General features: G+C 39.6%; 1 protein-coding gene across 7 annotated transcripts; it reads right to left on the reverse strand.

The window, feature by feature from the left end:
* Positions 1-17,083: 17,083 nt before the first annotated feature.
* On the reverse strand, positions 17,084-49,207 carry MAJIN (membrane anchored junction protein). Of its 7 annotated transcripts, none has more exons than XM_042461908.1 (11): positions 49,107-49,207; positions 31,137-31,254; positions 29,480-29,525; positions 27,976-28,051; positions 27,281-27,406; positions 25,106-25,137; positions 23,643-23,752; positions 22,083-22,161; positions 20,454-20,529; positions 18,515-18,644; positions 17,084-17,457 (listed from the first exon to the last, which is right to left on the reverse strand). In XM_042461908.1, the coding sequence occupies exons 1-11, from the start codon at positions 49,114-49,116 to the stop codon at positions 17,403-17,405; spliced, it is 858 nt and encodes a 285-aa protein (XP_042317842.1). In that variant the 5' UTR covers positions 49,117-49,207; the 3' UTR covers positions 17,084-17,402. The 7 variants fall into 7 exon arrangements, with proteins under 7 accessions (XP_042317842.1, XP_042317841.1, XP_042317838.1 ...); XM_042461907.1 differs by lacking the exon at positions 49,107-49,207 and adding an exon at positions 44,765-44,792; XM_042461904.1 differs by lacking the exon at positions 49,107-49,207 and adding an exon at positions 41,824-42,050.
* Between the last annotated feature and the right edge of the window lie 22,882 nt (positions 49,208-72,089).

Raw genomic sequence — 72,089 nt, forward strand, 5'->3', positions numbered from 1 at the left:
GGCCGGGGCGGCCGGGTTGCTGTCCCTCAGACAACTGGGGGGCCGAGACCAAAAATAAATAATTTAATATTTTTTTAAAAAATTAAATATATAAATACACCAGAGACAAATGTAGGACAAAATTTCAAATGGAAGACACTTTTTTTTAAAAAAAAGGAGGACACACGAAAAAAATTGCTGATTTTTTTTAACAAATGTTAATATAATGCATGTTTCTGAGGCTTCTATAGACACATTGCCCCCAAAGGCCCGGTGGCAATCAGCGGCAGGATGGCTGGGGCTGGTCCCGCAGGCTCGCGGGGCCGCCATCCGGCCCGCGGGCCGCAGGTTTGCCTACCCCTGATCTATATTAATGGTCAATATATCTTCTAAGTTTAAGAAAAACTGAATTTACAAAGTATAAAATACCAACTGGTTTTTCTATAGAAAAGATTTTAAAAATAGATATGAAGATAATAGGCTTTGGGGGGTCTCAAATTGGATTTTGCAACATCATTTGTGTTGCTATTGTTTGATGGAATTAGATCTCAAAAATGTGACAAGATGTTACGGACGAAAATCGGAGATGGAAGAAGAATGGCTAAAAATGTACGATTAAATGGTCACAAAAATGTAGGTCATAATATACATCCGTCATTCTAGGAATAATGGAGAAAGAATGTGGAAAAAATTTGAAGATTATACTGTTCAGTTATGATTTGATTTAATGATTTTTACTTAATAAACTAATGTATCAATTAGGTAATTTAACCCAGAAACCCCAGAGAAAATTGCTCAAAATGTTATCAAAGGCTTCTTCAAGATTTGTATTGGAAATGTTCGGAGATAGGAGAAAGATTATTATCTATATATCATCAATATATATATCTAATATATATATATGTTCCCTATGTGGCAGAGAAGATGTTTTATTAATATCTTTGGACTCCGGATCGGCATTCATTGGCTGGAGGGATAGTCGTCTTCAAATCAAAAGTTAAAAGCTTGCGACCTGAATATATTTTTGTTCAGTATTGTTAGGTGACACAGTTCTGGAGAAGAGCTATTGCAATACTAATGACAACAGTCAGCCTAGCATTCCGAATGTATTTAATGTTTGAAAATGGAGGTACTAACGAACTGCATTTGTAGTTAGTAAGGCTGTCTAAAACTATAAACTGTATTGGCTTCTTTGCAGTAAATGAGTAAGGTCGGGGGGCACAATAATATTGTCAGCAAATAATTACCAGTTTGAGTCCACTTTTCACTGCCCTGGCCTCAACGCTAAGAGGTTAATCCTGGGAACTGTCAGTTTATGTTTGTGCAGAGTGAAAGTCTCTGATGTTAGAGAAGGAGGCTAAACATGCTCCACAAAACTAACAGGACCCAGCAGAAATCGCCTAGCATTGGAATCAGCAGGCAGTGAATAGTTGGTCTCAACACTGGATTATGTTCATGCAGTTGTGGATTGTTGGAAACAGAGGCCCGCGCATTACAGACAGGCAAAATAAAGTGCTCTATCACTTTGGGAGTAAATGATGGCATGCGTCCTAGAATCCGAGGAAAGCTGCACCAAGCTGCATCCAGTCCTTAGGACTGGGCATGGTTTTGGCACAGCTTTTGGCCTCTTAGGTTACGCATGCATCTTTAAACACGCATACCTCCAAAGTGATCTGAAGCAGCTTTATTTTGGCCTGTCTGTATGGGCCTTAGGTGGGATGCAGACCGCCAATTTAGGGCGGCTGTGCAGCCACCTCTTTGCGCCACAATTGGGGCCAGTGGCAGCCACAGCGGCAGCCCAAACACCCCAATACGGCGTCTTTCATGCCCAGACACCCTGGGAGCTGCACGGGAGAAGAAAGGGGCCGTTTGGACGCAACGCGGCTATCATCGTCAAATGGCAGGCGCCATGTAGACGTCTGGTTACGTACTCAGGGTTAGGGAGCGTCTAAAAAGGACGCTCTGGGCAACCCTAGTACATCGCCAGGACGTACTAAAGGCCTCTTCACAGGCCTTAGTTAAATTTGTTGACTCATGAGAAAACTGAGGGTTCTCGTATTAGAACGAATAGAAGAGGTTGGTTAATTATATGGAAAAATAAAGGGGATTCCACTATGAACTTAGGTTTTTAAAAAAGGGAGCGGATCTATGGGGTTATTTCGTTTTACTTTATAGCTATTGTGTTTTTGTGGTAGCACAGGGACGTAGCTAGGATTTTAGGAAGGGGGGTCCATGACTAAATGTGCCAACCAATTATAAGGGGGCTTGGGCGGAGCAGCGCAGAAAGCACACACCTCATTTAATGAGGGGGTCCAGACCGTAAAGAACCCCCCCCCTGGCTACGCCGGTAGCAATATGGTTTTTGAGGCTCTTTAATATTATATATTAATATTAATAAATTAACTATTTTTTTTAAAACAATTAAAGGTTAGATTAGTAATAACACAGTCAGAACAGATACTGAAGCCACTGTTTCCATATTTTGCATGTTTGTTTTCTTTAGTGTTATTGTCTTGTTTGTTTTTTTCATTGTTTAGTGTGAGAATTGTTATAGAATGTTTTAGATTTTTTCCCCATTTTTGTTATGTAGGTGTGTATTTCTCTGTATTTTAAAAGATTTTAAAAATAGTTTTAGTTGTTTAGTTTTAGTGTTTAATAAATATTTTTAAAGGCTTTATTGAAGCTGTAACTCTATGTAAAAACACAGCATTATAGACAGGGTTTTATTTTAACACCCATTCAGGTTTAATAAAGCACAACAATCTGATTAAGTTTCTAGCTTGCCTTTTGATCTTGCAGTCACACAATAAACTAATACTGAAAAGTGCCATACACTTTTCAAAGTGAAACTGAAATATACAAAAACATGCAAAGTGTTGTGTTCCATTCTTGCTGGGGTTTTAGATCAGCCATCATATTTAAGAACAGCATTGAGTCCAGCATGCTAAAAGCAAAACCAACTCCAAGACACATCTCATTATGGCATAAAGCTTTTATTGGTTGACAGTCCATTTTCTAGATGCATTAAGTGTTTTTTAGAATATTGCATATAGATAAATAACTCATGATTACACTGGATGGGAATGGGAAGTAGGATTGAGGTCAGTGTGAATGAAAGAAATGGCAGAAAGTGCTTACAGTCTACAATGCTATGGTTAAAAGTGGCCAATGTACATTAACACTAACAATAGGGTGACATTTTCATTATTAACACTAGCCAAAAACATTGTTACAATAACAAACACTGGCCAATACATTGCTGTCACTGTCTGCATTTTTTGTATTTATTATTCTTTGGAACTCCCTATCATAAAAAAAACCACCATGCGCACTCCATACACACCTGAAATTCTGTAAAACACATCATGCATCTGATCACGTAAGACTATTGGTCCTCAGAATGTCATAGTTGTGTTGTTGTTGCGTGATTTCAAGTAATTTTCTGACTTATGGCGGACCTATCACAGGGTTTTTGCTTGGCAAGGAATTTGGGCTCAGAAAGAAGGATTTGCATGGACTTCTCTCTGAGCGTGAGAGAGTGTGACTTCGCCGCAAGGTCACAGGAGATGGATTTTGCATGGCTAAAGGGGGGCAGGATATGCAAAACCCCCTGTTCTACCTCACAAAGCCATAGATCCAACGCCCTCAAAGGCACCACACACCGCACTGGGACTATTATTAGATGTGTATGCGCACTAATAGAATTGATAATTAAGGAACGACAGGACTCCTCGCCTTGTTTTGGCTGCGGCTGGGCAAACTAGGACATAAGCATAGGCTAACATCCTGAGGAGAAAAAACTAACGTCCCAAAAAGTCTTCTAAAGAACAAGCGAGAGCTTAATCAACATGTGGGTACAACAGTTGCTAATAACAGCTAGATACAGAAGTCTATCACTTGGAGAGGGAATTCAAGGGGTCACTACTATAGCAGGAAATTGATGGAATGTTAAATTATTATTAGCATTCATCGCGGGCTCATGGTCCATACCTGTGTCTGACTTTCATTGAGAGGCGCATTTACCACTCCCAGGGTGAGCGGCTCTTGGGAACGCGAAGTTTGAAGAAATACCGACAATCACCCCAGGCGAATAATTAGTACTTATAGTATAATCCCACAAAGAAAGAGACAGAGGGCATTGCTGCTAAACGCTAATGGCACGACGGGGGGGGGGGGGGGGGGTGGGAGAGACAAATTTCAGACAAATCTGTACTTCATCATGTTAAAAAATAATTGGGCAGAGCTATGATATAAATCTATAGAATGAACAGAGTGCGAGCCTTTAGGAGCGCTTACGCAAGAGACAAGAAGAGAAAGAAAGATGTGCCCCATTCCTTCCTCAATATTTCACAGGTAAATATCAAGCAAGTTTTTCTGAAAGCAACTAGGCATGCTTAGGAATGGAGTGTGGCTTTGGGTTCCGCGCCCTCTGGACATCTTTAGGGGACCCATTCAACATTTAAAATCAGCATATCTCCAAAGAGGCACCCAAAGCAGAGCATGCTTTATTTTGGCCCAGTCTGTACACAGGCCACAATGGACATGATATGAGAGCGCATCAAAATTGGCATCTTCAGAACAGTGTGGTACTGGGCACATTGTACTATCTAAATCTCAATCTAAGAAAGGACTCAAGCTTCAGTGTTTTTCAACCAGCTTTCTCATGAGGCACATAATAATATAAACAGGCCAGGAGCAGCTAGCCCAAATGTGGATTTAGTTTTATAGTCCTCATGTGTGCAAGGCTGCTCACTTGGCTTTAATCTGGTATTTTTGCTTGCTGACACTTCAGCTAGACTTCAGCATGGAATCACTGTGCCTTACTTGAAATAAAATGCTGCCACCCATGTCTGCATGCATTTCACAGATGTCATTTCTGTCATTTTGCCTATTGCAGAAAGTCCCGCCTTTTTCAGGAGAATGGAACGAGTATATGCAGTCTTTTCCAAGCAGTTTCCTCCAGATGTGACTGGTGTTTCATGGATTGTTAGTCCCCGCACCATCTGGAGGTCACAGATTGGAAAAGACTGTAGGAGTGCGCTCTCCTACACGTATAGATGGCCCTTAGCACTATTCTTCTGATTTTGTTTTTTTAAAAAAGCCTTTTTTTAAAAGAAAGATCTAAACAAGTGACATATTGTGAAGCAGAACATATTGTACAGGGTCAGTTCTTGATTTCTAGATGACCTTTGTGGCAGACACTGCTTTTTAAGACCAATGAATCATTTTATTGAGTTTTAGTGATAGAATGCAAAATGTTTTCCTGGGCTTTCTAAAATTGGTAACACGCTAAAGTACAGATTTGTCAGTATTTCCAGTGCCAATGGCTATTTAAATGGGGAGGGTTAAGACAACCCTTTATTTGGCACCATGTTGGCGGAAGAAGAGATTTTAAATATCTTGCACTTGTAATGCCAGTCTTGATCTGGACTGGAGGTTTTGTCCATTCAACAGAAGAAAAAACAGACAGAGAAGGCAGGCAGACAGAAAGAAGGAGGAGGGAACTCAAATTTAAACACACACATGTAGTTTAGGCCCTGGTCTTAGCTTGTGCGTGCACGTTTAGACACCCTGACCTCCACCAGATGTTACCACTTTAACAGTTCCATTTCAGAGATAAATCCTCTTGTCCTCTGAGACGTTGGCATTAACTCCTCTTCACAACAGATTTTGCCATAACTGTTAATTTATTGTTATCATAGTATTCCTGATCTGGATTATGACGCTACATAATCCCTATTTAATCAGATAATGGTACCCACAGTTCTAGTTGTGCCACAGTTTTATCCTCTGAGGTTCTTCTGAGTGCATTGATATTTATCAGTCCATTGTCTTGTCTACCAGTCCTACAAAGGAGCTTGGGGAACAGACTTGTGTCAGTGACACATAAAGCATTAAGAAAACATCACAGCCTATCATGAATCCAGCTCACTCTTTCATGATTTCAAAATACAGAATTCTATCATGCTACCATAAATACCCTTTTCTTATTTGTAAAATTACTTAATGTCCAGAAAGACTGAAGCTTCCAAAATGAATACATGTTGAGAAGGATCAGCTGAAGGAGAAAGAGGCAAATGTATGAATGTTAAATATTAAAAAAACTGATGAAAGAGATGCTTCATATTAATTCTATTGCTTCTGGAATCAGCTGAGGAACTTGATGGTTGCTTATTATATTTCTCTGTGTGTGGAATGGTAGTTGTTATAATGTTTGACACAGTGCAGTCTTAGGATACATCTATCCTGTAGAAATAATGCCAGTTTGACATTGATTTAAGTGGTGTTAGCTCCATCCTATAAAATCCTGGGATCTGTAGTTCTGCAAGATCTGTAGCCTCTGCCAAAGTAGCTGTTATCTCATAAAACTACAAATCTCGGGATTCTGTAGACACAAAGCCAAGGCAGTTTAAAGCGGTGTAAAACTACCTTATTTTTATACCAGTATATATATCCTAAAATGGACCAAATCCTGTTGTTTGTTACTCTGTTATCATAACACACACACACCACATATTGAACTTACCTACTCCCTTCAAGGTGGATGGACCAGAAGTCCAGACTCCGATACTACATTTCTGAGTCTTGCCTATGGCAAATTCAAGGTGAAGCAATGGGATGCCTTCCAGGACAGCACTATGGGAAAGGGATCATAAATGCTCCTGTAGGAGTAAATCCAAAAATGGATTTGTTTTTGTACAAAGAAAATTGGAAGCTAATGAACATAAGAATGGCTAGTAGTAAAGAGAGAGAGAGAGAGGAATACAAAAGCAATTGCTGCAAACCAGTTTGAATTATTATTTAAAGTTATTTTACAATAAGCAAATTGAAATAACCACAAAACTACACTCACCCCCTCCCTCCAATACATCTGGCTTTCAAAATGAAAGCCTGAATATTTATCTTTATACAGTGGACCCTTTTTTATACCTGGGGTTGGTTCCAAGATCCCCGTGGATAAACAATCCGTGGATGCTCAGTCCCGTTAATATAATGACATGCAAAATGATGTCCCTTATTAAAAAAATGGAAATCAAAGTTTGATATTTGAAATTTAACTTTTTTTTGAACATTTTCAAACTGTGGATGCCGACTGTACTATGAATGAAATTAGGGGAGAAAGAGAATAAAAGCAGAAGAAATGCAGAGCAAAGACTGAAAGAAAATCCATTGGTTTTCTCCAAAAGGCCTATAATGCTCTTAGACATCTCATTAAAAAATAATATAATAATGAAAAAACCATTGCTTATTGCATTTGCTAACTAACTATTCAAGGAGATGGCATCTCAGGACTATCTGAGGGGGTAGGGTGGTTGGAAGAATCAGAACTATATTGACAAAAGAAAATTGCAGATCGGCTTGCATTTAACTGTCTAGCTGGGTAGAACTGGAACACATCCTCGCCTGCCGTGTCTATGTTGTATAAACGACTGAAACTAATGTAGTAATGGGCTCCTCCAGGGACAGGGCAAATGTGTCAGGTGGGCTGGTTGGTTGTGTTGTTATTCGTGGTTTTGGGGTTTTTTTATTTTTTAAAAACAATCATATTTTCTTGGCCTGATGTATTTTCCAACACCAGCGTGCAACATTTATTCTCTCCTCGCGATAATTGGTTTCTTTTTGTAGTTCCAAGACAAGCTGGGAACCAAAAACTGGCTCCTTTCTATTTAAAATAAATTTTTTTTTAGAGTTTTGGTGCATTGAAGGGATCAGTGGATTAATGGATCCCAGATGAAGCAATCTACATTTTTAAAAAATTATTACCTTGAGTATATTTAGTGCTCAGGTGTAGTCTTACAATTCAGAATACCGATGTTGCTGGGGTTGTTCCACATGACCTAAAGATCTAAAAGTCCAGTACAAATCACAGAACATTACTACATGTGGCTTTTAAATCGTGATTACGCCTGGAAAAAAGATGGTTGTGGTCTCTGACCATAGGCGCTGGTGTCCCCCAACCCTTTGCAATCCTCTTCATTGAAAGGGAAAAAGCTGTCAATGAGCTGTCAATATGGCAAGTGCCAAGGAGTGAACTGTTCCTCATTACTCAGTCTTCTTCCTTATTTCTTAACTTGCAGTCACCCTTCTGCCCACATGTTTTGATTCAGGAACTCTTTGACTACTTTTGATGTGTGTATATATAAATAAGTAAATAAATATACTAAATGAGGCAATAGCCGGAGGCAGGGTTAAAGGGAACATGATGTCAGTAGCCCCAGTTTTGTACAGTTCTGAACGTCAATGGCAATGACTAGTATGGATGTCCGAATTACGGTATGGTTATAAACAATTCCCAGCGTATGATTGCTGCTGACACGAACAGGGCTCATCTGATAAAACTCATAGGACAAGGATACCCATGTTTACTAGACGAGGACTACCAGGAGGACAATCTGTACTCATCTTTCCGTTGTAAAATGGGCGATACTACAGGTCCAGACCACCTCGTATTAACAATCTGTTCCTAGGCCCTTACCCCCACAGAAACAAACAAAAATTATTCATGCTCAAGTCCCATTGCAAAATTAATGGTGGTGCAGCTGCACCCACTACCACGGTTGCATGCATGCACCACTATTAACTAAAACAGGGGCTTGCTATCTGCACATGGTTAAATCCATGGATGGCAAGTCCACCAATAAGGAGGGCGGACTGCACAAATCATATTTCTTCAAATAACCACGCTAAGACAACATCACTCTCAAAGTTGAAATCTGAGGCACAGAAAGCCATAATTACTGTGATCACTTTTAAAACACTTTTAAAACAACATTTAAAAATGAAAGTTTAGGTCACCAAATTTGCCCCATAATGAAGACCAACAGTATACATAGAAAGGTGCACACTGAAAATAATGTTGGACTATTTCACTTACTAGAATGAACCTGTGAGGAAAGGGCTTCCAGGAATAACCAGGAATATATATTTATGCTTACATAATGAATGCTTAGATCAGAGGTTAGCTACTGCGGTCAAAATGAAGGCATTGCCCAAACTAAATAAGAATTCTTCCCCCACCCACTGAAATTTTCTTTCACTCACCAAATTTCAGTCACTTTCAGTCACCAATTTTTTAGCACTGAGATAACTTAAAATGTCTGTTGAACTTTTAGAAATACAGCTTAGGCATCCAAAGAAAAGGGGCATACAAAGTTACCAAAAAAAAAAAAATGCAAACACAACAAATACAGGAATTCTGGGCATGAATGATCTTCATTTATTCATTATCTGGAATGCTAGAAATTTGGAGACCAAAGAACAATTTCATAGTGGTGGGACCCAAGCTTTACACATCATGTTAATAAATATGCCAACTATACAAAACATTCAGTATTTTAAACTTTGAAGTCATTTGGGCCCCAAATGAAAATGTATGACTACATTTTAATCAACTCCTTTTCTGAAGCAAAAATGGAAACATCTGAAATGCAATGAAAACAGCAGGAGGGAAGTGGAAATCCCTAAATAAGTGTTTTAAAATGGAGAAGGAAAATTATCAGTGGCAGCTTGAGTCTCTCTCAGATTGCTGGTTTGTCTGTATGACGTCAAGCTGATCATTATGAAGAGTGGATCAGCATGTTGGCAAGGTAGAGGTCCAGTAAGTATATTAATGGAGAGATTTAGCAGAATATGGATGTTAACCAAGTAGCTGAAGTGGCATATGTTTTCAAGAAGCCTGTTCAGACTGCCATCTGGGCACAGGCTCTCTGTTAAAATTCATTGAAGCCAGGATGACAATTAAATAAAGGATAGTTAACAACCTCTCCCCACCGACCCAAGTGTCTTTTATCTCTTTTATTTTATTTGCTTTAGGAATGGGTGTGCATGTTTTACCAAATGATATGATCCATGAATGGGATGCATCCGCACTGCAGAAATAATCCAGGTTGACACCACTTTAACTGCCATGGCTCAATGCTATGGAATTCTGGGGTTTGTAGTATTGTGACAGATTTAGCCTTCTCTATCAGAGAGCTCTGGTGACACGACAAACTACAATTCCCAGAATTCCATAGCATTCCATGGCAATTAAAGGAGTGTCAACCTGGATTATTTCTGTAGTCTGGATGTAACCATAGTCTAGCTATAACCAGACAGGGAGGGAAAAGAATACAGAAGGGAATTATAGACAAAGGAGGGAAAAGCAAATATCCACTCACACAACAGTTGGCTCTGACAGTGCTGCTGACAGCCAGCATGAAATTGCATCAGGTTGCTATTCCACAGGAAAAGCAGCCAAGAGAGAAGGGAAAATTCAGTCAACTGGGAAGAAATGACAGCCATCTTGGATTTCGGGTACAGTTTGGTCAAAACTACTATCCTAAACTATTTTAAAATTAACATGTACTGTATTACCAGATTCCTATAAATTATGCATGTCAACTTCACCAAGCTCCAAAATGCTGATGCTCTGGAATAACCAGGGAATAGCTATGGTCTCGTCTCCTGTTGACTTGTCTTATGGCGACCCCATGAATTTCATAGTGGTGTTCTTAAGAGACAGTTTAGACAGGCAGCAGAACAATCATTTGAGGCTATAGGTGAGAAGCTTCATGTCTGAATGCTTCCCTAGCTCCCTGCTTGTAGAAAAATAGCCTATTAAAGAAAAAAAAAAAATCCAAACTTTTCTCACTGATATTATATATGTAAATGGTTGTTATGTTGTTACTTTTTTAAACTAATGATAATGGGGAACATTCAAACAAACCATTTGCAACCACTACAGTCAGCCCTCCATATCCACGGATTTTTTTTATCCATGGATTCAAGCATACACAGCTTGCAAATATTTAATATATAGATATAGATATATAGATATAATTTCTGAAAGCAAACTTTGATTTTGTCATGTTATAGAAGGGACACTATTTTACTATGCCATTGTATTTAATGGGATTTGAGCATCCACAGATTTTACTATCCACAGGTCATCCAGGAACAAAACCCCAGTAGATACAAAGGGCTCACTATATATAAAAGCAGTGTTCAGGACAAAATTCCTCACTTCATTTCCCTCCATTTTCATTTTTAAAATTGCATTTGTCAGGGACTGTGTCTGGGCTGCTACAACATTTTGTGCAAAAGAACATCTGTTTCCTCCTCCTCATCCTGTTCCCCCACAACCCCAACCCCCACGGTCCACCAATTTGAACCTTAGATTCAATCCAAAAATTATACTTACTAGCCTACAAACAAAAGGCAGAAAAACACCAGAAAAGCCCAAACTGATATACACCAAAAGGCAAGAAGTTTAGTGACGGTGGAGAAATGGACAGGCTGATATTCCAGCACGTGGGACACATGTATAAAACTACAAATATTAAACTACAAATACAGATTTGTGCATAGTGTAGGAAAGCAAGACCACATGTATGATTTACAGGCCAGAAAATGTTATTACAAGATCAGCATGATCAAGTTATCTTCACCTATCTCAAAAGATTACCGCAGCTTATACTATTGTGCAAAACAAGGTGCACTGGTACCAACTTTAGGCTTGAAGATATAATATTAGAAGGACTTCTGAACTGCACAAAAGGTTTAGCTCTTCCTGCTATACATTAAACCTGAAGGCCAGAATTCTTCAGAATTCAGGCTTTTTGTAATATCCAACCATGTACCGTAACTATTGCTGCTTCCCCCTGCATGTTGTATTCAGACGTTAGCCCCATTTAACTCTGTGGGACTTCAGTCTAACAAAATAGAATTATACTGCACAGTCCCATGTATTTCTCTGCTTCCCTGACAAATCTAAACTCTGTGTTGCTGAAAATCACAGTGATGGACAAAAATATGTACTACAAGCAGTTTTTCTCCAGTAAATGTCCTTTTGCTCATTTGAAGGATCAGAGACATACCTCCTCCATGACTCTGGCAGAGATAAGGGAATCGCCATACGTTGCCCAACCCTACACAAAAGCCAATGCAGGTGAGCATGTACTGTGCCTTATTGTCCCATTTGGGTCTTGTTTCTGCCTCTAGAGTCTCCAGAGTTTCCAGTTCATCGTGGGAAGGTATTCTCAAGTCCAGGCCAGGATTTGGCAGCTGAAGCTTTACCATGATGTCTCTGTGCTGGATTTCTTTCCTCAAAAATGTGGAGCTGGTTCTGGGGCTGGTCAAAATGGGAGCCCCAACTGCTGGCTTCAGCTCTTTATAGTGAACCTTTGACACTAAACTTGACTTGGGGCAGAAAAAGAAGCATCAGCAGCTCATTTGATTAACTGTGGTTACTCTGAGACTTATTAATGCCTTATCTGCCGAAGCGCCCACGGAATACCGTGATTGCTTGGAATCAAAGCTATCAAAAGATGTCATGGCAATTCAAAGGGCAATTTGGTGCATAGTACATACTTCCAGCAGGATGTTCAGGTAGTTTTTGCTGCCCCTAACACTCATTAACAACAGACAGAGAGGAGGAAAATTATCCCAGGAGAATCACAGCTCACAAAGAGGTTCCTGTACTTCTGAGTGGTTTTTTCCCCCCTGTGCAGTTACATTAGTATACACACATATTTTCTTTAACAGAGTGTTTTATTAACCACTTTGCACCTTTCTAGATGGAAGAATAGACTGAATTAATACATGTGAGATATGCATGTGTTAGAAGTCATGCTTGCTGGTTATACCCCAGGATCTACATATTGTTCATTACTGTTTCCACAACAGTCATTATTATTATTTTTTAAATGTGGATAATACATTATGTATCTTCCACCTGGCTTGCATGGTGTAGTGGTTGAAGTGTTGGACTATGACTCTGGAGAGGAAGGTTCGAATCCCAGCTCAGCCATGTAAACTCACTGGGTGACTTTAGGCAAGTCATTCTCTCTCACTCTCAGAGAATGGCAAAGGCAACCCCCCTCTGAAAATACTTGCCAAGCAAACCCCATGATATGTTCACTTTAGGGTCACCATAAATTGGAAACAACTTGAAGGCACACAGCAACAACAACAACGTCTATTACAGATGCTGAACAAGTTTAATTAGATAAACACATAATTCATGTTCATTTCAAAGATAAGTAAAAAGGTTCTGTAATTCTTATTAAAACATATCTCCCCATCCAATATCATAAGATCTCTGGGTGGTTAAAATAAAATCGATTTAAAACTTTTAATAGAAATAAATAAATTTAAAACAGTAAAACATAATTTAAATGTTTTAAAAACATATTGAACTATTTAACAATTTTAAAACTTAAAATAGTTTTAAAACATTATACATGTTCAGAAATTGACAAAAATCATTAGGCCCCAAAAGCCATGTTTTAACTTGCCACCAGAATAAAACCAGCATCAGTGCCTCCTGGGCTTTCCATTGGAGAGGGTAGTCCACAACTAAATAGAGAGAGGTGCGCCTTCAAATACTGATGTCCCAGGCTATTTAGAGATTTAAATTACTACTAGCTAAAATTTCAACCAGAAACATACTGGGTTCCATTACTAAGATGACTAAAAAAATTCAGCTACAACAAAACAGCAGATAGATTACTGCCCAAAGCATCTTATGGATAACATATAACACTGTTTTTAAAGGAACCACACTGCCTCCACTATTTCTTATTTAAATAAAAAACATATTTATTATTTAAATACCACTTATTATTGAAAAATTTGAAGGGAGTGCAATGTCCATAAAACCAGTGTTATATGGTTTCTATAAAATATAATCTATCTGCAATAATCTGCAATAATCTATCTGCTGTGTTTTGTTGTAGCTGATGTTTTTCAACCATCTGTAAGGGCAGACTCACATGCGGTGTATTGCAGTTATCTAATTTTTAAGCTAATTTTCCCACTTCCATCACATCTACCAAAAGCCATCCAGTGGAGCAGTTCAGAGTGGCTAGATTATTAACTACAACCCTTGTGAACAGAAGCCTAGATCCTTCAAAGATGCACTTTAACCCTTTTTGTTTGGCACTTTGAAGATAAAATCACCTATCTCTGCAGCAACCTTGATGGTGTGACTGTGACAGTCCAAATGAGGTCTCTGCTGCTGCTTCTAGTGCTGTTGTTTGGAAGCAGTTTCAGTTGATAAATCCTGTGGACATGGATAATGTGATTGTAGTAATGTGCCCATGGCTGGTTAAAGTTAGCCAAAGTGGTATGGCAGAGCAGAGCAGGCTTAGGGCGTGGTGAATGCTTCTTTGGGTGAGAGGGTGTTGTCTGGTGTCCTTAGAGAGGTACTTATGTGGCCAGCCTTAAAGAAATTCACAAACTCAATTATTTCTGCAATGTGTTTTGGACTTCAGTCCTGAAACTGGGGATACAACCACACTACATAGTTATATTGCCTTGATTCCACTTTACATGTAAAATGAAACCAATCCATTCTGGATTTTTTCAGATGGCCAAAAGTGATGGGTGCATAGCAGGATGCTCCCATCACTATCATAAAATTGCACTAAGATTATCAGATGATGTTGCGTGACATTGCCATAACTCTGTCATTATCCTGTGAATAAAGAGTATTTCTAGCGCCACTTTTCATTCATGGGAAAGTCATGGGGTGGAACAGGGTCCAGCTTCTCTGCAGTGCTACTTAATGCTACATGAAGCTGTTGGGAATAATCATGTCCGATCACCTGGCCACTGGCCTGTGGGGTCCCTCAGGGTTCTGTGCTATTTAACATACACATGAATCCACTGGGAAAGGTTGTCCCAAGTTTTGGGATGCAGTGCCATCAATATGCAGATAACACTCTACTACTTCTTCCCCCCCCCCCCCCCCCCCCTCATCGAAGGAGGCTGTCCTGGTCCTAAACCAGTGTCTGTGATCAGTAATGGACTGGATGAGGGCAAACAAGTTGTAACTTAATCCAAACAAGACAGAGATGTTCCTTGTCATTCGGAAGGCAGATCAGGGAATAGGGATCCAGCTTGTGTTAGATGGGGTTATACTCTCCTTAAAACATAGATTCACAGTTTGGGGGTACTCCTGGACTCAGCTCTGAACCTGGAGGCCCAGGTCTCTGCAGCGATCAGGGGTGCTTTTGCTCATTTAAAACTTGTATGCCAAGTGAGCCTGTTCCTTGAGATGCCATATCTGACTTAAGCAATATGAGACATGGTTATCTAAGACCCATTCTGTCTTTGAGATAATCTAGACAAGTCCTTCTGGTAGTACCACATGTTCCTTATGTCTCCTCTACAGTCAGTACAGTGGCAGCTACTACATGGAATGCTAAAACATATCAAAATATGTTAATGTATTACATATTTAAACACTATTTCTTTGAACAAGAAGTCCCAGTTTACCGTATATACTCGACTAGAAGTCGACCTCATGTATAAATTGAGGGCAGGTTTGAGGGCCAAAATTATGGATTTTGCCATGACCCGTGGATAGGTCAAGGGTAAAACTTGGAGGATCATTTACTGTGTGTATGGCCTGGTACAGACTGGTGCTATGCATCAGCCTGGCGTCAAAATTAGGACTCAGGAGAATGGAGCATCTGCATACTCCCGAGCCCTACCGCACTGTCCGGGCGCCTCTTGGCATGTGTGCATTCAGATAGCACACATGACAATGACATGCCTCATGCACTATGTCCAATGATGTGGTGCACAAGGGACGTCACCGTGCCACTCCAGGGAGCTAATGGCGCCTCGGCAGCAGCAAAAGGAACCATGTTTTGTGGGCTCCTTTTTCATGATGCATCTTTGCTGCGCTGTTTGGTTGGTGCAGCCATGATCTGGAGGAGAAAGGGCTATCTCTGCCCGCTCCTCCCCTCCCATCTGTACAGGCCCTGTGTGTGCCTGCAGCAAGAGAGACTCTCATTGAAGCTTTCTGCTTCAGTATTCAGCTTCCGTTTCAGTGAGGTGCGCAGGCAGGAGAGGGACTCTTAAACAAACAGCAATATCAATATATTACCCAGGACTTTTTCTGTTTTGCTCAAGAGATAAAGAAACTCTCTTTCCATTGGAAACTATGAAAGAGCTGCCATCACATTACCATAGTGACCCATAAATAAGTCGACCTGGGATTTTGGGGTCAATTTTTTGGCATAAATTTTTAGATTTATAGACAAATATATACAGTAGTCCAACCTGGCATGTATTTCTTGAACTTCAGAAAAATCTGTGTTTATGTTGTGTGTATTATGTGTTTTTTCTTACATTTTATGGATGCATAGTGCTTTGAAATTTCTGCATATAACAACTGATTGATTGAATATCCCACCTTTCTCCCAGCACAGGATTCATGGTGGCTTACTATAAGTTAAAACAAATATAAATGGTATAAATATTTGTGAGTACATGCATGTATGCATACATGCATGCATGGAGGATACCAGTGTATCATGAATTACTACAGCCAGAGTAAACATTATACTTGGATCTTATGAGGCTCAGAATATCATTTATACTAACTACAAAAGCTGTTCTTACTATGATCTTGCCCAGGTTTATCCTCACACCTGCCTTATAAGAATGCTGTCAGAGTAAGAAAGCATACCTGTCAGAATAAGAATGTGTAACTTCTCAGGGTAATGGAGGCAGAAAGATTTAATTCCAGCTCAGGTCTCTTTCCCATTTACATCATTTCTGATTTGATCCTCCTTGCTGTTTCTCTAACTGTATAGCTTTTGTATGAGCTCCTCAGATTTTTTGCAGATGCTTCCAATGGGGCAGCATTGGGGGAAGGGGAGTTGGCGACTACTATTCAATGCAATCATTGCAATATTTATTTATTTTCAAATGTATTTTGTGCTTTTACACCAAATGGAACAATGTAATTACTTAGGAAAGGGTTTTAAAGGAAATGCTGCCATACCTCAGTGAACAAAGCCTCTAATTAAGCTCCTTTTTACAGTCTTTAACACCTGTCCAGTCCCTCCCTTTCCTCCTAATCCCTTGTCTAGCTGGAAGTTTTTTTTCCTCATCAGCATTGGGAGGAGAGGTAAGAAGGGCTAGAGAAACACAGACTTTAAGTATTAGAGTGCAGCAATGTGTCTGCACTCAGCAATGCTTTTTCTAAAAGGCTCAGTCTTGAGATAGCTGGAGGGAATCCATGACATGATATAACAGGTAATCACGTACAATACTGTAAAATATATTGAAAGCTGAAAAACATTAGATGGACATGTCTAAGTGATTCGGTTAATGTAAAATTCTTTATTCCAGCAAAAATTCCAGTACTTCAGCCTCTTCTACGAACATATGATTCAGATATTACTTTTTTACAATTAAAATGCTGGCAATATGTGCATGAATAAGCTTTAAAAATGAGTGAAGCATAGATGTCACATGCAGTATTTAAAGATGAAATGATGAAAACAAACACAAATCAGCTACACAAAAGGGATACAGGAAAGTTTCAATCTTCAGTTTCCGAACTAATTGCGGAAATTTAAACTATATTATGGAAACAATCTGTTTTTCTAAAGATACTGCTGTACATTTCCGGTGACAGTGCTTCAGGAGAGTTGACGGGTTCCATTAAAAATGCGCTGCAGTAATGGTGGAACGAGACTGTGAGGGGGGGGGGCAGAGGGGATGTAAAAAAAAAGAATATTGCACTTAGAATTATTGCTGAGCAAAGAGGAAAACCAACAAAATGAGTTTCTGAGAAAAGGCAACCTCTGTTTTATGACACTGAAGCTGCATTCATACTGTTGTTTTCGTATCTAAGCCTGGGTTATCAAGTCCCACCCTTTACCCTGGGCTCAGCCTATTCTCACTGAACCACTGAGATTCTTTATTGCACCATTAAAGACCCGGGAGATGTGCACAGGCATCCTCACATAAAAAAATATGTAATCACCTCTCACAGACACACAAAACTATTCAATTTATTGCACTACTGCATTTCATGTTCTTTGGGAAGAACATGACATTTAGAGCTTGCTAGCATATACATTTTAGAAAACATTCAACACTAGCAATTTAAAGGAAACTAGCAGAGGAAAATAAAAGGCCACCAATCTGTAAACTTGATTTTGCTATAAAAATAACAAAGCAAATCATGTGCAAGGGTACATAATTTAGAAACTTGACATATAGCACTGGCGATACCAGGAAGAAATACTGAATATCTGGTGCCAATGGAGATGTGTTTTCTTTTTATAACTTCCAGGTAGCAGTGCAGGCAGAAGGGGGAATTTAGAGGAAAGTGACTGGGGGGGGGGGATTTAAATTCCCTCTAATCACATTTGGTGGCCCCAATCCAAACAAGGCCACTTGTCCTTAATATGAATTATGCAGCAAACTTAACATAACATACCTTTTGCATATGTGTCATACCCAAGAGTCTATTTGTTTTATAGCTCCCCTTCCCCGCTCCACACTGTGTTATTGTACTAAAATTATATGGGAAAAGATTTTTGAGGATAATTTTGGCTTTCAATGTTCTTGTAAACACAGCTTTAGTTATTGTCATACACATGATGAGCACATGTCATTAGATTAATAGCCTCAATGGCTTTTTAGAGATCAAATTAATCTCTGACATTTAATCCTTTACTGGAGCCAGTGAACTCTATACTGGCTCCTGCCAGGAAAACTAGATGGTTTAATGCTATTACTCTACCTTTTCAATAACTCTAAAAAGCCTTCCTTTCTTAATGCTATGTTTTCCTCTGCTCCCTTTTGTAAGATTGGTTGTTCTTCTTGCTGACTGTCCTCTGCATTTTCAGTTCTGATATATTCCATATGTTCCCCTATTAATGAAAAAGAATTGTGGTGAGTAAAAGAAGAGAGTTACTCTGAATTCCTTCCAGAGAGAAGACGTCCCAGTGCCAGTCAAGGATCTTTTCTTCTAGTTCTAACCTCAGCTGGAATGTTTTCTATAGTTAGGTAATATTTAATCCTTTACAGGGAGGAGGGGGAGTTGATTCTTTTTTAAATTAGCTGTTGCTTTGGGAAATCATCACATTTGTTTTCTGCCATTACTCCATGAAACTCAAAGTTATATATGCAGTCAGTCTATTCTTCACTTTACAAATAATTTGCAAAATCAGTTAAACTTTGAGATTATGACCACTCAGAGATTTACAAGTCTGAGGAGGGTTTCAGTCCTGGTGTTCCAAGTCTAGGGAAGGCCACGAAGGGACAGCTTGAAGCTGCCCTTGCTGAAGATGCCTCAGAACCGTGGTAGACACATCCCATGGCCCCAAAGGTGCCCTCTGCTGCCAGCCCAAATAGGAGAGGCTTCTGAGCACTCTGGGTGTGTGTGTCTTCAAAATGCCATGCTTGAAGCCACCTCCATCTGATCATCTTCTGGGCATCTTGGGGTCATGCGCTGTTAAAACACCACACCCTCAAGCTGTCTGAAAGTTGGCTTTTCCAGCCAATCTGTTCAGGTCCTATGACTTGGAACCACTATATGCTAACATGATTCTCATATACAGTCCTCCCTCCATATTCTCGGGGATTAGGGGAATGATAACCCTGCAAATATAGAAAAATTGCAAATAACTCCACCCCCCCACTCAGAAGTCATTGGGTGGGTGGGTGAAGAGTAGGAGCCCGCACTCCTTTTTCCTACCCTTCCACCCCTTTAATTGGCTCCATGCCCCTTTCTCAGCCCAATCGCATTTTTCCCCAGGGGGCGATGGGGCAGGGAAAGGGAAGAGGAGGCCCCATCTCCCCAAGTGTCTTTCTGGAGACACTGGGAGGGGAGTAATGGAGGATCCTCCTCCCTTTTCCTGCCCCATCGTTCTCCCTGGACAGCCTAGGGAGGATTGGGGCAGGAAAAGCGACTTGGGGGTGGTGGTGGAGGATCCTCCTCCCTTTGCCTGTCCCATTGCCCCTTGGACAGCCCAGGGAGTGATGGGCAGGCAAAAGGACTTGGAGAGAATGGAGGGTCCTCCTCCCTTTGCTTGCCCCATCGCCCCTTGGACAGCCCAGAGAGTGATGGGGAAGGCAAAGGGTCCCAGGAGGATGGTGGCTCCTCCTCCCTTTGCCAGGACAGCCCAGGGAGCGATAGGCCAGGGAATGGATCCTGGAGAGATGGAGGTGCCTCCTCCCTTTCCTGGCCAGGCCGCTGCTTGGCCAGCCGGGGAAAAATGGAGTTGGTTCTGGGCTTTTTCTCCTGAGGAGAAAAGCCCAGGAGGGAGGAGGAGGAGGAATGCCTGGGTGAGCAGCCTTGACCTCACAAATAATCAAAACCGTGTCAAGACTGTGAATCTGGAGGGCTGACTGTATACTTTTTTCAACAATTTGCTGTATATTTGGTTCTAGATGGTTTGATATTATTCTTGATCCAATCAAGAGCCATAAATTGGGATGGAGAGCCTGAGTTGAATCAAAGCTTTCCAGTGATAGCCTCTTCTCAGTATCACATCTTTAGAGCAATTGTGAGCTGCTGGGTCCCTCCAGTTTTTTGTACGTGTGGTTGTTTGCTTTTGGACCGCTGCTCCCACTGCAGTTTCTCATCATTAGCTATGTAGGCTGTGGCTAATAGGACAAAATCATCTGGAGAGCAGCAGCTGCCCTTCCTTACTTTAGGGTGATAACTTCATACTTACACAAACCTCTCTTGTCATAACAGCTATCAACAGTTGCAGAATCACAATACTGGTTCCTAGTTTCTTCTGGCCTCTTCTGGGGAAAGAAGGAAATGTCAATCTTTTCTGTTCTTCCTCTAGTAATAGTATAAAATTAACTTGCACTGCTGCTTGTTTTTCCCCAATTTCCTCTAGAGCAGTGATGGTGAACCTTTTAGAGGCCGAGTGCCCAAACTGCAACCCAAAAACCATTTATTAATTGCAAAGTGCCATGTCCCTCTGGCTTTCTAGTAACAAACTCTGGCAAACTCTGTGCTGGGGTGACGGCACATGTGCCCACAGAAAGGGCTCTGAGTGCCACCTCTGGCACGTGTGCCATAGGTTCGCCATCACTGCTCTAGAGAATGGCTGAGAATCTGGTTCCCTCCCCAGATGTTGCTGCACTGTAGCTCCTGAATATTCTTCACCACTCGCGATGGTATTATAGGAAAGTTGTAGAAACATTCAGTCCTACAGTTTGGTCCCAATCTTACTTGTGTTTCATTTTCATCTTTCCTTAACATGTGGTCAAGAAAATGGCACTGGTAGTGAGTGTAGGTGGAGGCATATGGAAAGTAGCAGAAGTGCTTGAAAGCTGAGGTGAACAGAGGTAAAAAATTTCAAACAGGAAAATAATCAAGATGCAGAGCAGCTGGAAAAGATTAAAGTGAGTGAGAAGAAGCCAACTGTTTAGAATTATTTGGAGGAATAGTAGGTTATCGAGGTAATAATAAGTGTAGCAAACTCAAGTGAATAGGATGTTAATTGAAAAGAGAATGTGTTGACACCTTTGGCCCAATCGGGGGGCATGGCATATCCCTGGATCAGACCAAGCCATGCTGCGGCTGCCTAAATACTCCTTGCCAATGCTCTGTTGTGGATTGCAGCAGAAGCTGGCCTTGGGACCATGGCTTCTGGTCACCACAGTCCTGCACCTAACAGGGAATGACTGGTGCTGGAGCTGATGTGATAAAGCCCTTAAAGTAGTGGTTCTCAACCTGTGGGTTGCGACCCCTTTGTGGGTTGAAAGACCCTTTCACAGGAGTCACATATATCTGATGGTCTTAGGAACTGAGACACTGCAATTTTATGGTTGGGAGTCACCACAACATGAGGAACTGTATTAAAGGGTCGCGGCATTAGGATGGTTGAGAACCACTGCCTTAAAGGTAAAGGTAAAGGTTTTCCCTTGACACGAATGTCTAGTTGTAACCGACTGTAGGGGGCGGTGCTCATCTCTGTTACTAAGGAAAGAGCCAGCATTGTCTAAAGATGGTTCCATGGTCATATAACCAGCATGACTGTACCTAACGCTGTTACCTTCCCATTGAAGTCGTACCTATTTATCTACTTGCATCTGTATGCTTTCAAACTGTTAGGTTGGCAGAAGCTGAGGCTAGTGACGGATGCTCACCCCATCATGTGGCACTTGGGCCTCAAACTGCCAGCCTTCAAACTTTACAATCATCAAAATTAGCATGTTAACCCACTAAGCCACCACATCCCTTGACAAAGCCCTCAGCCATGGAATTTTTGATTGGAAGTTACACTTCTAGGCAATTAATTTGTATAAATCACACTGGACATAATATTCAAAATTACACCAAATACCTGCTTTGGATAAATCATGTCTTCTTGGACTTTGGCCTTGCCTCTGTTGTTAACACAGGCTACATTTTTCAACGCCTTTCTATAAAGTTTTAAAAAATCAGGAATGTTATTGAAATATAGCAAAAGGAGAAAGAAAGTCTAAACGTTCATTTGGAATAACATTTTATAAATTTTACACCTGACCAGTAGATAATACCTTAAATATTAATTTTATGTTGCAATAAATAAGAAAACAAATGACTAAGATCCAACATGTTTCATTTTAAAAGTATTAAAGTCAGTAAGTATTTTAGAAGTATTTTAAAATATTCTTGTCAATCTGTTCAGCTGTTTACAACAACAGCTGGGAATAATAAGATATGGGTAATGAGCTACCACAGTAACTTTTCTGGTGTTAATGTTTTCTTGCCTGTAATGGCCAAGGCTGTACTTCATTACATTTCAGTGTAACATAATAAGGATTTCACCAGTTAGTCATTATTTGACTAAATTTGAGCTACTGGAGGAGGAATAGGGATCATCTGGGGGACTGCCTTTTGCTATGTCTTTATGAGATGTAGTATAGTTAGTGATCAGCTTAGGGGAGTAAGCAACCAGAAGAAGGGAGGGAGGAGACTCAAGTTAGTTGAATTAAAAAAAAAAACAACTTTCACAGCTATTGGTGTGTTTTTTTTTTTAATTTTTAAAAATTTGCCTTTTCTGCCTCTCTCTATTTTGCCCAAATGAAACAGACTGCTGCTCTTCCTCCTGCCAGGAAGAGTAATAAAAATAAAATAGAAACTCAGTGTGAGTCCAAAAGTGGCAGTGAAGAGAGGGCTGCCTTGCCAGGCTGGCTGCATCAAGCAACAGCACAGGGACTGGCTAGGTTAGTGCGCTCTGTTGTAAGGTCAGAGGAGAAAGAGGAGGGAGTTCTCTGCACGCCTGCGACCAGCTCTTGTATACGATTTAAAACAAATGTTTAGGAGAGAGAGAGAGATGTGAAAGGATGGAAGATTAAATGACTGGTTTTATACACCTACCCAAACTATTTGTATGGAGTTCATGTGGCAGCTGTGCAGTCTGCTATGCTGGCCTATGTGGATGAATTGAGTTGAGGAGGCAGGTAGTTCACTGAGCACAGTGATCAGAGATGTAGTGAACCAAATAATATTTTGTTTTGTTCTTCAGTACCATAATAGTAACTATAACTTGTTAATAATGAGGAAGTTACTCTCTGGGTTGAAATCTCAGAGGGGAAAGATAATCCTTTCCTTTACAGCTCTGCTCCCACCCCCATTGCACTCATACAGAATAACAACATACATGGTTGTTATTTTTATATTTAAAAAGTGAGAACCAACTCCCTTTGAATCAAACTAAAGAAATCATATTTTGGTGAATGACTGTATCTAAATTATAGGTAACCAGAGAGAGAGGGAGGTGGGTGGATGGAGGGATTAATTGACCATTCGCATAACAGAACACTATATAACTGAATATTTGAGTAGGAGCACAAATAGCTTCAAAAATAAGGACAGGACATTTCTGCCTGAGACAGGAGAGAACAAAGTAAGCACTGACCTGTCTGCATATAGGCGTGTATGTGAAACTCCAACCGTGCTGTCTAGTCTTCTCCAATTAATTGCTCTTTCCCTTTCCATGTGCTCTCTCAGTCTACATCCATTGTTAACCTTTAAGGATATATTGAATTGCTAAGTTCATTTATTTATTTTTAAAAATATAAACTTTATAAATAGCAGCAAAGGTTGCAAAGTGATATACTAGCAAATAATATAAACATTTCCCTAATATTGGGGTGTTATATTTTAGATCAGAAATCATTTTCCAGTAAAACTGCAAGAAAGAAAGAAAGAGAGAGAGAGAGAGAGAAAAGAATAAGCAAAAGTCTATTTAAAAGCTGCTTTCTTTCTGTAGTAGTTAATGTATCCTTTTGCAAACCCCTATTAACAGCTCTCCTGTCTAGCATATTGCTCCTTCCACTCCATTCCCGGAATGTAGAAAAGGAATGGTTTTAACACAATTTCAATAAGCTCTCAGTTCAGCTTTCCCCCAAATATAAAAAATGAGGGCTGATGTAATTTTTTTTTTGATGTTCAGTGACAATTACAGGAAAACAAAAGCTTGTAATTCTCATGTTCAGACTACTGAATTGTAGGAATGTTTCAATTCAATTAAAACCTTACAGAAGCCATATTAACGTTATGCTACATTATCTAAACCAGTTTCACTATGTTTCAAGCCTGGTTTTGGGACTGAGACAGCTTTGGTCGCCTTTGGTACCTTGGCTTTTGATACTATCGACCATGATATCCTTCTAAGCTGTTACTGTTCTACAGTACCTCCATTCTTTGCTGGGGGGTGTGCTTTCAGAGGCTGTTATCTAACAGGGTGCTATGTGAAAATTATTTGTCCATGGCTTACCAGGTGACAGTAGATAATCAAATTAAATAAATTAATAAAGTTTTTGCATGGAGGTGACTGTCACCAAACTACAGTGACCTTGTGGAAACGTTGTTATGGTCAGCTCCAGCAACATTATAAGCCATTCTAGAGGTTAGAAAAGTGTCGTGGGTGTTTTGGACTAAAAGTTCCAGAATATCCCAGCCTGGGGAATTCGGAGAGTTATAGTCCGAAAGGTAGCTTCCAAGCTCTGAGCTGACTAAATATTTGTGCACTGTTCACAAGGAACCAGGGCATTTGAACTGCCTTTTTTCTAAATTATATGTATTTAGGGATGAGAAATAGTTCCCACTGTAGAAAATGTGGATTAAGTGACTAGGCTGAATATAGCAGTTGGTGTGCACACAATAAGACATCAAAAAGCAACAAATCTTACTCTACTGCATTCATTTTAAGGCAATAGGCAATGCAGTTTATGTCAACAAATATTAGCAAATATCATCAGGAACATATATAAGCAGTCACCTCCTATTTCAACTAAACATTAGTTCCAACCACAGTTCTTTTCCTTATTCTTTCCCCCCCACATTATTGATGAAAAAAATTGGGGAAAAAATACTCACAGAGGTACATGCACTACTATATGCTGCTTTACCTGAAATATACAAGATACTTGTTTTAAACACCAGCTGGCAATACTAGGGCCCTGGGCTTTGTGTCTGACAGGTAATCTGCTTAGAACATGGGAGAGGGCCTTCTTGGTGGCTGCTTCCAGGTTCTGGAAATCCCTGAGAGTCATACCGGTATCTTCCTTGCTATCCTTGCAAAGACAGGTGAAGACTTTTGTTTTAGTAGGCCTTTGAAAATGAGTTGAGCCCTTGATATTCACTGGTGTTTGGTTCTAAGCCCTTTCCCTGTGTGGATACCAAAATCTGTGGATGCTTAGGTCCCATTAAATACAGTGGCGTAGTAAAATTGTGTTCCTTATATAAATTGAAAGGTTTGCTTTGTGGAATTTATATTTTTTGGAATTTTCTCAATCCATGGATACTTGAATCTGTGGATAAAAAATCCATGGATATGGAGGGCCAGCTATATGCTGTATTGTCTTCCGTTGTTTTAAAAGGTAATGTTTTTAACTGGTCTTAATTTTATTTATAGTTTAATTACACTTTTAACTTTTGTCTGATGTAAATTTTTAGGTTATTTGTTTTAACTTTTGTAAGGTGTCTTGAATCCTAAAGTGGGAAAATGGCAGGTTATTGATAATAACAATCATATTTCCCAGTACTACTCTAGTACCTGTACTGTCAAACACACAACTAAATAGGGGGAAATACAAATGTACTAGCTTATGATTTGAAAAAGCTATGCCAGGAAATCTTGAGTGTGCTCTCTGTTAAAAATGGAGGAAGGGGATGTATTTACAGGAAATGAGTGAAGGTCCTTGGCTAACTTCTTTTTGGTTGTTCCTTCTTTCACTGTAACAGACAATCCTCAAGACATGACTAAAAAACAAAAACATTTCCAGGATTCTTTTGTGAAGCCAAGACAATAAACAAGTTATTAAACCAATTTAATGTAATTATGCCTGGGATAAACAGCAGATCATATACTTGCTATTCTGTTCAATATGCCACATTGTAAGAAGAAGAAATGTAACCAGGAACTGGAGAGGGGAGGAGAAAGAGTGGGGCCAGACAACAAGAAAGAAGGTGATTGTAGGCAGCAGTTGGGGTGGGAAGAAGAAAGGGGACCAAAGAAACAGTAGTAAAGATGTTTAGCAAGGAGTTGTAGGTAAGAGGAGAGAAAGAGGATCAGACAGACAGAAAAAACAGAATTGGAATCAAGGGGATCATTCACAATGCAGAAATAACCCACTGTGAAACTGGGTTATTTCCGCAAAATTCAGACTGGCCCTGAATTCACCCAGCACTATGGATTTGCGGGGAGGCCACTAAAAAACTGGCTCCCTTACTGCGTCTTTTTTAGGTGATACAGCAATCCAGATTTTTGGTAGTGTGAGTGTGGGATCATTTTGAAATGATCCGGTGCCAGTGTGAATGTCAATCAGGGTTTAAATGCCACTGAGAGATCTCGGCATTTAAACAGTAGTGGGAGCAGCGATCCAGTATTGTGTCACAGCAAAGATCTCGATCTCCTCGCAACAAAAACATTGACACCCCTCCTAGAAGTAAAAGAGAAAAGAAACAAATACTGTAACAGATCTTAGGGGGGGAAACTGTTCGTACCAGGGTTTTTGTTTTTGTTTTCCTGTGTTGTGTTTCCCCCCACTAACAATGTGTACCTCTGGGCAAGAAAATAAATTGTACTGTGACTTCATCTATTTAGGAGTTTTAAAAGTTGGGGGCAGAACTAGGGAAGTTAACAAGATAGGAAAGCTATAAAGAAGCATTCCTGTAGTTTTGTATTCCTGATTCCCCCAGCAATAAATATTGAAGCAGCTCACACTGACCAATTCCTAAGCCCAACTGTGGTTTAAGAAATTTGACATGGATAGGAAGGAGGGATGGATATGGACAGGCAAACCCCATGGAGAGTTTCTAGCAGCTATCCCAAAGCAGTCTATGGCAGCAGGGACCAGCAGCATTTAGTAAATAATAATAATAATAATAATAATAATAATAATAATAATAATCTGTTCAAGGTAGAGAGGAGGAAAGAAGATAGGTCCTCAGACTCAAAGCTAGGCCCTGACATCTGAGAACCTTGGTGGCAATTATATCCAGCTATAAATCTGTAGGTCATAACATTCCTTTTTGAACTCCTGAACTTACCTGCAAATGTATTTTGTTTCCCTGAATTTAATTCTACATATATAGTGCAGACATATGGATAGGGAACAAGAAATACATCATTATACATGAATCTCAAGTCTGACACTCTTTCCCATTTGTTTAAATCTGATGAATTCAATTAAGGCTCAAGATTTTGGCAGTAAATGGAAATGAAAAAGGTAGTGTGAGATTATATCATTGTTCATGGTACAGTATATTCAGTTTGCTACAGCCAGCATGGTATAGTGGTTTGATCATTGTCTGGAGACCAGAGTTCAAATCCCTGCTAATCCATTGGGTGACCCTGAATAAATCACACTCTCTTAGAATCAGGGGAAGACTAAGGCAAACCTGAACAAATCTTGCCAAGAAAATCCTGTGATAATGTCACCTTAGGGTTACCATAAGTTGGAAATGTCTTTAAGGTACACATCAACAACAGGGTAGATAGAAACACAGTGGTACTGACCGTCAGACACATTTACACAGCAGGGAAAAAGAGAGAGCTTTGATGTGTGAGTCCAGAATCAGAGCCACCAGGGAGCTGTATATAAAAACTGCACACACCTTGAGTGGTATATGGTATACAGTAACATATGAAAAACAAATATTTTCTACATACCAACAATGAAGTACAAACATCTTAAACTTTCCTTTTCTTAGATTCGTTTCATTCAGTACCAGTAAAAGGATACATGGAAATATGATCAAGTGTTCAGTAGTAAATGGACATAAATTATCAAGATTTCCCAGTATTACTCGAACAGCATCCTGGAAGATTTTAAAGAAGTTCTGAAGCTTTATTAATCCTTGCAATTTTTTTCATGTTAAACATAATACAATGAATTAGCTTTCCCAGACTTCCTACAGTCAGATTTTCTACATCTACATTTCAGGTCTCTTCCAGGTAGCTCCTAGACCTTCTAATCCTCACCATACATATTTTCCTGCACTGTCGTGACACTGAGAAAGTCACCAAGGTTCAAGAAATGGTTAAAAAATTAAATTAAATTAAATGACACATTGTGTTCACTTCCAAATTCCTAAGTATTTTTCTAACCAAATTGCACAGTAAAACATTAAGCCTATTAAGCTGATAATAAAGATAAATAAAGATAAATTAGTGCAGATTTGACATATTGACAATAAGAATGGTACAGGCATTTCCAGATGGGTTATTAGGTATCTTGTGACTGCTCATGACTTGCCTTACATTCTAGAATCTAGAAAGACTCAAGTCAATCAGGAACAAGCTGCCTGTATTTCAATAGAAACGTTGTACCACAAGAACATGACGACTGTTACAGATGACTCAGACCAGATAAAGACATACTGAACCAATTCTGATAACATACACCACCACATTTTTAAAATGTTATTTCTCCCAGGAAGCAAGTGGCTCCCAATAAACAGTCCCTATAAGGCTGGTTGATATTTCAATTAAACTAGAATTTTAATTTTCTAATATTTTCCACAGAGCCAGCATGATATGCTGGTTTGAATACTGGACTAGGGCTCTGGAGACCAGGGTTCGAATCCATGCTCAACCATGGAAACTCTCTGAGTGACCTTGGGCAAGTCATAATCTTTCAGCTTCAAAAGAAGGCAAAAGCAAAAAACTTCTGAACAAATCTTGCTGAGAAAACCCAGTGATAGAGTCACCTTACGGTTACTGTATGCTGGAAATGAAGACACATCATGCACATATGCATATGTTTTTATCTGAAAAAAGCTGATGCCAGAATGCCTGGAAAGACAACTTGTGGTTCACCAGATATTACTAGACTGCAACGCCTTCATCCCAGTCAGCATGGCCAAAGGTGAGGGATGATGGGAGCTGCAGTTCAACAACATATTGAGCACCATATGTGGCGGGCCACACTTGCAATATATTATTTATGATTCTACAGGACCTGTATTAAAATGTCTAGGGACAGGTCTTGATTAGAGCCAGTCTCACCACTAGGCAGAAGGAGTCAGCAACCGTGATCAGCAATTGCAAGTGAGTCAATTTATTAATGTGATTTTGCTCTCAGGGAGGGATACTTTTGTGCATTCTTTTGTTCCTCAGATGTACGTAAATGGACCTGCCACAGATAGGCACAGAACAACAACAATTTTCTAAAACAAGACTAAAATAAATCTCACCTTTGGAACATGGCTTCTGACATAACAGGAAAAAAAAGTTTTGTATCTCACCTGCAGTTCTTCATTAACATCACTTTCATGAAGGTCATTATTAATACTGTAAAATCAATATAATAGATGTTAACTGCAGTAATCACCAGCAGACAGGCATCTGAAACTAAGCCTGTAACCCACTGAAACACCCAGATTATCAAAAAGTATTTTTTCTATTTCCTCATTTAAGAACATTAATATTAATTCAGACCCAAAATCCATCTAGTTTATTGTACTGTCCTTTTTGGGACGTAACACTACACCTTTCTTATCTACTATGTACACCATCAGTCTTGTGATAAGACATTCCTCCTATTTCACTTCATCTTTTAAACTACGCTGAATCTGCACTGTAGAAATAATCCAGTTTGACACTACTTTAACTGCCATGGCTCAATGCTATGGAATTTTGGGAACTGTAGTTTGTGAGGCATTTAGACATCTCTGACAAAGAGCTCTAGCGCCACAAGAAACTCCAGTTCCCAGAATTCCATAGCACTGAGCTGCAGCAGTTAATGTGGTAACAAAGTGGATTATTTCTGAGGTACAGATGCAGCCCTTAAAATTTTCTAATTAACTCAAAACTTTAGAGGGCAGGGTGCAGTTAGTTTAAAGAAAGGCTTGTTCAAAAAAAGCTACAGTACAATTAACCTTCTGAATTAAAATATCAAGGAGGAGGAGGAAGAGAGCAGAGATAGTGCTCTGTCTATTTCAAATTAGGGAAGAAAATGTTTGTTTTCTTCCTCAGGATTCTCTTTGCTAGATGAGAACACAAAGATTTCTGCACAATGTCAAATTGCTATTCGCTCTTTGGAAATTAATTCCCCCATGACACATGTGGATTTTCTGCACAGAAAAAGTATTCCTTGCACGGAGGACAGTGTTCTAGGCATAAAATATACTGTTCCCTGCACAGGAAATATGTTTTCTATGAAAAACCATGTTTTCTACAAGACAAGAACACATCGCATGGATGTTTACACAGATTAATATAGTGAACTCTTCCCATCCATGGGAGTTTGGTTCTGGGCCCTTTCATGGATGGCAAAAAAATACAGATGGTCATGCTCCATATTATTTAATGGTGGTAACATCCATGCAGACATGGCAGCACATCTGTGCTGCTATTGAATATGGGGTGTGGTGATCCACAGAAGCTCAAAGCCATGATCGCCCGCCCACTGATAGGAAAGGTCCCCTGTAGTTACTTAAGAAACTTTCATCAGGCTTGAAGTCATCTCTGTTCCTCCCAACCAGGTTTCCTAAGCTTTGGGAAATCACTTTGTCATCCTGGAAATTAATAATGACAAATATTATTTTTATTCCTACTCTAAATACATTAATAATCCTATCCATAACCCTGTAAGAATGGCCTCTAATACTGTATTATTATTCCAATATTGGAAGTGAATGAGACTGAAATACTATTTAACAAAATTTGGAGTTACAGTACAATTTGAAATAGGGATGTTCAGCTTCGGAGCTCATTCTCTTAGTTGCACCCCACAGGGAGTCACAGTCTTAAACATTTGTAAGAATACAACATTTGTAAAATGTTTAAGATTTGGTTTTCATAACTCTCTACCTAAGTTCTGTTCAAGTCTATCCATCTTTTATTTTCTTGCTCTTTTGGACAATTCTCAAGAGGGAATATTAAGTAAAATATCCCACTTACCTAACGGTGTTGCTATATTTGATCTTAAATTTATAAACATTCACTCCGACATGAAAAAATCTTGTCTCAGGCACTGGGTATGTAAAAGGTTTCAAAGATCTGTGTTCTGAAATCCAACCTAATTAAAAAGGAAAAAGGGAAAAGGAAAATAAGATATTGTGCTAAAACACTTCAATTCCATTATAGGATGGCAACAAAAACCTCATTAACTGGTTTAGCTTCAGAAACATTTTGAGAGCCACACGTTATCTGCACATATATTAATATATAAAGCTTACTAAACTAGTTAACATGGGTATACTCAACTGCAAATCTTACCACAATGAGGAAATGATTAAAGGCACTCATAATTTACAGATCAGTTCCACAGCCCAGCCCTGTGTAGTGTAGTAAAAAACAAACACTTGTATAGTCAGCCCTCCATATCCATGGATTCAAGCATCCACAGTTTGAAAATATCTTTAAAATATATAAATTCCAAAAAAGCAAAGCTTGATTTTACAATTTTATACAAGGGGTACTATCTTACTGTGCAAAGCATTTTGCTATCTATAGGGGGTCCTGGGACCAAACCTCAGTGGATACCAAGAACCCACTGTATATGTAGTTTATGGAAACCATTCCTGCTTTTCAGTCTTTTCCTCAAGAAGTAATTTTTTCTTCTTCTTTTCTAACTATTCTTTTAGCAATAGAGTGAATTAATTTAAATGGGAAACTAAGCTGTTCCATATTCTCTGACCCTTGGTGGCTCCGGGATCACTTGAGGGTATAGTATATTCTTAATAGATTTTAAAGTAATGGACTGGTTATGGAATTAAGTGATACTTATTAAGTCATGTTTTGATCCATGTGTAACCTATAATGCCGCAGAATACCGATTAACCTTCAATTCACTAGGAACATCACCTAATCTTGTTATTTTACATCATACTGTAACTGGTTCCAATATTTTAGATTATAATGCAAAATAATAAAAACAGACTAGTAGAGCACAATGCAAATGTGATCGGCTTGCAAGAGCATTACAGTTACTTTTATTTAGAAGAGTACAACTGCAAAATTACTACTTTATTACAGGAAGAGGATGACACAAATGTATAAAAAAGTATATCAACAGGCAAGGTGGCATTGTTTCCCAAAACAGGATTCCAAAATTCAGACTAGGACAGTAGGTTACTAAGAACTTGGTGCAACTAAGAACTATGTTTCAGGTTGCCCTTCTATGATGTTTTTAATTTTTTACAGGAACAGAATTATTTTTGCATTTTGTTTCACCAAAATAAGATGTCATTCTGGCTTTGCAGAAATTTAGTCACTGTGGTAAAACCATTTTAAATTAAACATTGTCAGTACTAAGAGCTAAACCTGATGGTGATCCAAGGCTGCTGCCACACAGCAGAATAAATGCAGTTTGACACCGCTTTAACTGACAGGGCTCCAGCCTATGGAATCCTGGGATTTGTAGCTTGTTGTGGCACTAGAGTCCCAGGTCAATTCTTCCTTGCTGCATCCCCTCATCATAAAACGCCCTTTCTATAAGATACCACTGCTTATTCTCTCTTCTTTCCATTCTCTCTTCAAAATATACTCTTTTCATGAAGCCTTAAACCAGGAACTAAGGGGCTGTACAAATCGGCTTAAAGCACTGGCGTGAGAGTGGCATGGAGTTTAGATGACACATGCATCGCTGCCACCCCCACACTGGCATTATGCCAACCACCCAACCGCACAGTGGGCGGCACCACAGTGCTCCTTTGATGCAGCGTTTATACACTGCATGCCAAAAAATGACACCACATTGGCAAGGACGCCTTTTTGCCGGCTCTAAAAGGAGCCACATTTTGCTGTTTCTTTTACAGCTGGAAAAACACCAGATCGGGGCCACGGCGTATGGTTGCCACGGCCCCCATTCAGTGCTGAAAGGGGTGGTCTGTAGAGCCCCTAAGTCATGAAAACATAACCCAATCAGTTCACAATACAGAATAGAAATAAAGCCTGAATATGTATTAATTGCTCTTGTTTATCTTTTCTATTGTCTCTTTTTTCTCATTCTCTTGTTGCCTTACATTTTATAAGCTTCATGGAGGTAGTGACCAGTCCATTTTTCCTTATAAAACTATATAAAGTCCAAGGTACAGGTCTGGTGGTAGACTTGAGTCAATTGACTCAGATTCAAGTTAGACTTAAGTTGCTTCAGTGACTCAAGATGAGGAAGGGAAGGGGCAGGCAAAGCTCCATCACCAGAGACAGAAGAAGAGCCCATCCTCCATTCATCTGCGATGGTCATGGTCTCAGAGGGAGAAAAGAACAGCTGCATTTGATCTCCTTCCCCACTGTCATTTCCTTCTCTTTTTGTGTCATGTCTTCTTTAGATTGTAAGCCTGAGGGCAGGGAACTGTTTAATTAACCATTTATAAGCCATTCTTGAAAGGCAGCATTAACTATAAGACAGACTGCCTATGTGTTACATATGGTTTAATGCAGTGTAGCACACTCCTGTGGCTGTAAAGACCAATGAGCTAAGTGCTTCAACTGAGCAGGCACAAAAACCCTAAGGATATTTCTGGAGCTGCAGCAAGGATGAGAATGCCACCTTCTGGCAAATGCAGACTCTGTTCTCCCTCTTTCTTTCTGCAGAGAGCAATAAATATTAGAATAGGAAAAATTTCAAATGCAACTGCATCCAGGTGCCAAATAAAATGGTATGAAATTCTCTAATATTCCAGATTCTAATAAAAACTAATAATTGAAAAAAAGAATTCTTCTAAATTTTAATATTTAAATCTTACAAACATGGTTGCATTTGTATGCTTATCAAGGAACGCAGGAAGCTGCATTATACTGAAACAGTCAGTATTTCTATAGAGACTAGTGCCAGCTCTTAGAAGTTTATTACATGGAGACAAATTGCTGAAATCCTATGTGGAAATAGGACTGAAAAGTCTGGAACACACACACACACAATCAGGTTGTTTTTCAGAGGTGTTTGTGTAAACTTACAGTTGTAAACCACTTAGACACTGTTAGTTCAGTATGAAGCCGTATATAAATGAAGCTATTTGTTTAAAGGCGAAATAACACAACATTAACCTGAACGGAAAGTTGCCAAAACCCACTCCTTTTTACTATCAGAGCGAGTTTTGGTAACTTTCCATTCGGGTTAATGTTGCGCTATTTCACCTTCACACAAACTTCGTCTGAAAATCTACCTGCTTTTGCTGGGGTTTTCAAGTTTAAATTCAGTTTCAGTATGGGATCCGTCACATGTGATAAACTCCTTAGAAAGATTTTGAAAGGAGTAATTTTCCAGCTTTACCTAGAGATGTCAGGGGTAAAAACTGGAGTCTCCCACTCATCTCCACAGCCTGGCAGAGCAATTCCAGGGCAACAGCGGAGGCAGCACCAAGCCCCAGCCACCAGACTGCCCAGGACTCTCCAGATTATGGTTTGAAATGCCAGTCACAAAGAAAAAGGATAAACTGCAGTTGCTATCCTTTGAAACATCATGGCTGTTTGTTTGTTTGTTTGTTAGGGGGGAAAGCTATCCAGTTCATATCCTAGGACAGTGATGGTGAACCTTTTAGAGGCCAAGTGCCCAAACTGCAACCCAGAACCCACATATTTATTGCAAAGTGCCATGTCCCTCTGGCTTTCTAGTAACAAACTCTGTGCTGGGGCAACGGTACATGTGCCCACAGAGAGGGCTCTGAGTGCCACCCCTGGCACGCGTGCCATATGTTCGCCATCACTGTCCTAGGAGATCTTCAAGTAGTTATAAATAAAATATGGATCCCTAAGGACAGGTATCTTGTAAATTATGAAACTGTCCAAACCCCAAAGCAGCTTACATTCATTGCCCGTTTGCAGAAACCAACCTTAATTATAATCATCAAATAGGGGCACAATTATGGTTGAAGGGTTGTAGCAACAACTTGTTAAGAGTCAAGTGCTTCTTAAAACTTAAAATGAATTCACAAACAATATTTTTAAAGTAACAATGCTTTATATTACATATTTTTACTTGTTTATATGCGAACATGTTAAATATGATCCTCAGACAGAGCTGCCAGGCACAACTCCTTGTATATATGAGATCCTCTGTCTTGTATATATCTAAGTTGGCAATCTTATTCATAGTTATTAAGGAGAAGATTCACTGAAGAAACTGGGATGGGTCATGAGATTGCCAATGGATATAGGTTTGCTCTGACATCTGTTTTAATATTGTAATAGTTTAATTCCATTTTAATTTAGGTTTTTAGACTGTAAGCCACTTTGAATCCCAATTTTGAGAAAAAGCAGAGCACAAATAAATATGATGATGATGATGAGTCCCATTGAAATCAATTGGAGTACTTATAAGTAAACATATAGGATGGCAGGAAACTTCAGTGATAGAGAACATCCAATAATCACTTTGGAAATGCCATTAAATATGAAGTCTGGACGATGATGACCACACTTTCTTACTTTGTTACACTAGAGGGAGAAGTACACTGTGGCAAGACTTGGGAGAGGACCTCCTCTCTTGTAGCACCTCAGGCATGAAATATCTTTCTCTTCCAGTGATTCTCAACCTTTGGTCCTCCAGATAATTTGGACTTCAGCTCCTATAATTTCTGACTGTTGGCCCAGTTGGCTGGGGTTTCTGGGAGCTGACATTCAAAACAAATGGAAGACCAAAGGTTGGAAACCATTGCTACTGACTCATCATGCCAGCTCTGGTATAATTCTAGTGCCAAGTAAAATTTGGCTTTTTACTAAAGTATCAGGGCCTTATTAGCTTTGTCTTAAACTTTTTTAACTGTTTTTAAATTCCTAATTTTAAATGTCAAATTGTTCAATATATTTTAGTCAGTTTAAATTATTCTTAATTGTTTCAGTTTTTTAATTTTACGATTTTATACAAGGGGTACCATCTTACTGTGCAAAGCATTTTGTTACCTATAGGGGGTCCCTATAGTGTGATAAGATTTGTGTCTGCCCTCCCTCACAATTAAAATTGTTTCTGCATCCCTGTCCTAAACAAATTCTATGACACATTGGATTGGGGGGGAGAATGTCATTAAAAACTAAATTGGTATAAAACCAGTCAAACTTTGTAGTGAAGATAAGCCACAGGACAGCCTTCCACAGAGTCCAAAACACATTGCAGAAATAATCTGGTTTGAGACCACTTTAATTGCCCTGGCTCAGTGCTAGAGAACTGTGGGAAATTTAGTTTATTATAGCACCAGAGCTCTCTGACAGAGAAGGCTACATTCTCACAAACCTACGGTTCCCAGGATTCCCTAGCACCAAGCCAGGGCAGTTAAAGTGGTCTCACACTGGGTTATTTCTGCAGTGTGTTTTGGACCCAGGTACCCTCCAAAATTTTAACTGCATCTCTCGGTACCACTATCTGAATGCAATGCCATCTAGATGATGGGAGTAGTAGTTCCACACATTGGGAAGGCATCAAATTAGAGAAGGCTCTCTCAAAGAGAATTTGATGGCCTCTTCACCTTTCGTCCTTTCACTGACACTTATGAGTGTCTATACTCCAAACTGTGTGATCTAAACCAACTGGAAACTGCTTACCCTCCAATTAAGCATTACCATTTTGCTAAAAACAACAAGCACAAAAACTAACATTAAGCAGTAAAGTTTTAGAGAGCTAATAATGCTCTCGAGGATGTGGCTATAATGCCTTGGAATGCAACCAGAAGAGGCGTGGGGGAAGAATAAGGCTACAGATAGGAGATAATTTGTTCAGGGTACACTGACAGCAGTGGCAAGATAACAGATGTTAGTGCACACAGTATGTGTATACTCATCCCACTGTCATCTCCGGTCACTCTATCTTTCATGTTTTGGTGGTTTGTCAAACAGCTGAAAAACCAATTTAGCAAGAAGCAAGTACAGGTCAAAAGAAGTACAGTCTTCATCACACCCCAGCCCTTGGTCACAGCATTATTTTAAAAACTATTGTCCAGTCAGGAACTATAAACCTTACATACAACCACTCTCCAATTTTACTGAAGAGTTTCACATAGTTCAGTGGATTTTGCACCCATATTGGTATATATAGGCCCATAACCTTAATTTTTAAGATACCGGTACCCTCTTTCCCCCTGCTTTACTGGGAATTAAGCAGTACAGTTTTGTTAATTTGATTATTCATAACCACAGAGTTTATCATCTTGATAATAACACATACCCATGAAAATGTCACAATTAAATTTCTTATTAAGAGAAATGTAAGCCACACAGAAGCTAAATACAATGATAAACAGGAATGATGTTTCCTATTTGGAAATATTATTTATTCATTTTCACAAAATCACAAGAAAATCCTTGGTGTGTCAAAGCTCTGGGGAGACAGAAGTTTTTTAACATAGAGAGACCAAGGTACAAACAAGGGATATCTGTGAACAGTCCTTGCAGTCTATTCCAGTTAATCGGGATGCACTTAATCAGGAAATCCACTTAACTGGGACATCTCCCAGGAAACCAATTTAGCCTAATGATAGTAAATGAAAATGATGAAGGGTTGTCTAGCTGGGTATTAGAATATAAGTGTTGCTGTAACTCTGTTGTTGCTCCCTCATCCCACTTATGTATCCCACTAAATAAGAGTGGGAGGCATTAACCCCACAATACTAAAGGATAGTCTTTCAGGGTATCGGAGAAAATCTTTCTAGGATCCTGTTTTCTTATGAAATCTGCTCAGCCAACTGTCATTAGCTATCTGTGGAAAAACTATCCCCGTAGAAAGTACATTTTCAATTAGCATGCATATCAGACAATTGCTCAAAAAGCTATATGCTTATATGATTTGAGACCACAGCTATGCTCCTTCGGTGCATTTCCTTTCAAGGAAAAGCAATTTTACTGGACATTAAACGCTTCCATCAGGAGTTCAATGCAAAGTACTTTTTAAAATCCACTTTCCATTTCCTGCAAGCCTACGGTAATCTTTATGAGCCAAACAGCTGACACACTATTTCTCTATGCTGTGTCTAAAATGACAAAAGGGCATGTCTACAACAGTAATTGAGAACACAATTCTAATTCATGAAGGTGACTGTGGGCAATCTGAGATAACACTAAGCCAGTAGAACCTAGAACCTAAACCTGAAACCTAAAGCTGAAAGCCACGTGGGGAGAAAGGGGCGGCGCGTCCCATAGGGACTAATGGGGTGCGCATGCATGCCGCTGCACCGGCGCGTGCACAAGCCCCATTCATTTAAATGGAGTTCAAGCTTAGGTGGAATTTGCTTTACGTGGGGGAGTCCAGAACAGATCCCCCACGTAAAGTAAGGGTACACTATATAGCAAATATTATTAGTGTTAATATCCATAGTGCAGCCTATGAGATGCATGTAACCCAGCTTTTTTTTCCTACTCAGTCCTCCACCACTATAAAAACACTCCAAATCCCATTTTAAAAGAATCAAGTGGTGCCCAACCCCCCCGATCCATCAATCATTGCTCCTGGAGTCCTCCAGTCATACCCTGCAACATTTCACAGATGAAAAATGGGGAGTGTAAAGTCAAGCAACATCAGAGTGTGGTCAAGATGGCAAGTGTTATGAGTGAGGAAGTAAATACAAGTTGGGAGACATTGCAGCAGGTTCCTTTTGTCTTTTGCCTGAATCGAATCCTGCTTCGATCCTTGGGAGAGGTGTGAAATAATAATTATAATTATAATTATTACTCTCTCCAGCAGCAGAATATGTTGTTCAAGTACCATCTTTGCTAACCCACATATAAATCAAGAAACTGCAGGTGGACTTGACTTCCAGTTGAAATTTATGACCACAGAATGGCATGGCATGGCCTACTATGCGAGCAAAAATTGGCCTTCTTATTCTAGAACATGAGTTCCCAACCTGTTTGGATTGTACACCATGGGCAGGTTTTATGTTGTTTTCATGATGCTGTAAAGTGCCATGCAAAATGTACAATGCTATATAAACAAACAAGCAACAACATGGGGTGTGAGACTGGATTTCAGGGTGGCTTGTGTCTTTGACTCATACGTCATCACTCAATTTTTCTGAATAAATTAGCATCTATTTTCTCAATTTGAGTTTGCATTTTACGCACTGAGTGAATAAGTCTTTTCTTTTTTTTTTTAGTTCAATTTGTTCACCTGCAATATTGTATGTGGCTCAATTTGTGGTTCAAAATTTAGAAATTATAGACTTCTTCATCTTCAGATGTGATAATACTTTTGTGAACATTAATCAAACATTTCCAAATAGATGTGGGGCTTATCAAAGGTTAGGAACCACTGCTCTAGAAGGTGCCTATGGACCCATAGTGCTACCGATCAGAAGAGATTGTGCAGCCATTTTGTATTTTCCACCATCATGGGGTAGCAGCAGTTGTTGACTTTGCTTGTTCTGAGGCCAAAACAATCCTGGCCCAATGTAAATGCACCAGTCACCAGGGAATAATTATTCGATTAAATGTCTGTGGTTGTAAAAAATATCAAATTTGGTTAATCTGTATAATAGTAGTTAATAATAATTATTTTATTTTTATCCGACCTCTCCAAAATGATTGAGGCGGCTTACATAAATGAACATATAGCATAATAAAACAGAACTCATTATCCCTCTAACTCATAATTATAATACAATAAAAACTAATAAATACAGTTAAAACATTAAACATCAAAACAATCATCAGATTGTTAAAGAATGGCTGAGTTAGAAGACACTACACAACTCAGAAAAAGTTAGAATTTGTCAAAGTATTCCTCCAATGCCTTCCCAAATAGCAAATCTCAGGATTTCATAGGATGTGGCCATGGCTATTAAAGTGGAATCACTGTGCTATAACTGTTCAGTGTGAAAGGGCCCTGAATGTGTAATGTTGTTTCCCATATTCAAAAATGTTTTCACTCTTAATCTTAGCTTAGGTTTCTGTTCACTAATGGCTTTGAAATGGATTGGAAGGAATGAAATAAAGGTTGCATTTCTGTGAACTTTTAGCAAGGACACATCCTGATCAATCCGTTGGGTTCATGTTGTTTATTTTAAAACATAAATAAACAGAGACGCAAATAACAGTCTACTCTTTCATAAAAAAACTAACTGAATGCGAAGTTGTGCAGAAAACGTTTGTAGATATTTTTCTCTATCAGATTTCCTACCACACAAAGTTATTCAAACAATATATATATATATATATATATATATATATATATATATATATATGAGAGAGAGGTGTGTGTGTGTCTTCAGACTCAGCCATTTGTGTGTGTGTGTGTAGATATATTGTTTGAATAACTTTGATATAAGTCTACAAAGAAATCCTTTGTGTGGCTGGAAATCTGATGGAGAAAAAATCCACAAACATTTTCTGCACAACTTAATTCTTGACCACCTCACATTCAGTTATATTCTTATGAAAGAATAGACCGTTATTTGCAACTCTATTTATTTACTTTTTAAAAATATACAACATGAACCCAGCAGATCGATCAGGACGGTGTCCCTACTAAATACTATACACCAAATACTACTAAATACTACAAAATGGGCAGTTTTTAATCTGAGGAGGCAGAGCAGTGCCAATGTATTTGTATTTTCCCTCAGAATATACTGTGTTCTGGAGCCATAAAAGAGTATAATAAAATGTCCCCCAGACTTGTGGAGAAGCTTATCAGAACAGAGTTCGGTACTAAAAACTGGAAAATAAGCTCAAAATGTTACCAGAAAATCAGATCACACTTTTTTTATACACACAAAAGTGTAGTCTCTCAACCTGAGGTGATCAGTTTATTAATGTGAGAGATTAAACCTCCATGTGAGAAATGAAAGACAAAAACATGGCAACTTAAAAGAAGTAATCTTATATAAAATTTGGCGCTCTCAAGATGGAGTGGACAGATAATAGTACTCTCTGTAAGCTGACAAAACATGCCCGCTTCTACTTGTTTTCTGTGAAGTTGTCCTAGGCTGTGTCCGCACTGCAGAAATAACCCACTTTGACGCCGCTTTAACTGCCATGGCTCATTGCTATGGAAATCTGGGCATTGTAGTGTTGGGAGACATTTAACCTTCCCTGTTAGAGAGCTCTGATGCCACAACAAATTACAATTCTCAGAATTCCATAGCACTGAGCCATGGCAGTTAAAGTGGCGTCAAACTGTGTTATTTATGCAGTGCGGATGCAGCTGTAGTTTTGAATTAAGTTTTCTTCCTTCACCCTCCTGCCTTTAAGTCAAAATGTCCAACAATACTGAGATGGGGAGGAATAGGAGAATAAAATATTTGTCATTTTGAAACACACAATGCATTTGCTTCCTGTTGCTATTGTGGACAGAGGGATGAATGAGGCAAGGGCCTGTCTGAGAGGTTTATCACACTGGGGCTGATTTCAGCATTAAAGAGAAATTAAATCACATTTAAAGCATCCCGCAAACAAAGCGAAAACGGCGAGAAAGTGCACAAATGATTATCACACGCAGTCTTGCAAATAACGTGATATTGGAAATGCATTGTCGCTGAAATCCCGAAAGTCAGAAGATGTGCGTTGATGCTTCTTTGTGACCACTTTAATGGCGGGGTTTTGTATACGTCGTGTGAAATCGTTTCGCATAAATGCACGTTTTTTATGGGATATTTGCGGGATTAACTCCCGATTGTGCGATAAACTCCTGAGTCCTTCATCAAACTCTTCCTACTCTTACCTTCCGCTTCAGCCGCCATTTTCTGCTTAATTCAGCAGAATGCTTTATATTTGAATTTGCAGTTTCCAGATGAGAAACTCAGGTCTCTTTCTCTTTCTCCACAACCTTAGTTTGGGGTCAGTGGATGCCACAGTAATGGCTAGTAACATATATAACTCCCTGCTTCTTAAACTATCTGATGTGGGAGAAGGCTGGTTTCTTTTCCCATTTTGCCAAGGCCAACACTATATATCTGGCCTTTGATCGACTTTTTATTTCTTTCCCAGAAACTCTCAGGACCAGCAACTAATGGCTCAGATACTAAGCTCTATTCTGACAGACAATAAGGGATGTTACCATCTTAAATTGTAGTAGAAAGTCATTTGTGTACAGTTTATTCATGACAACCATACACAGGTCATAGCCATCAAATTACCATTTGACAAAAATGATTAAAACTTTTACCGTCACGATTGGCTCTATAACCTATAAAACAAAATGTTTACACTAAAATTGCAAAACTTTTTCATACCAAGCGCATCACAATGTTACACAATCTGTTCGAATTAGTATAAATATATTTATGGCCGATAGAAAGTCATTTCTGAGGCCTAAGAGGAAAGTACCCAAGTATAGTTTGCTTTCATCTTTTCAGACTCAGAGCTAATATGCTGCATGGAGCCCATGCTTTAAATATTTATCATAATATTTAATATTTATGCAGTTTGACTCCACTTTAACTGCCGTGGCTCAATGCTTTGAAATTATGGGATTTGTAGTTTTGTGAGATATTTAGCTTTCTCTTGTCAGAGAGCTCTGGTGTCACAACACACTGCAGATCCCAGGATTCCACAGCATTGAGCCATGGCAGTTAAAGTGGTGTCCAATTGCATCATTTCTGCAGTGCGGATTAGACCTTAAAAAGAATTGAAATAAAGTGATGTCAAACTTGTTCTGTCAAGGCTTTGCTCCCTTTCATCCTAATTTCTCCAAGTGTAGTTGTTGCACTCCAATGTGCATTCTATTTTAGTGTATAGGATTACTCAAACCTATGGTTTTAAAAAGCAAAAAAAAGGAAAGGAAAGAAGGAAAGGAAAGAGGGGAAAAGACCTTCATACAAAATTACACTAGCCAGAACCTCAATAGGGCAATTCTGTAAAGAGGTATAAACTATCCAGCCACCACAGACCACTTTTTATATAGCAAGCACCCAGATTCTCTCCATCTTTTTTCTAATTTCAGGAGACAGTAAAAACTGGAATTGAACTGTGTCCAATGCTGCTTTGGTAATCCCCAAATGAAGAGACTTTTTACCCTTGGGACTCCTCTTTACATCTACATGTGAATGTCACACACCCCTCAATGTAGTATAGTATTTTGTTCATCTCACAATGCCTTATTTTAATTATGTTTAAATTTAGTTAACTCATTTGAATGTATTTTATGATGTTATGTTAGTTTTAATTGGGGAGTAAAGGGGATTGTGTTATTTTATCTTTTGTTTTATAACTGTTATAGTTGTATTTTATTATTTACCCGCTTCGATCCTTCAGGGAGATGCGGGCTATAAATAAAGATTTATTATTATTATTATTATTATTATTATTATTATTATTATTATTATCATCGATCTGGTGTGTATATTTTCCTTCACACATTCATGTAGACTTACATTTTAAGTTTTATAAGGAAATAACATACTTCAAATTAGAACCACTTTACTCAAGTAAATTCAATATTTAACTCAATGCATGTGTAAATTGTACACATAGGCTATATCTGCACTGTAGAAAGAAGCAGGTTTGACATCACTTTAACTGCCATGGTTCAATGCTATGGAATTCTAGGATTTTTAGTTTGTTGCGGCACCAGAACTCTGTCACAGAGAAGGCTAAATATCTCACAAAACTACAAATCCCAGAATTTCAAAGCATTGAGCCATGGGCAGTTAAAGTGGAGACAAACTGCATAAATATTAATATTAAGATAAATATTTAAAGCATGGGTTCCATGCTGCATATTAGCTCTGAGTCTGAAAAGATGAAAGTGAACTAAACTTAGACACTTTCCTCTTAGGCCCCAGAAAAGACCAGCATTGACTGTCTATCTGCGATAAATTTATACTAATTTGAACGGATTATGCAACATTGTGATGTGCTTAGTATGAGACATTTTTGTAATTTTAGTGTAAACATTTTGTTTTATAAGCTCTGCTCTGGTGTCCCACCAAACTACAGTTCTCAGAATTCCATAGCATTGAGCCATGCCTGTTAAAGTGGTGTAAAACTGGATTACTTCGACAGTGTGGATGTAGACATAAAGACGTTTGTGAAAAAGAGGCAGAGGAGGAGGCAACAGGGCCTCCAAGTCTTGTGTCCCCATTGAACAACTCCCCCTATACCGCGACTCCGCGAGGGGTCCCTGTTTTAGAACCATTAGTGGCACAGTGGCATGAATGTTGGACTACAACTCTGGAGTCCATGGTTTGATTCCCAATTCTGCCATAAAATCCACTGGGTGACCTTGGGCAGGTCACATACTCTCAACCTCAGGGGAAGGCAATGGCAAACCTCCTCTGAACAAATCTTGCCAAGAAAACCCCATGACAGCTTTGTCTTAGGGTCACCATAAGTCGGGAAAGACTTGAAGGCACACAACAAGACAAGATCTACAGGCCTAGTGTAAAACTGATCCTGTATTTTACACAGTACTTCCCTACTGTGTCAAATTAATGTTAAATCAGAAAAAAAACATTAAACATATGAGGAGTTACAAGTGGCAGAGGAGAGTGCATAGGCGAAGGAGAGCACCAACAGGTCACTTTTCTTGAAGCATGAAGAAGATAATGAAGCATATGTGCTTATTTTTTTAGTTTAGGAAGCAACAGGGAGATGATAAAACAGTGGATGCCAATTAGGCTGCAAAAAACTATACAAAGATTTTCTTTAAGCATTCCACTTACATCTTTCACACATCAGCCCTCGTATTGTATGGTAAAACTTTTGCAAAACACAGGAAAATTTGCCATTAAGTAGAACATTCTGTTGAAAGGGGTCTTCAGACAATTGCCATGAATGTGGCTAAAGTACATCTTTTTAATCATATATTATGTAGCCTAAACGCAATGGCTGTGCAAAAATATAGTAACACACTAGATAGGATGGTGACTATTTTATTTAAAATGTGGCTTCCTGAAGCATGTGCAAAACAGGAGGAAGGGTCTAATTTTAAGAAGGGGGAGAAAAGACCTCTGTTTAAAAAATAAGACAAATATTAAATCTGCTCACACAGTTGTTCAGTAGATTTCCTTAGTAGTACTGATTGAATACCCTTTTATATTTATACTTTGCAGTACAATATTATAACCATTCTCTATATTCCCTATTATTTCTTCTGTTACATATTTTTACCAACCAGACTGCCTTTGTTCAACTTTAATAGCTACTTAGATTGAAATAGGTTTTTACTTCAGATTCCTATCTCAATCTGTCATTATCTGGGCAAACAGCCAGTGTTGGCACATGCAAAACATTTTTGCCCTGTCTGGCATTAAATTTACTTAAAACGGTCCTTTTGATTTACATTTAATCTTTTAACTGTCTTGCCTTAGCTGTATGGCACACTTATTTTTCAGTCATTATTAACTAATCTTCTTTGTTTCACAAAGTGAAATTTAGAATAATTGAAGATACTGTACTCTGGATTCCTTCTGTTCATGCATACTGATGTATACACAAGCTTCACAACAGAATTATTACTTTTCATTCTATTCAGTTGCTTGTTATCAAATATCATACCAAATTGCCATGTTTTCCGAGCCAAAGTATTGTTGTTTTATCTTTGTTTATATCTCCACCTTTTCCCTAAGACTGAGAACTAACAACTTACAAATTGAAAAGATTACAATATATGGTAATTAAAAAGCCATTATTATTAACAATATTAAAACAATTTAAAATATATACTTTAACAGGATTAAAAGAAGTTTAAAAACAGTACAACATAAACATTAAAGTACTTCCTTAAGAGACTTTCCTTAAAACCTTCAGTTATAAAAGCCTATCAGAAGATAAAAGTCTTCCCATGCCAAGGAAAGGACAGCAAAGAAGAGGTCATTCCTGCGTCCTTAGGGAGGGAGTTTCAAGGTCTAGGGCACTGGTCCCCAAACTTTTTCAGGCTACTGCCCCTTTTCCTCTTGGGCAACAACCCTAATGCCCACTCATGCCTATTTATTGATATGAGGTCTACTGTTTTTGCACTAGCCACCTGGCCAGCGGCATCTATCTCAGATGCACCAAGCTTGCCACCCACTCCTTGTCTGCCTCAGTCTCTCATGTGCAAATACAGTAACGGCAGCAGCCTTGCTCCTCTATCTTGCCTGTGTTGGTCTTACGGCAAAAGGAAGGCCAGCTGGCTTGCTGCTTGGTTGCTGCTCCCAGGGTGACTGGGTACAAAGTGAGCAGCAATTGAGTAGCCAGTTGAGCAGCAGCCTCTTGCCTTGCAGCATAGGTTGGTGCAGATGGGAGGCTTCTTAGTTTGTGCTCAACAGGCTGCTCAGTTGCTGCTCCCAAGGTGCAAAGGGAGAAGCATCTCCCTGGTGAGGACGAACTCAATATTTAATGGCTTCCCACTTTTCTCCCAGCGAGGAAGGGCTCTGGATACTCCTTCCCCAAAGCTGTGCCTTCCCCACACAGCTTCAAGCCATCCCCTCTGACACAAACATTATTTCTTCTGCTACCTCTTCTTTCAACCTCTCTAACGAAGCTAAGCAGGAGAAGCAGTGCAGCTCCAGCCTACCAGCCACGTCTCATCAAAGCTCACAAAGCTTAAACAAGGTTCCAAAGGTGAAAGCTCCTATTTGCTGCCACTTCTCTTCCTCTCCCACATGCTCTAATTCCTCATCCCAACTATAGCCCTAAAGGCCACTGGTTCTCTTTATATTTCTTACACAGCAGTACTTTGAATGAAGCCCCCCTGCTGTCCCCCTTTTCCTCACTGCACCGTGGGTCTTTCTACTACCCCCACTTTGGGAATCACCGGTCTAGGAGAAGCTACTGAGAAGGCTCTTATCGTGTGTCCCCATTGACCACCATTTTCATGAAGGTGATGGGACTGGAAGAAGGACCTATTCTAAGGAGCTCAGGACCCCCAGACAAGTTCACACAAAGAGATATGGTCTGTCAGATAATCTGGGCATAAGCCATAGACGTCTTCATACCCTCTAAGGGTCCCAAATTGTCAGGGACACTCCCAATTAATCCTCTGCCATCCCACTTTTTAAGCTGTTTCTAAAATGCCCCAGTTCCTTTCTCTTCCTCCCACTTTCCTCCCCAGATTATTTCAGTAGTTGCAAACTGAGTTCAGAATTAAAAAGTACTTTGAACTCAATTAAATCAAAGGTAGTGTGCACTCAGTGTTGGACCACACATATGCTAGTTTTGATCTGTGAAATGTTAGAGGATATGGGGCTTTATAGGTCATAACAGAACAGCACTTTGAACTGTGTTGATAAATGGACAAGCATCTAGTGAGCTGTTGGGGCAAGCGAGTTACATGATCCCAGTAACCAACCCCAGTTAACATTCTGGCTACAGCTCTTTTTACCAAATGAAGTTTTCAAACCCCTTCAAAGACAGCCCTATATAGAGTGCTTTACTGTAATTGAAACAGAATGTAATACAGGCTGCTGTCACATTGACAAATTAATGCAGTTTTACACTAAATATTTCGCAAAAATACAAATCCCAGAATTCCATAGCCACAAGTCATGGCAATTAAAGTGGTGTCAAACATTATTTCTGCAGTGCAGATGCAGCCACAGACATCACTATCTGCATGAGAAGACATTCAACCACCAGTTAAACTTTTCCTGGCAAGCAAAATCTGGAAAATTGGAGGAAAAGTTCCATGGAAGAGTATATGATTTCTATATAGATAATTGCATGTTCAATACTAGCCGCTACAATTGGGGCAGGGAAAACCTCTGCTTGAAAGCTCAAAAAGGTACTGCCAGACAGTATTCACAACACTGGACTAGATGGACAAATTGTCTACTCTCTATACTCTGGTTCTGGAACAAATCCCATGTTGGTAACATAAAGCCTCTTATTAGAACAATGCTATATTTCTCAGACTTTCTTCTGACGCTAGAAACACAGTTATTTTTTATTAAAACTGTCAACACACAATACTTTTAATTAAAAGAGATATGTGTATTTTTGCAAGTATCTCACAAAACAGGGAGGAGGTGTACTTTCTGTAATGTGAAATAACCTTGGTTAATATTGCTTCCAGTCAGCTAGGCCTCAGGGAAGTAACTTGTGTTCAGTCTTCTCTGGGAAATTGCAATGCTTCTGCAATTCCCCTACATAAGTCAACAAGAGATCAGGTTGTTGGAGAAGAGAATACAGTAATACTTTCCCCCGGTCGACCCTCAAGATCCTTTAGTTATCTACAGTTCACCAGATAGGAACTGATAAATGCTGCATGAGGCCTTACTATTCCAAGAGATACCGACAGACGCATCCAGCGTGGTGGATTAATTGATTTTTAAGATATATAATAATGATACAGCAAACAACATGCCATACAAGGCACTGAAGTATATGAGTATATTTTGCAAAAGCTAGAATAAGAGTCTGGGGTTTATGGCTGTAGAGTCTACCTAAGTAGAAAGGAATGCTTTATTGCTTTTAAATCCTTTCCTTGCATTAAGAGACATCAGGTCAGGGCAAATCTTTAATTGATAATATCAGTTGTGTGACTTAAGTGTACAGGCATTAACCAGATAAAGTAGTCTAAGTAATTCATCATAATTTCACCAAGATATGCGATTTGTTCAGTACAAATCTTGTCCTTTAGTGATATTGCCTTTGTCAATAACTCTTTTACCTTTTTAATTTGGTCAGTCCTAAAAATAGAATGTCATTTGTAAGTGTTGAAGGTATAATGATAAAAAATAGTCCTGCCTGTGATATGCATACTTTATATTTGTTCCAGTTTGTGATCAAATAGGTTTTGCAGGCTTTTGAATAATATCCCAAACCCATGAAGTGGAATGAATAATGAAATGAATTGTGGGTGAGATTTTTTTGATGGGGTGGGAAGGCAGCCTGCTGCGTTCTCAGTCCCTTATCCCTGGGGGGAAAAAGGTGAGCCCCATTGTGGTAGATTGCCTGAGAAGTTTTCAAGCCTTGCAATTATTCGTTTTCAGGTTATCTTTCCTCGCTCTGGATCTTTTTGGCCACAAACACTGCTTTTCCAAAATTAAAAGCGATAACCTCCAGTCACCTCTAATTTTATACCTTCCAGCATTTCACAGCTGAAAACTGAAGCATGTTTGGCCAAGTAACTATGGTTAAGATGGCAAAAGTTATTAAGGAAGAACTCAAAAGCGCCCTCTTCGCTTCTCCCACCTGCTGAGTTATTTGAGTGCAATCTAGTTTTGTAGGCTGAGGTTGTACTTTGAGCTTGCAGCAACTGAAGTAAACAGAGCACAAAGCGGGAAAATGGGAGGAGGACATTTTAAAAGCATCTGAAAAAGTGGGGAAGCGAGTGGATTAATTGGGATTATCCTTGCCGATTTGCCGAATAATCCCAAAAGTACGGTCTGTTCTTTTGAAAAACAAAATAGAAGCATTCTATGGGAATTTGGAAGGACTTGAAAATGGAATAGGTTTAGCTCCCGGAACATCTACAACATTCTACTTGTGGTCTATCACATTCCCTTCTGTTGTGAAAAAGATAGTGTTTATCTTCAGTATGAACCATCACAGAGTAATAGTACTTACCAAGGCCTTAGGTAGAAGCTCACGTGATGAGTGAAGACTACCAGATTTTCAATCAGCAGGTAAGTATGAAAAGGCTGCAGGCAATAGCAAAGTTGATCATTTGCCAGGGCCCCACAAATGGCAGGATTACTACACCAACAGCAATGCTATTCTCTTTTAGAACATGGCCACATAGCTAAAAAAAATAATCACAAAAAACTAATACTATTCTTACTTGACATAGGGCACCAAAGGTTAGAAACACCATGAGATAACTTTTGTTTTGCATATCTTGCCTCTTGGGGATGAAAGGGATCTGTGGTTTATGTCTACTGAATACCCACAAAATTTTGGAATAGGTACTGGATGTACACCGCAACAAGTTATCCGAATAATAATAATAATAATAATAATGAAGCTAAATGCAACAAATCCAAACAAATAAAAAAATAGCATGCAATACAGCCATGTCATGCAGATCTATAGGAATGGGAAATACCATCAAGTTTAATTTTAAAAAAGAAAAATGGTTAGTTTTTTGAACTGGAATAATGTTCTTTCTTAAGAAAGTGCCCATGCTGCTCATGCTGAAATAAGCATCTGCAGCCAATAACTATGGTTTGATCTGCAGTCATTGTTAGGTGACAAAACTTAATATGGTTCTGTAAAAAGTTTCACCTGCTCATTCCTACACATCAAACCACTGTAAAAAAAAATTGAGTAGGAAAAGCTAATATTGCAGTGAAATCCCTTTTCCTGTAGCTTCATCCAGTGTTCTGGGTGCTATTCTCTGCAGCAGCAGAAAACAAGCTTGCTCCCTCCTCAATATGACACCCCTTCAAATACTTAAACAGAGTTATCATATCACCTCTTAACCTTCTCTTCTCCAGGCTAACCATCCCAAGCTCCCTAAGCTAAGACAGGGATGGGAAATGGGTCCAGTGAGTTTTAAAAGAGCAGATGGAATTTTCCATTACCCAAAATGCTGGCCCAAGTTGCTGACCAAAAATAAAAACACTGCACATTATAATCTGTTGTCTTAGTAAACTCACTTGGCAAGGCATAGTATAGGAGGGCATGGAGTTAATTGCTTTTTCCCTGGTCGTTATTGAAATTTGAAATCTAGATCTCAGAGCTGAGGTAGAGCAAGCATTCTATAAATATAATCTTGGCTAAACTGTCCCAATTCCAGGAAAATGATTTGTCTTTTTTCCTCTGGTATTTGAACAACCTGTCTTCATGACTGGCCTGTGAGGTTGGCAAGCTAGGTTTGTACAACCCTGCTGTTAGGTGTTGACACCAAACGCAGCTCACCCACTTTTAGATAAAAGCAACGGATGAGAAAAAATGGGAATGATGGAGAAGGAATGCTAACCATAAAAGGGGGATGGGAAGTCATAAGGATAGGAAGGTCAACATGTAGCTAAGTAACAAAGGAGTCACCTTCCTATATCAACATCAAAAGCAGTTATCAGGCAAGCATGGGAACACTTAGGCAAAGCCTGATATTATCTATGAGCAAACACGGCCAAACTGTTCTACCATGAAACATTACTGAAAGAGTAAAGCCAGCCACAAATACTGTACTGCCTTCACCCTCCTCCCTCACTATTTCCTTCCCAAAACTAATCAAGAAGAGCAGTAATTTTTCAGTCTGAGATTATATTAAAATAGGGCTGCCTTGCAAAGTTTATTGCTTTTGTATGGCACACAGTTAAGTTTCCATAGACTAATTTGAAACCCAAAGAAAGGAAACCTTGGTGAGGATAGTAGATACAGAGCAGAGAAACAATAAGTAGCCAAAGGATAAAGCAATTGGATCTGTGGTGCACACATTCAGCCAAGTACTGTATAATAATTATTAGGAATTTTCTTTTCTAAAAAGGCCAAACTACATAGTTTTTCCCTCTGGACCAAACTATGGCCCCATACAGACAGGCCAAAATAAAGCTGCTTCGGATCACTTTGGAGATATGCTGTTTCAATTCTGCATGCGTACTAAGAGTCCAGATGCTGCACCAAAGCTGCGCTCTAGTCCTTAGGACTGGATCATGGCTTTGGCGTGGCTCCTGGACTCTTAGTATGCATACATAATTTAAACAGCATACCTCCAAAGTGACCTGAAGCAGCTTTATTTTGGCCTGTCTGCATGGGGCCTATGATTGGGATCCTGTTAGTTAGTCCCAAGCAGTGTAGACCTACTCAATCAACTGTTAAATTGTGAGTCAACACATAGGTAAATCCCACTGACTGAACTAGTCTTCTACAACAGCTCAGATGTGTAGGGGGTGACAGATAATAGAATTGAATCTGCCTGAAAAGATGACATCTAGCTATTTTCTTTCCTTCCTTGATCCTAGGGAAGATCTGTCTTCTGAAACAAGTCTTTGTTTTGTGGAGTGTGGAGAAAGAAAGTCTCCCATTAACACCAGTGCATGAAAGCTATTAATCATACTTATATTATATTCATTGACACAGTAATAGCTACTTCTGTAATGGCTTCTCTGGGTATGTAGTACACTAACCCTGACTATTTTCCTTTTAAAGAGAACATTTAAGAATTTTTAATGAAATATTTTGTTCTCTAAATGTTTCTCATTTGTAATAATAGTAAAGCAATGATCATGAACAAAACATTTTTAAAGCTATCATAAAAACTTATCCAGAGCACAAAACAGGATGAGTCCAGGTTTAATGGGAACAGATATCAAATAACCAGGATGATGTGTAGTGAATGATTCTAATGTTAGTGCTCTGTTGTATATTTTACTCTTCAAGATCTTGTCTAATTCTTTCATTGCTGCCCTTCCCATTTCTAATCTTCTGATTTCTTGAATATAGTCTCCCTCCTGATCAATGTTTCATTCAAAGTACAGAAAATATTTAACTATTTAAATTTCCTCATTGTCTAGGTTGAATTTATGTAGTTCTTTTTGAATCCTCTTTTTGATTCCATTCCGTCTTTGGTTGTCCTCTGTCTCTTTCTGCCTGTTCTTCTCCGATGTGCTATGCTATCTTCCCATTGCAGCATTCTCCATCCCACATAGCTTCTTATTCTCTTGCTTTTTCATGTCACTGCTTGACCACTCTGTTTTGTCCTTTCCATATGCCATTGCCACACCAACCATGTGTCTCTAGTCATTTGTACTCCTGTCTTTTCCCCTGCATCTTTATTCCTCCATTCTTTTTTCTTATCTCTCTATCATGCATCCTTTTCCTTGTCTCATTTTCTGCACAGGAAGGCCTTCCTTGCATACCTTAGGCATTCTGTGGACTCCCTCTTTCTGATCTTCCTTTCCTACTTCCTGATACTTGTTGATTGCCATACTTTGTGCTCATCACTGTCACAGTTTGCCATAAACTGGAAAATTGCAACTTCCATAGAAGGGGTGGGGACAGGAGAGGAGCAAGATAACAAACAAAATCACCAAGCCTCAGCTTGTTCAGCCAGTTTTATTGGGATTATTTTCTCCCAAGAAACACATAATTTAACATTGTTACTTTTTAACACACAATCTTTGCTGTGCTAGAATAGGTAGGAAGAGAGATTTAGCTTCTCAGTTTGCAGCAAGTCTGCCATCTGTACAGTCAGCCCTATATATTTGCTGGTTTAACATCCCTGGATTTGATTGTTCACAAGTTTGCCATCACCCTGCCCTGGCTTCTTTCATCCTCCTTTCCAGAATGGAAAGAGTGTTTTGTTAGATTCCTTATCCCATAGAGATAGGAGACTGAGTTAAGGTCCCTCAAACCTAGGGTCTTTCTGTGTTCCTATTTCTATGGGGTAAGGAACACAAGGAGTGTGTCCCTGGCAGGCGTCACCTCTGCCTCAAAGGTTTGTGGCTGTTGTCTGCACATTCATGTGGTGGCCTTGGGCTTCAGGAAGAGGTGACAGTGGTGGGATCTGGCTCCTGTGCTTGCATTCTGCATGCTTCTCTCCTTGAGTGAAGCTGTTGTGTGAATATGCAAGCAGTAGCCTTGGGCTTTAGGAGAGGGTGGTGGCAGTGATAGCAGTGCCCAGCTGCCAGGAGTGCATTTTCCATGGTAGCCCCTTTGGGGACTGCACTGACTGTCCACTTTGCAAGACTGAGGAGTGCATGCCTGGCAGCTGGGACTTGCCACCACCTCTGCTGCTGTCCAATGTTTGCAATTTTTCCATTTTGGTGGGGGTCCTACATCCCTAAACCCTGTGAATGTGGAGGGCAGATTATACTTGTATGCTTATGTGGTTTATTGGGGCTGATGACTAGTGCTTAAAGCTGGGGGGTTACCTGTAACAAACGTAAACCTGCCACCAAAGTCCTGTGTATGTCAGGGATGCGCTATAGCTCACTTTATCTGGGAGCTGTTGTGTAAAAGTAGTGTTCTATCTTTTCCTCTTCCATGCCTGTGTGTGTATGTGCCTTCACTGGGTAAGCTTGGGCAAACCACACTCTCTCAGGTTCAGAAGATGACAAAAGCAACCTCCTGCTGAAGAATCTTGCCAAGAAAACCCTGCAATAGGGTCTCCATAAGTCAGAAACAACTTGAAGGCACACAGCAGCAGCAACAACAACATGTACCTTCAAGTCACTGGTCAACGTATGGCAACCCCATGAATTTCATAGGGTTTTCTTAGTCAAGGAATACTCAAGAGGTGGTTTAGCCAGTTCCTTCTTCTGAAATATAGGGCCTGAACAGACAGGCCAAAATAAAGCTGCTTTGGGTCACTTTGTAGGTATGCTGTTTAAATGATGCAAGAGTCCTAAGAAGCCAGAAGCTGTGCCAAAGCCATACTCCAGTCCTAAGGACTGGAGTACAGCTTTGGCACAGCTTCTGGCCTCTTAAGATGTGTGTGTCATTTAAACAGCATACCTCCAAAGTGACCCAAAGCAGCTTTATTTTGGCCTGTCTGTTCAGGCCCATAGTCTACAGCATGTAGTATCCATAGATGGTTTCACATCCAAGTACTAACCAAGGATGAACCTGCTTAGTCTCCAAGATGAGACAGGATTTGGTGTCTTAAGACACTTAGGCTCTTCTTTTATGCCTGTCCTGCAGTGAGTTATTCCTATGTTTCAGACTGATCTTATCCATCTGCTTCTCACTTTATTGGGTGGGTACTGTAGTTTGAGAAGTAACTGAGGTAAATCTCTGTCATGTGTTTATTATTCTGATTGCTCATAGGATGTTTATTGAATGGGAGCTAATGGCAGATATCATCTCATGCTAATTTGGGAACTGGCATCCAGCCTTTTCAGATGAAATACTCATTGCTGGCACAGTGCTCCTTTTTTCTCCCATGTGGGGACAGAGATATAGTAAAAGGCAGTTATAATTTTTAGTGAGAGACAGTTTCCTGCTAGAATTAGCTAGAAGGAACGGGGTTGCTCTTTGGGGGTATGTTTGCTGTAGTAGGAGTGAGTATTCTGTTCATTTGTAATTGTAAATAAATCTGTCAGGCTTTTCTGAACTGACTCTGCTTATTTTGACTTATTTTTAAATGGAGGTTTCACATAACCAGGCTGAAACGTACATGGTGATTTGTGGGAGCTGGATGCGTACAAGTACATAAAGATCCCACATATGTTTTTCATTTTTAAAATAGCTGTGTAGCTATAAAATAGCTTTTACATGCAGATAAATAAGGAGAAATGTGGAACATTGGTTTATCCTCTTCAAGAGAGAATAGAGGCAAGCTACAAAAGAGCTCTAAAGCAGACTCTTGTTCTTGGTCACTTTGGCTGAATCCACACCTGTAAAATAATTTGTACTTATCTTGATCCCAACCCTGTTTGAACACAGGATTTGAAGTGAAAACACTTCTTTTTGATGCCTGGGGGCTTTCATGTAGCAATAGCATTTACATTTCTATACTGCTTTATAGTGAACTCAACACTCTTTAAGCAGTTTACAATCTGTAAGCCAATTGCCCCCAACAAGCTGGGTACTCATTTTACCGACCTGTGAAAGGATGGAAGGCTGAGTCAACCATGGAGCCCTGGGATCAAACTCACAGTGTTGTAGCTGCAGTACCATCATTTAACCAGTGTGCCATCAGGGCTCCTTATAAATTTTTTACTTGGCAGTTTCTAGGAAAAAACTATGGGTTTTTTAAAATGTATTCCCTGCACTCTGAATTGAGTTTGGGGTGGAATTGGGAATGGGATGGGGTGGGACAGGGTGGTTGGAGGGTAAGACAGGTTGGTGAGGGCTTACCTTGGCTTTCCTCTCCAGCAAACATGGTGTTACCATTTTTTGTTGTTGATGATCAGCCGTTTGAGCAGCTGCAGGCAGAGGAAAACCACAAAGGGTAGGGGGGAAAAGGAGTGGATCCAAAGTTTGGTGAATTCAGTACAACTAATGGGCATAGGATTGAAGTCTCCTTCTGTCAAAACCCTTGTCCCATTGTCTCCTCTCAAAACCCTTGTCCCGTTAATTAATTTCAATGAGATTTAAAATGGTTGTGCTTTGTGAATCAAATGTGTGAAAATGCCAAGGTTAATGGAGATTGTTCAGAATGCCGCCAACTCCACAGTTTCTCTCTTGATCGTTGACTTGAGTTTGGGCTGTTGCAATGCTTGGAGGGGCAAGGAGGGTTGAAAGGAGACCAGACAGTCTGCATCTTCCCATTTCCCTCTACCCATTTCCCTCATTCCTCCCTAGCCAAAGCCACTGTGGCTCTTTAAACCGAATGAAGAGGCATTCACATATCCTAGCCGAGGAAACCTGGTGAGGGAGCCATTCAATGGGAGTACAGGTTAAAGTGAGAGGAAAAAAGAAAGTCTGTTGGTTGATATGAATCTGCATTCTGGGAAGGGGGAAAAATCTGCAGTCGCTGCAGGCATGACTACAAAATAATCTGATTCGTTGAATACATAGACAGTGGTAGAAACTGCTATGTATACCCATATGACTTTGGGGGAGGGGAATGTGTGGCTCTTAAAATCAATTTGGGTTTGGATTAAAAAGGAGGGCATCTGGAGCTAACAAGGAAAAATGGGTCTGGATACTGCACACTGGAAATGAATTATTTTGCAGCTGTGAATTCAACCTTTGACTTGTGCTTTTTGTCTCTTCCTTCATTGGCCCTTTCCTCCTTTCTCGTTTGCTTCCTCTGCATGTCAGTAACAAATGGAAGCAGAAATTATTAGTAAGGTCTACGTTATTTTGGAGTTGCGCTTTCTCTGGTTAAATTGGGAAATCTGCCTCTGGGATAGGTTGGGCACAGTGGAAACCAAGCATGGAAAAAATTATGTAATCTCATCCACTTTTAAATTGTTATAATTGCTCCATTGTATAAAGGCATCTGATGTAACAGGATGAACTATTTTTGCTATTAATGAAGTAGTACTGTAGTTTTATGTTTGAGAGGTGGGACCTGCAACAAAATGTTAGTGTGAGCATGCATTATACTAAATTCCATCCCTCCTTTCACACACCTACCCATTCCTGCCTCCTAGCATATCCTTTCCCTATTGAGCGTGGCCTGACCCTTAGCAAACACCCCCGCCCCGTTCCCAATTTGGAACTTTTGCAAAGTTTGCAGATCTCCCAAGCATGGTGGATAATATCATGTTGGCTACATAATAACTTTTGTGTGTATTTGTGTGTGCATGGCTGTAACTCTCCCTAAGAGTGCATGTACACTCTAGTGATCCTTTCTGGGTTCAGGAATGGTTGATGTTCATTCCTTTAATCTCCTCCTAGGACTGTATCACATGGGGAAAATAGTGGGCAAAGTGGGGGTTTAAATGGACATTATCCTGTGAAAATCGTGCGATCACATTGAATATTTTCACATAATGTCGTGATTAAAGAGGACTTATCCTGGTAATAACCAGGTAATAACCAGCAACAAATCATTCACTGGATTTCCCCATCTTTATCAGTGACTTGGATGACAGAATTGGGAGCATACTTATCACAGATGACACCAAATTAGGAGGAGTAGCTAACACCCCAGAGGACAGGATCAAAATTCAAAATGACCTGAATATACTAGAAAGTTGGGCCACAGCTAACAAAATGAACTTCAACAGGGAGAAATGTAAGATACTGCACTGGGGGGGGGGATAAAATGCACAGATATAGGCTGGGGGACACATGGCTGAACGAGACTATGTGTGAAAGGGATCTGGGAATCCAAGTAGACCACAAGTTGAACATGAGTCAACAGTGTTATGCGGCAGCTAACAAGGCCAATGCGATTTTAGGCTGCATCAGTAAAAGTATAGTATCTAGATCAAGGGAAGTAATAGTGCCACTATATTCTGCTTTGGTCAGGCCCCACCTGGAATACTGTGTCCAGTTCTGGGCACCACAATTTAAAAAAGATGTTGAAAAACTGGAATGTGTCCAAAGGAGGGCGACCAAAATGGTGAAAGGTCTGGAAACCATGTCCTATGAAGAACGACTTGAGGAGCTGGGGATGTTTAGCCTGGAGAAGAGAAGGTTAAGAGGTGATATGATAGCCCTGTTTAAATACTTGAAGGGATGTCATACTGAGGAGGCAGTTGACTTGTTTTCAGCTGCTCCAGAGACTAGGTCCTGGAGCAATGGATGCAAACTACAGGAAAAGAGATTCCACCTCAACATTAGGAAGAACTTTTTGACAGTAAGGACTGTTCAACAGTGGAACACACTCCCTTGGAGTGTAGTGGTGTCTCCTTCCTTGGAGGTCTTTATGCAGAGGCTGGATGGTCATCTGTCAGGGATGCTTTGATTGAGAGTTCCTACATGGCCGGGGGGTTGGACTGGATGGCCCTTGCGGTCTCTTCCAACTCTACGATTCTTTGATTTGTTGCTGGTTATCACCTGGTTATTGCCAGGATAAGTCCTCTTTAATTGCGCTGTTGTGTGAAAAGATTCAAGGCGATTGGGCAATTTTTCCTGATTTTCTCCATGTGATAAAGTCCTACTAAAATGTTCTGAACTTGGTCTTTACTGTTGTAGAAGTTGTACAGTACTTTTGAAGAATAGTGGCAGACTACTCATGAGTAAGTGGTCCAGCTTAGTAGAATATGGATGTGACTAATAAATAGTGAACAAGTGAAGCATGCAACACATATTTCAGCATACCCATCTCTGCTAACAGATTCCTTGGGGCTTCCGTTTCTGCCAGCCATTTCCTTCATACCAGTTTCATCCCTATGTCCAGTCTTGGGTTGCCACCCACATCCGTTATTAAAGGGTGTGGAAAATAAACTGTGTGGTTCATGGCTCACACCAGGGGGGATATCTGCGAATCCCACTTTCTCATGTTGTATTAGGAGCAGAAAGTCACTTGCACTCGTTCCTTAAATGTATGAACTGACTTTTAATAAGCACATTTAATAGGTTTCTGCTACAGAAGTAGTAACAGATTAGCAAGCTTTTGCAAGAGAAGATTAAAGGCTTAGCCAATTAAAGACTATAATAAAATAAAATTTCTTATTAGTGCACTGCTTATTGTTTGTCACAGAGCTGCCAAATTTACTCTCAGATAATTGTGCTACACATGCAATTTGGAGTCTCAAGTGTTGTAAAAACATCATATTCAACATATTCAAAATTACACAGTATGACACTGTAATCTGATTGTATTAAGTGCATGCATTTGACGATACACAAGGGTCCATGGATTATCTATGGAAGGAATTCTATGCTTGAATAAGAAGTTATATATTAATGGAGAATGCCTATCAGTGGCTGTTAGCTAATATAATTAGATAGAACCTACATATTCAGAAGCTGTTGGAATATCAAATGCTGGGAACAGATCATGAGGAAGGTCTATTTTCATTGTACCCTTAAAAATATCCACAATTTTTTTTATCAGAAGAGATGAATGACTAGCTGTGATCCCTTACCCAATAACCTGGGCATAAACTCCATTTAAGGCAATCAGATTTACTCCTGAGTAGACATGTGAAGGATTATGCGGCTGTAAAGCTGTAATTACAACTCATTGCACTTTCATAACAGTGAATTATAGGTTGGGCTGCAAGTCTTAAAAGGAGCAGAGCATTTGATCTGAACCTTAAACACTGGTGAATTACATGGCAACAGAGACTGTAATGTAAGAGTAACAAAGCCAACCTAACAACACTACAACCACAGTAACTATAGTAAAAGGCCATAAAACTAAAACATCAGTTAGAGGTAAATTTTAAAGAAAGGTTTGCAAACAGCACATTTCTGAAAACAGCAGGGGATTTTTAAAGCATCACACTACAAGCTAAAAATAAATGTATTCCTAAAAACAAAAAATGCTGAACATGCAGTTTAAATGGATACCGTTACAGTTAAAGATTACAAGACAACACAAAAATAGATAAGAAAGGAAGAGTAATTGAATGGGGGATAGATTAATATATGTGGCAGCTGTTAGGATAGGAAACCATATAATCGTGCATTTCAGAAGACTGACAGATTGAAATGGGACTCCTTCCCCCACAATTTGTTCCAAAGCCCCATTCATGAGAACAGAGCATACATATCTGCCTCAAGCTGTCTGACAATTCCCCTCATGCAGAGGTCAACACACAGACACCAGTCCTTGTCTGGCAGCGCAGGGAAACAACTTCAGGAAAATGAAAACAAGTTGAGATCTCCCTTTTGTCCCTGAAGAGATTGTTACAAAGAGGGACTTAAGCTCTGGGGAAAGTTTATTTGAGACCAGTCCTTTCTATGATAACCTTACACTTATTTCTGAAAGATACCAGAGGCTCAACTCAGATACATATTTAATTGTAATTTGTACACTATGCATCATACATATCTTGTGAACTTCTACATTTAGCTTTTGGACGATGACTGCCACTGGGTTGCTATTTCCCAGCATGGTTCCACTAAAATTAATGCATGGCCAGATATGACTTAACTATCACAGCATTATGACATTCAACATGTATGCTTTTTGTCTCCTTCCCAGAATACTTTCTCCTCTCTTGCCATTTGAGGATCTGCTCTTTTGTTTTCTTGTATTCCTTAGTTTTTCCTTCTTATGCATCAATTTTTCTAAAGAGATATGGCCACACATGCATCACTCCAAATTTTTATGAAATATACGGTTCATAGGATTGCCATGTATCCTGTTTTACAATACACAGTCTTTGATTTAAAGAACTGTCCAGTCCAAATCTGTTTTAAAAACAAAGACTCCTAAGAAGGCCTTCAGAGAGAGCTTTCAAATTGCCCACTTAGGCAGCAGAGGTCACCAGTTCAGTCTTCCTTACTATGGTGAGATATCTTTCTGTTTAAATTGTTGTTGTTAACTGCCATCAAGTCAACTTCAACTTATGGTGACCCTATGAATGTCAGACCTCCAAGTCATCAACTCAGGTTTTTACAGACTCGGGGTTCTGGCTTTCTTGATTGAGTCTATCCAACTATAATGTGGTTTTCCTCTTTTCCTACTGCCTTCTACCTCAACCAATCATTATTGTGTTTTCTAGTGTGTCATGTATATTCAAGATATGTCCAAAGTATGAGAATCTCAGTTTAGTCATCTTGGCTTCTAGAGAGAGGTCATTCTTGATTTGCTATATTTGTATTTTTAGCAGTCCATGTTATCCATAAAACTCTTCTCTAGTACCACATTTCAAGTTAGTCTTCTTCCTATCAGCTTTCACAATCACACACACAAAATGGGAATATGATGGCATAGACAATCCTAATTTTAATATTCAAGATCTTTACACTTCAGAATCTTCTAGTTCCTTCATAATTGCCCTTGCCAGTCTTCTTCTGATTTCTTGACTATAGCCTCTATTCTGATTAATGATTGAGCTAAGGTATGGAAAATTTTGAACTATTTCAGTGTGTTCAGCATGCACTTTAAAGCTATGTGAATCATCTGTGATGTTTCTGTTTTCTTAATGTTCAGATGTAAAGCTGCCTTTGCATTTTCTTCCTTGACTTTCTTCAGTAATTGTTTGCTATTTTCTGCTATTGAAAATATGGTATCATCTGTATATCTTAGTATAGTGTCATCTGCATATGACTCCTTCCTCAGCGTCTAATCTTGCTTTACCTATGATATGTTCAGCATACAAGTTAAACAGATAGGGGATAAATGCAGCTTCTCCACATACTATCCTGGAAGTAGCCTCTTGTCTTGAGTACAGGTTACACATCAGGACAATCAAATGTTGTGGCATGCCCATTTCTTTAAGGATGATGTATAGCTTTTCATGATCTTCCCAATTAAAGGCTTTGCTATAATCTATAAAGCACAGGCTGATTTTTAAATGAAATTCTTTGATACATTTGTATCCAACGTACAAGATGTGTTTGCAATAAGGTCCCTATTTCCTCTTCCTTTTCTGAAATCAACTTGGACATCTGACATTCCTAGCTCCGTATACGGTAAAAGTCTTTGTTATGGAATTTTGGGATCACTTTGCTTGCATGGGAGATTACTGCAATGTTGTTGTGGTTATTGTTTCAATAGTAATAATTATTTCTTAATTTGCACCAGTCCAATAAGCAGATACAGATTTTATGTAAATTGGTGTCCCTTTATTTTGTTTTAACCTATATTTTTAAGCCACCTTGGGCCTCATATTGCCAAACTGGTGGTAACTAAATTAATTACATAAATAATAAAAGTGTAAATTTAAAGTAAACTATAGATCTGTACAATTTTATGCAAGTTTGAGAACAGTGATTGTTAAGGCTAGGCTACTGTCTTCCAGTATACATACCTTGCTTACTTCACGTATTGCGTAGTTGAACTATGGAATGGTCTACTACAAATTCTAGTGGTGATCGCCAACATGGACAACAGCCAAAGTGGATTAGATTAACTCATGGCAGATAAGGCTATCCTAAGAGTTCTGTTTTTCTTCTAATATCAGAGGCAGCACACATGCCTCTGAATACCAGTTGCTGGGGAAAATGAGACGAAGGGTGCGATTGCATTAATGTTTTGATTATGGGCTTCCAGCAGGCAGATGTTAGTAAAATACTGGGATAGACAGGTTTTTGGTCAAATCCAGTATAGATCTCATGTTCTTCATGGGGAGCATTAACAACACATGAACAGTGTCAAATAAATGTATGAAGAAACAACATCCATCACCCTCCACACACACACACACACACACACACACACATTTTCATATTGTATAATACAGTGCAGAAAATCATTGGGGAGCATGAGTTCAGTTTCTAGCAACTTGTGTCCACTCAAGTCCATCTTATCATAAAGTGTTAATTATTAATCACTGGATGTTCCTTTCCAGTCAGTTAATATGGAATTTATCAAACCCTGAGGTTATGTGGGCTAAACTAGCAAGGAAAGGTCATTTTCAGAAATACTCATCCCTCACATGTACACAGAGGCTGAGAAAGCCTGAGTCTGACGCTACCAAAACAAAAGTAGAATTGTTCTTCCACACTTTGTTGACGATGTTCAGTAAAAACTACAAGCTAAAAATACTATGATTGAAGGTTCAGAACATCCCAGTGATACTAGCCAGCAACATCTTACTCACTCAACTCTATGACAGTGATGTTAGAAGAACCATATGCATTCTTATTTGCAAACAACATAAATGAAAAGGATTTATTTATTTTTTAAAAAATGCATAGGCTTGTAAACTTCAGCACACTTAGATCAATTCAAAACATCTGCCCAACAACCATAATATAAGGAAATAAAATTAATAACTTAATAGATATGTGGGTGGCTTTTATTATATGTATCATACACTTTGCAAGTTTGGTATTTCCAGGTCTGTTCATGGTAGTACTTTCAATTAAAGCATGTGTCCTACTAATGGGAAATGGAAAGAAACTATCCAGATCTGTTCTGTGATAGAGAAACTTGCGTTTGGTATTGACATGGGAGAAACAGGGATAATTCAGTGCAAGTACTTCTTAGTTCTAGCCAAATTTGAAGATTTTTTTTTCCAGTGCTATTGGCTGCCTTGCCTCTTCCCTACTCCTATTATGACATGATCTTGGACAACTACTAGCACAATATAATAAATGACAATTTCTGTGTCAACACTAGTTCTTGTATTTACAACGCTTGTAGGCTCTCCAGGTTCTGTTGAACTGCAAGTCCAGTATGCATCACCATTGGTTATGGCTGTTGAAAGTTGTAGTGAAAGACTGGACTGCACACTCCCCCTGTTATTTGTATTCTGAATCACAGCTCCCACAATCTTAGTAACTGATCCCATGCACTTTTACTTGATGCATATGTTTGGATCCATAGTATTATTAGTTGTGGAATACCTTCATCCCACAAAAGACTGGTTTGTGATCTCATAAAAACTTTTCTGCAAAGAACTGGATGAGAAATACTGCTGACATAACATAATAACAATAGTAATATTAATAATAATATATAACATAAGCAAATGTTTAATTTGAGGGCATACAGCTCAGAATATAAACTCTTCCTTTTGTGCTTCCTTTTTTGGAAGCTAGATGAGAAGTGACTGGAAATATGGCCTTCTTTGCATTGACACCCAAAGTACAGTGGATCCTTGTTATACGCTGGGGTTTGGTTCCAAGATCCCCCGTGTATAACAAAATCCGTGTATGCTCAAGTCCCATTAAGTATAATGACATAGCAAAATGGTGTCCCTAATAAAAAATGGAACATCAAGGTAAATTTATACTTTTTTGGAACATTTTCAAACCGTGTATGCTTAAATCCGTGTATAAAAAATCCGTGTATAAGAAGGACCGACTGTATACAATTATTTCACTGAACAGGTTTCCTGGATACCTTATCATGTAACAGTCAAAGACTGTAGAATTTTGTCATGCTTTTAATTAGTATTTGAGGCCCATTAATTGTTAGCTGCCAATATTTTGAGTATAGTTGGTCCTCGGTATCCTCGGGGGGATCTGTTCCAACAACTCCATGGACATCAAAATCCACGGATGCCCAAGCCCATGTTGTCCCCAATGGTGGCACGTACACACGGTGTACACTCGGCCTCAACAACATTCAGGACAGTCCCCCTTGTCCCATAGGCAGCATGTGCACGCAGTCGCACTGCCATTGGGGACAATGGAATTTAATAGCAGCAGAGTGCATGCACACACCGCCATGGGACAACAGGGGCTGTCCTGAATGGTAGCGTGGCCAGGTGCACGCACTGCCATTTGGGGCAATGTGGGCCTGCCATCCACAGATGCTTGTCTCTGTGTTGTCTTCTTTATGTTTTGCCTGGCTTTTTCATTTGGCTTCTCTGGCTGGCTTTATGTTTATACTTTTATTTCAAAACATTTATTATATTTTTTACTAATTTGTTTTTATGAGCAATCATGGCAAGGGTAGTGATGAGTACTATGAGCATATACTGTATCTTAAGAATATTTTCCACTTCTCAGTTTTCACCAAGTGATCCCAGTATAGTTGTATTTGATGTTTATAGCAAAATCCTTGGGTCTAATGATAGTATTTGCCACACCTTTGCTCTCTGGAGTAAGTTCTGGTTTTATTTGGTTTTGTTGTTGTCAATTTGCCTTTTTAATACTGAAATTGTTCCAATGCTTTTTAGTAGTTTAGCTTTCTGTTTACTGGATTGTATAATAGAAAGCTAAAATAAAAATTTGACAAATATTAATAGACACATATCATTTGCGTATAAACAACTGTTATATATCAGACTTTGAAGCAATCTTTGCAGATTCCATAATACAAACCAGGAATGACAAAACTGTTGCTCATATCATCATCTTAACTGGGAAACACTTGAAAATGTTTCAGCAGCCAAGCCAGTTTTAGAACAGTTGTTATCTTATGCTTAAAGGTTAGCGCAGTGCCTTTCATTGTACATGCTGCTGCCTACTTTTATGTTTAGCAAAACATACAGTATTTGAGTCGCATTAGGTCACAGAGAATGAATCTTTCAAAAATAAATCAATATAAAGTTAAGCATTATTTCAAAAGAAAGGCAACAGCTCAGTAACTGATAGCAGTGATTCTACTTTAGACCCCTTTCAGGGACTGCAAACCCTGATAAAGTCTGAGCATCATCCCAGCCCTTTCTCCTTATTCAGTTTTAACCCTTCAACTCCCTTTAACTTCACTATCATTCTGTGCAGTCTTGAGTATTGCACACATGCTTGTTGGTCATACTTTTATCCTCTGTGCTGTTTCCACAGTTTTCGCTTTCTTTCAAGGTATAAAAACCAATCTGCTCTATTATGGACCTTATCACACGGGAGGGAAGCGCCCAAATCCCGTGCATAAATGGGATTTAAATCTGGGAATACCCAACATTAACCCATGCAGAAAGTGGGCAAAATCTGCCTTTTTTTAATTTCAGGATTTTTGTGAAAGCAAAAAGCGGCTGATTTTGCCCACTTTCTGCACATGTTAATGTCGGGTTAATGCTCAATTAGCCCGTCATGTCTGAAAACAATCCCACTTTTGCAGGATATTCCCAGGATCTAAACCCCATTTATGAACGGGATTTGAGCACTTTGCCTCCAGTGTGATAAGGTCTTATGTTAAATGCAAATGGAGAAGTTGTATTTCATCACACAGAGAATGCTTCTTGCCATAAGGTGAAAGTCTGATCACCAAGAGGTTTTTCTTGTGTCGTGAAGAGCTTCACAGCCATCACCAGCCACTAAATGTTCCTTATTGCAAGGGATGTCCCTTATTCGAGGCTCAGAAAGCTTTCTCTTGTAGGACTGACTTTCTCTTATAGTTCCTTTGTTATAAGAGCTATCTCCTATTTGAAGGCTGGAAAACTTTTCCTTTTATATAGACTGAACAAGATGTCAGAATCTTCTATTTTTTTAGTGTGCACCCTTCAAAAAAAGACAGAAATGTGTGCATCATGTACTTTGTGAATGTTGACAATATATTTTACAGAGAAATACATGGCTAGGTTAACTGAAATCAATACTTTCTATTGGTATTTAGGTAGAATACAAACTTAATAGTTGCTTCCTGATTGGCAACTGTGCATGTCATAAGTTTCAACTGTCCCTTATTGTTTACTTTGAAAAGCAGCCACTTTATCCTGTATTGTGAAACCATTCTTTGTACACACAGATGAAGAATTACAAGTGATATAGGATGTGGCCATGCCACAGAATGTGTAAAGTAATATATTTAGGTGGAACACAAACTTAATAGTTGATTTCTGATTGGCAACCTTGCATATCATGAATTTTGACTTTGTATATTATGGCTTACTTAGTATATTACGGCTGAACATAAACAAAAATAATGACCACGGAGAAGTTGCATAAATTCAACCTAGGTAACACGGAAATTGAAATAGTTAAAAATTTCCCGTGCTTTGGATCAAACATTGATCAGAACGGAGACTGCAGTCAAGAAATCAGAAGCCTGGGAATGGGAAGGGCAGCTATGAAAGAACTAGGCAAGGTCCTATAGAGGAAAGATATATAACTGAATACTAAAGTCAGATTTGTCCAAGCCATTGATACCTCATCACTATGTACGGATGTGAAAGCTGGGCAGTGAAGAAAGCAAATACTGTAGAAAGAAAATAAACTCATTCAAGATGTGGTTCTGGAGAAGAGGCTGAGGATATGTTAGACAGCCAGAAAGACAAACAAATGATTCTAGAACAAATCAAGCCTGAACTCCCCTGGAATCCAAAATGATTTAAACATGGCTGTTGCACTTTGGCCACATCATGAGAAGGTATGACTCATTAAAAAAGACAATAATGCTAAGAAAGATGGATGGCAGTAAAAAGAGAGGAAAACCACATGCCAGATGGCTAGATTCAGTCTGGGAGGCCACAGCCTAAGCCCACAGGACCTGAACAGAGCAGTGGAGGACAAGGAAGCTTGGAGGTGTCTCATCCACAGGGTCCTCATGAGTCCAAGTCAACTTGAAGGCAGCTAACAACAACCACAACAAAGTGTGGTAGAAAAGCCTTCTCAAATAGCACTTTATCTTCCTCTATACAAGATAAATAAAATGCAGTAGCACACGAGGTCCACTCTTTTAGGTACCTACTGGGTGACCTTGGAAAAGTCACACTCTCTCAGCCTCACAGGAAGGCGATGGCAAAACTCCTCTGGTCAAATCTTGCCAAGAAAATCCCATGATAGGTTCACCTTAGGGTCTCCATAAGTCAAAAATGACTTGAACAAAGAATAAAGTCATTTCCAGATGTGTATGGACATGGCCATGGATACATTTTCCCTGGACTTTACTTCATGTTCCAGAACCAAAGCCTTGGGGTTCCAAAACAGGGTGACAAAATGTCCTCCTTTTCCATGACATGTCCTCAATTTCAGCCTCCTGTCCAGGAAAAATTCTAAAAGTGTCCTCCATTTTGAGCATGACTAAAAAGCATGAATTTCTATTTCTAGGAGTGTTTTTAGCTTTTATTTGATCATTCCCTTCAATTTTTTTTCTTGAGTATCCTACATTTTACAGTGCCTTATCCTCCTTTGCAGTGAGGACATCTGATCACCTTGCTCCAACATGGGCAACATGGTGGTGCAGTGGTTAAATTTTTGTACTGCACAAACCACAAGGTTGTGAGTTCGATCCCAGCCAGGGGCCCAGGGTTCACTCAGACTGACATCCTTCTGAGATTCCTAAAATGAGTACCCAGTTACCTGTGGTTACTTGAAAAACTGTCTGACAGAATGGCAAGTTACGCAGGACAACCAAAAGCGAGACCTTTCATAGACAAATGGTTCACACTCGTTGACTTTATAAACAAAGACAGAAACAAGAGAAGGCAACTTCCATCTCATCTGAACCATTCGTTGGACATTCTGGACTAGATTTACACAAAGACAGCACTGGACTTTAAAATGACCACTTACACTGAACAGAACCCAAGAAGGAGACCCACAACACAATTCAAAGTTGTGAGATAAATTGTTTTATTTTGCTTTATTGTGGTGATATGTTTTTTAAGTAGTTGTTTACTTATAATAAAGTTTTTAAAAGGAAAAAAAGGGGTATCCACATTGTAAACCGCTTAGAGACTGTTCAGTGTGGTATGAACCGGTATATAAATGAAGCTGCTATTGCTATTGCTGTTTTTGTTGGGAGAAAAAACACAAGCCCTGGACAAAATGGACTTTATCACACATAGGCAAATTGATTGAATCTCTTGCAGAAACGGGATTTTAAAATCCGCTTTTGCAAGTTGTTTTTCGGACTCATTGTCGTCAATGAGAAATAACGCGACATTAATCCGAATGCAAAGTCGACAAAACGCACTCCTTTTTACTTTCGGAAAGTTCCTGAACAAGAACAGTTTTTGTCGACTTTGCGTTTGAATTAATGTCACATCATTTCTCATCGAATCAAACGTCGTCTGAAAAACTACCTTCTTTTGCAGGTTATTTCTAATTTCTGTCCAAATGTCACGTGGAAAAACAACCTGCTCTTGCGGTGTGTGTGTGTGTGTGTTCACTTTAAATCTGCACAGGGATTATTTTTATTATTTATTTTATTCATTTCATTTATATCCCGCCTTTCTCCCCGGAGGGACTCAAAGCGGCTCACGGCTAAAATCTTTAAAATTATTATAAAATTCAAACAATTAAAATATCCCTCTCTATAGATCCGCCTCATGTGATAAAATCTGGAAACCGGGGTTCGAATCCCTGATCGGCCATGGATAGTCAAGACACACTCTCTCAGCCCCAAGATGGCAATGGCTTGTGATAGGGGCGCCATAAGTCAGTATGGGCTTGAAGGCACCCAACAACAGCAAATTTTATTTATTTATTTATTTAGGGTATTTTTACCCCGCTTTTCAGCCACAAAGGCTCTCAGAGCGGCTTAGAAATGGTTAATTGGATAGTTCCCTGTCTTATGCATTGTTACAATTTTAAAGTTTAAGTGCTTTATCACACTACCGAGATCCCGGGGAAATGAGTTAAACACAATTTAAATTAAATTCGAATTTAAACAAAACTTGCAAATTCAGGGAGTTTATTACACCAAATTGCTTCCAAAACAAAATAACACAAAGTAAAACCTCAGTTAAAGCTGAGAAAACCGGCAGCTTTTTTACGTTCGGGTTGTTCTGAAAGTAAAAAGCTGTTTGTTTTCTCTACTTTAACTGCGGTTTAACTTCGCGTTATTTCACCTTAACTGCAACGTTGCATGATAAACTTTGGGCATTTCTGGGTTTTCTTTGAGTTAAATTGTGTTTAACTCCCATTTGCCTGCAGAATCTCTCTAGTGTGATAAACGCCATAGTTAAAACACTATAAACATGCAAAATACAAGTAAATAAATACAAGTGGAATAGGAAGCCCTGAGGGAAAAGGGAAGGAGGGGGGAACCAAGGGGCAGTTTGGGTTTGTTTGTTTGTTTTGTTTTGTATGCCACCTTTCTCCCAGACTTACATATTATTTAATTATTTGTGTTGAAGGTACGCCAGAGGCAGATTTATCTGTTTTAATTGTATGTACAGCGCTGGGGAGCAATAAATAAAGCTTGATAATAATAATAATAATAATAATAATAATAAGGCAGATAACACTAAGTTGGTCCACTCAAGGTGTGAGTTTGTGTCCTCTTATTGCCAAGATTGGGGGGGGGGGATAAATAAAGCTTAATAATAATAATAAAAATAATAATAAGGCAGATAACTCCAAGGCTGGCCCACTCAAAGTGTGGGTTTATAAATAATTTATTATTATTATTATTATTATTATTACTATTACTATTACTATTATTACTACTACTACTATTTATTTGTTTTGTATGCCGCCTTTCTCCCCAAGGCAGATAACACCAAGGCTGGCCCACTCCAAAGTGTGGTTTTGTGTTACTTTATTTCCAAGATGGGGGGCTTCTTTCTCAAGGGAAGTGTGAGGAAGCCATGAAGGGGGGAAAGGAAAGAAGGCTTCCATCATGAGGACTTCGTTTCTCCTCATGAAGGCGGTTGGGATTGGGGTCAAACAAAGGAAAGGAGGGAAGGGAGGCGTGGAAGGAGGGAAGAAAGAAAGAAGGAGAGAAGGAAAGAAAGAAAGGGGCGGAGAGGCAGAGGCGGGCGGGAAGGGAAAGGCGGCGGCGTGTTGTGCGAGGAGAAAGGGAAAGAGGAGGAGGAGGAGGAGAGGCGCCTCGCCCGGACTAGCCACCGCCGCCATGCCCACCAGCTTCACCGTGGTGCCGGTGGAGGCACCGGGAGGCTGCCAACAAGGCCCCGCTGAGGAGGAGGAGTTGGAGGACGGCGGCGCCCAGGAGAAGAAGCAGAAGAAGAGAAGGGAGAGCAGCAGCGCTGAGAATAAGAAGCAGGAGGAGGAGGAGGAGGGAGGGAGCCCAGGTGAGGCCGGGGCACAAGGGGTGCTTTGGGGGGACACTGTGTGTGTTTTGGGGTGCAGCTGTGAGACGGGGCTCCTCCCCTGCTGCTGCTGCCGCCGCCGCCTAAGAACTGTCTCCAGCTCCCTCTCTGGGGCCAGCTTTTGTGTGTTGCTTTTAATACTAGGCACTCTCTCCACTGCTCCTCAGGTGGCTTTCTCTATTCTCTTTCCCCTCCTTCGGAGGAGCGAGGAGGAGCCAAGCCTCTGCTTCTTGGGGCGGGTCTCTGCCTCCTCCTCCTCCTGGGTTTTGAAACAGCTCACTCTTCCTTGGGCAACTTTTTAAGCCCTGGGTTTTTAAAGTTTAAATCACTGTTTGCTCCCCCAAAAGTTCACTACTGTGGGATCCTGGGAATGGTGCTTTGTTGTGTCACCAGAGTTTTGTGTTGTTCACACATTAAAGGATACTTTGGATGCATCCGCACTGCAGAAATAATCCGGTTTGACACCACTTTAGCTGCCACGGTTCAGTGCTGTGGGATCCTGCAAATGGGAGTTTGTTGTGGCACCAGGGTTTTCTGTTCACACATTAAAGCACACTTTTCGTTGATACATTAGTGGCCACGTTGGCTGCATCTGCACTGCAGAAATAATCCGGTTTGACACCACTTTAACCACCATGGTTCAGTGCTGTGCGATCCTTGGATTTGTTGTGGCACTAGAGCTCTCTGGCATGGAAGGCGAAATGGCTCGCAGAACTACAAACCCCAGCATTCCTTCGCATTGAGCCATGAGAGTTAAAGTGGTGTCAAACTGGATTATTTCTGCAGTGCGGACGCAGCCTAGGTGGAGAGGATGAAGGGCCATCCATATCATGTCATGGGAGGATTAGGACTTTAAAAACAATAGCCTCTAGGGTTGCATCCGCACTGCAGAAGTAATCCAGGTTGACGCTGCTTTAACTGCTGTGGGGTTCTGGGATTCGTGAAACCGTTCGCCTTTTCGGTCAGAGAACTCTGGTGCTACAACAAACCACAGTTCCTAGATCTCCATAGTGTGTAGCCATAGCAGTTAAAGTGGTGTCAAACTGGATTATTTCTGCAGTGTGGATGCAGCCTAGGAAGGAGAAGGTATAAACAGCCTTTTCTGGGGGGGGGGCAAAATGAGGCGGCAAATTTCGAACGTGTTAAATGTGAAATACGTGTCTCTGCAAAAGCAGCACAGTGACGCACCAGTCAGACAGGTCTCTCATTGCTTTCTCCCTTATGGGCTAGTTTATTACATCCAGGGCCTTTTTTACCTGTGATTAATGACCCT

Source organism: Sceloporus undulatus, chromosome 4 (genome assembly GCF_019175285.1).
Source record: "Sceloporus undulatus isolate JIND9_A2432 ecotype Alabama chromosome 4, SceUnd_v1.1, whole genome shotgun sequence".
In the NCBI taxonomy this organism is placed as follows: Eukaryota; Metazoa; Chordata; class Lepidosauria; order Squamata; family Phrynosomatidae; genus Sceloporus; species Sceloporus undulatus.

Bases quoted from the DNA above. Each gene is read 5' to 3' on its own strand.
- MAJIN (XM_042461903.1), bottom strand. From the start codon at position 41,052: ATGTTTTGTCAGCTTACAGAGA. The intron at 27,407-27,975 runs GTATCCTTTTAC...TGAATTCATCAG, and splicing joins ACACTTGATCATATTTCCAT to ATTTAAACAAATGGGAAAGA. The intron at 23,753-25,105 runs GTGAGTATTTTT...ATATCCTTAAAG, and splicing joins ATAGTAGTGCATGTACCTCT to GTTAACAATGGATGTAGACT.